The sequence below is a fragment of the Eleginops maclovinus genome, chromosome 9 (assembly GCF_036324505.1).
Source record: "Eleginops maclovinus isolate JMC-PN-2008 ecotype Puerto Natales chromosome 9, JC_Emac_rtc_rv5, whole genome shotgun sequence".
Taxonomy (NCBI): domain Eukaryota; kingdom Metazoa; phylum Chordata; class Actinopteri; order Perciformes; family Eleginopidae; genus Eleginops; species Eleginops maclovinus.
In genome coordinates, this window is record NC_086357.1 from 24,422,459 (window position 1) to 24,494,547 (window position 72,089).

At 43.7% G+C, this 72,089-nt stretch overlaps 2 protein-coding genes across 9 annotated transcripts in view; one reads left to right on the top strand and one right to left on the bottom strand.

The window, feature by feature from the left end:
- The first annotated feature begins 690 nt into the window (after positions 1–690).
- tle2a (TLE family member 2, transcriptional corepressor a) lies at positions 691–40,438 on the top strand. 3 transcript variants are annotated; one of them, XM_063891958.1, is made up of 20 exons: positions 691–1,245; positions 12,372–12,556; positions 22,241–22,304; positions 26,194–26,238; positions 28,727–28,789; positions 29,148–29,222; positions 29,705–29,918; positions 30,323–30,339; positions 31,497–31,592; positions 32,562–32,606; positions 33,782–33,943; positions 34,289–34,415; positions 35,682–35,878; positions 36,085–36,158; positions 36,686–36,935; positions 37,189–37,436; positions 38,203–38,350; positions 38,469–38,619; positions 38,849–38,925; positions 39,165–40,438. In XM_063891958.1, the coding sequence occupies exons 1-20, from the start codon at positions 1,222–1,224 to the stop codon at positions 39,270–39,272; spliced, it is 2,370 nt and encodes a 789-aa protein (XP_063748028.1). In that variant the 5' UTR covers positions 691–1,221; the 3' UTR covers positions 39,273–40,438. The 3 variants fall into 3 exon arrangements, with proteins under 3 accessions (XP_063748028.1, XP_063748030.1, XP_063748029.1); XM_063891960.1 differs by having other exon boundaries at positions 29,148–29,189; XM_063891959.1 differs by having other exon boundaries at positions 12,393–12,556.
- A 1,678-nt stretch (positions 40,439–42,116) lies between these two features.
- tle2b (TLE family member 2, transcriptional corepressor b) overlaps positions 42,117–72,089 on the bottom strand; it is a 94,985-nt gene continuing 65,012 nt past the window's right edge. For 2 of the 6 annotated variants that reach the window (XM_063891524.1, XM_063891523.1), the window contains 15 exons: positions 70,907–70,981; positions 67,295–67,475; positions 65,574–65,590; positions 62,279–62,419; positions 59,843–59,896; positions 56,144–56,311; positions 55,842–55,992; positions 55,064–55,233; positions 53,669–53,745; positions 52,048–52,297; positions 50,818–51,065; positions 50,168–50,315; positions 48,703–48,853; positions 47,642–47,718; positions 42,117–45,331 (listed from right to left, as the gene is read on the bottom strand). In XM_063891524.1, the coding sequence (XP_063747594.1) occupies positions 45,224–45,331; positions 47,642–47,718; positions 48,703–48,853; positions 50,168–50,315; positions 50,818–51,065; positions 52,048–52,297; positions 53,669–53,745; positions 55,064–55,233; positions 55,842–55,992; positions 56,144–56,311; positions 59,843–59,896; positions 62,279–62,419; positions 65,574–65,590; positions 67,295–67,475; positions 70,907–70,981 (2,016 nt within the window). In that variant the 3' untranslated portion in view covers positions 42,117–45,223. Of the gene's footprint in view, positions 45,332–47,641; positions 47,719–48,702; positions 48,854–50,167; positions 50,316–50,817; positions 51,066–52,047; positions 52,298–53,668; positions 53,746–55,063; positions 55,234–55,841; positions 55,993–56,143; positions 56,312–59,842; positions 59,897–62,278; positions 62,420–65,573; positions 65,591–67,294; positions 67,476–70,906; positions 70,982–71,618; positions 71,867–72,089 lie in introns of those variants that run through there. The other 4 variants (XM_063891528.1, XM_063891527.1, XM_063891525.1 and 1 more) reach the window with 4 other exon arrangements.

Sequence of the window (72,089 nt, forward strand, 5' to 3'; positions counted from 1 at the left end):
ATTTATTTCTATATCAACAAGGATTAATTGGGGAGGAAATGTAGGATTTCTCAATGCATTGATGGTTTTTGTGGGGAGGAGAAAAAAGAAAACCGCTGAATCTTGATACAGCCACCACACAGCTCTTCACACTCTCAATCACTCCCTGTTCCCAGGAAAGGGTTAACCTCACACAGCAGTTGTAGCCTGCTTGATTGACGTGCGGAGCTTTGTGCTGACTACACTGTCCAATCAACGAACGGTCAGCGAGCCCCACGTGGGTGTTCCCAACGCTCATTGGCTTACTTTACCAGTGTTTACCGTGGCAAGGCCGAGCCCCACGTGGAGATTTCATTCAATCACTGAACAATTCCTCTGTACCTCTTCTTTATTTAGAAAATGATGCACTTTTTTTTAGATATTTAAAATTAATAGTGTGAAGAGATGTTTAATTTCATAGCTGTTTTAGGATTAACCTTGTTATAGTTCAACACCAAGAAAGGACGGATAAGGTTTCTTGGCAAATATCATCAGGCTATTTGAATGAATGTGCAAATGCTGTGATTTAGTTTGTATACCTTCAAATATAAAAACACCTTTATAATGTTTTTCATTTTGAAAACTGTGTTGGGGGGCAGTGTCTCCAGCCCCCTCCTCCTCCTCCTTAAAGAAAGCTACTCATATGTTATGTCCCATTGAGGATCAGAGAGGGGGGAGTGAGAGGAGTGAGGGACTGGGAGTGTTGTGTGAAAAGAGTGCAGGCCAACCAGCGAGACAAAAGAGGCTGCGGCTGCATTGAATGTGCCGGTGGTGTGTCCGTCTCCGAAGCCACAAGCAAACCACATTTCCCCCCCCTCCCCTTCTGGCCTGTACGGAAGGCGAAGATACACCGGAGAGGGAAATTACGATATTGTAATTTTGCTGGAAAAGCGCGAAGTTGAGGACTTTGGAAGAAAGAAAGCTTCTCTTTTTTGGACCGGGTGTTCCTGCTCTCCTCTGCCCGTCCTCACTACACGGTGCGCGGTTGGAGATATAACCCAGAACAAAGGAGTCTTGAAAGCGAGGAATGAGCAAGCCGAGACTAGCTTTGCCATTACATTTGAAACCGGGCCAAATGCCTCTCTGAGACCAACAATAGTACATCGGCTGCTCGTATTTCTCGACGAAGCTTTCCGCCTGAAAAGCGAGAAAGAAGAAGGACAAAAAAAAAACCGCACACGGAGACACAAGTCGGCGGCTACGATGTTTCCCCAGAACCGACCACCGGTGAGTAAAGCTACGCTACTGTGTTAATGTAACACACGTTTTAGGAGGTTATTGTCTCATTTTATGAACCCTTTATCAAATATAACGTGTGTTTATGATTTAACAAGCTCCAGTTAGAAAGTGCAAGCCGAACGTGTTTGTCTTTGTCATCCTTACTGTGCATTTCCGGGGACTCCTTTGTATGGGGAATTATGATACTCTATAGGCTGTTATACAACATATTATCTCCTTTGTCTATATTTTATCGCCCCGTGTAATCTGTGTGTTATGAAGGTCAGGCAGATTGCTGTCAGTAGTCCAACGTCCAACTTTACTGAGTGTCTTTTGTGTGTGAATCTCATGTCCTTGGTGGCCAACACCACCACCACCTCCAGTAGAGCCTCCTTATATTCACCCTAGTGTGCTGGAGTTGACCCAGATGATGAAGTGTGTGTTTGTTTGTCCCTTCCTCACGAGATATGTGTGTGTGAAGGGGGGGGGGGGGGGGGGAGTGAGTCAGCTTGGCTTGTTGACACCTTCACTCAATGGTCTGCCCTTTTCAAGTGCCACTCATTGTTTTCATTTTTTTCTTTTCAATCATATCAAGGGTGAGTCATGCCCTCTGATTTACTGATTTGATGCACTGAAAACCAGAAGCTTCCCCTGTTGAAAGATTTCCAAAGTCGCCTATAAGGGCTAGTAACGTGGCTGTAAGAATGGTAAAGAAATTGGCACGTTATCTGCATTTTGAGATTAGGTTATAGCGAAATTCTTGCTGCTTGGCTTCAATTTGCTGTAGTCGAGTTAGGTGGAGAGCTTTTGAGCAGGCTGAAATACATAAACACTGGTCCTCCAGCTGTGTGAAGTATCAATTAAGACCTGCTCATTTGCCTAACCCTCATCTACATCCCTCAGCCATGCCACCCTGCACCCCACCCCTGACAGTGTTTTGACATTCATGTCCCATGCATTGAAACCAGCTTAAGCACACTGTGATGTATATCTTCAGGTGAATGTGTGTTTATGCCACTTTAATTAAGGCTTGTTGCTTATTAATTAGTGCAGGGAAAATCCCACAACACATTGTTTGTCAGCTTTTCTATGTGTGGTTTAAATTGCATCAAGCATTCTAACTTTTTTAGTATGACTTCCTTGTGAGTGATAAAGGGATCCTGTGAGTTCCAGCACATGCATAAAACACACACTCCAGCAGCTGTGTATGTAGTATGGCTGACAGCAGGAAGGCAGGGCAGGAGGTAGACTCTGGGTCTGTGGTTTGCACTGTAAACCCAATCCCTCTCATCCAGCCTCTCCTCACTGTGTTCCTGTGAGAGCTCCAAACCACATCTTAATGTATGGGCAGGCGTCCCAGGGTGAGAGGAGCAGACTGCGGCGGGTCTTGGTTTAATGTTTAGGCCGGCGGCGCTGCTTCATTTCAGCCCTCTGCAGAACTCGGCAGCTCCATGAGAGAGCCGTTCTTCCTCAGAAAGTCTCCAACCATCGGTAGCCCTTGTTTCCACCTCGGAGCGAAGCGCCACTCAGCACCGGCAAACTGTTTAATCTCAGAAATGCTAGACTGGCAGTGACCTGTCATCAATGCATACCGGTCTCCTCTGAAGGGAGTGACCCATATATTGTGATACGATGACCCATATTTACAAATGCATTTTAATCTAATGTTTATTAAGAATTGTGCTCCATTAATTGCACACTTAAATTTTCAAATCCTTATCAAGACACAGTGTGACTGTTCTGCCATAGCGTATACGTTTACATCCAGGTTAGCTTGCTAGTATCATAAATGCAGAACATGCCTTATCTTAAAGGGGCCATATTATGCACATTTTTAGATTTATATTGGTATTTTGTACCTCTATTGTGAGTGTTTATATGCTTTAAAGTTCAAAACGGTCTTTATTTTTCTGCTCTTGATTGGTTAGCTGGCAGGCTCTGTTGTGATTGGTCATGCACTTAGAGATATCCCGCCCCTTAGCCTATCACGTTCATTTTGTTGAAGCGCTAGCAAATAGAAGTGCGTCAGAATGTTATGGAAGTAAACAAAGAGAAACTCCCCATGGAAGGAATTTTAAGATTTTAGCCTCTGTAGACCATTTAGCCCGAGTGCAACACAGTGATGTCACTATGTTACAGAAGTAAACAAAGGAGTCTGATGGAGCCGTTTCAGGCAGGTGGGGGAAGTGTGTGGGAGATAAACTCTGAACTTTGGGATTTTAACCTTTGCAGACCATTTACATGCACAAAAACACAACACACCACAAGAATAGGGCCTCTTTAACTTCCTCCTGAGACTAAATTGAAATGATGTGATGAGGCTATGGTGTCATTCAGTTCACAAACACAGCAGAAACATGCATAGAAACATCTTGAGAATGCTCCTAGGTGCCAAGAAGATTTTCGGTGTTTTGCCAAATAAAGTATACTCTCTGACAAGTGTATTTGATATGGCAGGCTGTCTGAAACCGTGACTGTGCTTTCAGATCTGCCACAGTGACAGAACCATGCAAGGCTATACTGTAAAAACAGATATGGAAACCTCAGATAAGAGTAAAACATTGAAATCAATCAGAAACTTTGATGGCCTGTAATGATTCTTAGCAAAAATGTGTTTGACCCACTTACAAAAACACCATTAAGTCATAAATATAATGCATTTAATGGGACACAATGGTGGCATTAGCAGCACTTTGGTAATAACTCTCTAAAATGTGCCCCTTTTTTGTTTGCTTATGGAGGAAAGTAGTTCTAATGATCTCGCCGTTGCCAAAGTAGACTTCATCTGTGGCACATAATATATTTATAAGTGAGTTATTAACGGCATCCACACCCCTCAAAGGTCACATCATGATTGGTCATCTTATTACCAGAAGCCCTCTACCAATCCTTTTATCCCGAACAATGCCCTGGGCTGGGGGGGGGAGGGGTTTGTTAAGAGGCTGCTATTGTGGGTGAAACCGTGGTTACGTTTTTGGTAGATTAGCCCATCGTTCATACATAATATATAAAGTTTCATAATGTATTAGGGCAGTGATCGGACAAGTTTCTAATGTTTGTCATATTATCCAACCCACTAATTTGGAGGCTACCAAAACTTTCCATTGTAAACATTTATTAGAGTACATCCTGGTTCAACTGGGTTTGAGTTACTGTATGTGCTGCACACACTGTACCTTGTTATCTTTTATTCCAAATAAATTGGATTTAACCAACTGGATTTTGTTGATGATTGTCTGACTGTTTTTGAACCAAAGGACCTTCTTGGTACAGTCAGGGTTGTCGCTTGTTTTTATCAAAAAGAACCCTTTGACATATCCTAGGTTTATATAAATGTGTTTGTGCCACCTAAGCTGTTTTTAAAAAGTCAAATATGCTCTTCAAAACACCTAACATCAATTCCATTTGACACATTCAATGTCCTGATGCAACAGTTTGTGCTTTTTTACAAGTACTTGTTGTCTTAAGGTTATATTATGTCAACAAAACTACGCCAACGGTTAATTGATTTTCAAAATTGTTGCCGATAATTTCTCTGTCAAACAACCATTTGTGCAGCTTTCAACTGTACTGCAATGTCATTGTAGTCATCATTGCAATGCCACAACCATAACCAGGATGCACCACAAACCAAACCGGGGAAGCTGCCAGTGCCTCAGACCTCTTGAGAATCATATGAAGTCTTTTTTAAAACATATTCGAGTGTCAACAAATTTAAAGCAACTAGTCTGTTCTCTGATTTCATAGTGGTGCCCAATTTGGTACCTCAGATTAATTTTGGGGCCATGTAATAAAACAGAAATATAGAAATGACATTTGTTTAGTAAGGAAAGGGAACCAACATAGGGTTAACGTTTATTCATATAGCACGTTTCAGACACAAAGGCCGCTCAGATGTCCCTACACATGCACTAACAGAGTGATATCAAATAAAAATAGGGGAAAATGTGTTAAAATCTACATTGTAAATACAGAAGATGATGCTACAAGAAGTGCTGAAGTATAATAATGAAATACTGTTGAATGACCTGGAAAAAAAGGAAAGGTTTTTAACCTGGATTTAAAATAATCCAGGGTTGGTGCAGACCTCAGATGTTCAGGAAGTTTGTTCCAAAATAATGCTTTTGGTACAATTTACTGGTCTGAATCTAAATGTGTATCTCATTTTATCATCCTGAGCCCTTTTTTAAAGGAGGTTTTCTTTCTATGAATATCCAGTCAGTGGATATAGGTAATGCAGGAGAGTGCAGAGAGTATAGTACGTTGGCTGAGTCGGGCCTTTTCCTCGTCCTCAGAGCTAGCACAAAGCCAGCCTCCCCTCCTATCATGCTCTTAGCTCTTTATCACCATCACTGTTGTCCAGTGGTGAGAGTGTGGCTATCGATCAGGAGCTCGCCTGCTCAGCTCAGCCACCGATTAGATGGAAAGAGAGGGAGCCAGAGAGAAAAGGAAGAAAACGAAGGAAAAGAGGCTGAAGGGATCTCAGGTTTACACAAGCTGTTGTGGAGGTGCGTCTCCGTGGAAGGAACAAACGAGCTGAGGGGGTTACCTAATAAAAGAAGGCACCTCCAGCAATTAAGCCAGCTGACAGGCAAACTGTGGCGCGCCGCTAATGTGGGCTGACAGCAGGGAAATTTGAATAACGAGGCTTGCGGGAGGAAGGAGAGAGGGATGAGAATGCGGAGGGGGGAGAAAACGGAGAGAGAAGGATGTGTGGCGCTAATGAAACAGGTGCCTGGCAGCCCCACTAAGTGCAGGAATCATTGAGAGATTACCAGTGCGTTTCTCCAAGCAGATAGCCACTTGATGAAAGGTGTCTGTGTGTCTGTGAGTGTGTGTGTGTGTGGGGGGGGGGGGGTGGAGGATAAACCCGTGTCTTCACTTCCCCAACCGCAAGCTACGTTAACAATGCAAATCACAGCTGAAAGATGACAGTCGCTTTTGAATAATTTGATATAAGAGGCTTTCGCATCAAACGATGTGGAGGAAGGACAGTGTATTGACATGTTTGGTGACCCTGAGAGATGGGGGGGGGGGGGGGGGTTAAGGCGTGTGTGTGGGAGGAAAAACGCAGGGATACACACATTCAGGAATACTATTCTGGGTGAGACCCACTGTCACTGCGTCCTTGGTGGTAGCGAGATGACAGAGGGGAAGAGAGGGAGCTTGGTGGGTGTTTACGCTGATGATCGACTGTGTGGGTAAGCAGTGTAATTAGTGGCCTGACTAATGGGCCGGGCTATAGGAAGGGAGGCAGCAGCACAGCATCTTCCCAGCTAAAAGAGACAGACAGAGCTCCGATTAAACAAATAAGAAACTGTAATCCAAACATTTGGCAGGGTACTTTTATCTCAGCCGTGGCTCTAGAGATGGTCCAGCTCCAGACGGAAATATCTCATCAGATATTGGATGGATTTAAGATGATATGCGTTGAAACTATATTTTATTTCTGTGCAGAGATTATGGTGCCATTGCTGATCCACTGTCTTCCTGTAGTGCTTCCAGCAGGTTAATGAATTTGCATGAACTCCAAAAATATCTTTTGATAATGATGATGATACTTTAACGACCATCTGAAAAGCAAAACATGTCTGGTTGTGTGAGGAAACAACGTGGTGGTGTCGTGCTTTCCCTTTAAGTGTCCGCGTCTTCTGAGGTAATTCCAACGTCCTCTTCTCTTTTTCTCGTAAGGTCTCCCTTTCTGTTTTGTCTCTTGTTAGCAGACCCTTCACACGATAGCAGAGCGAACAGGTACAGGAGGCGTAGAGCGAGGAGATCATTGTCCACTAGTAAATCGATGGCGGATGGCGTCGTGCTCGCGGACGGATGAAAAAAACAAAAATCCTAAATGGGTCGCGAAATATACTATGGCGGCCGTTAATATACCTGGGCGGCCCGCCCAAGTAAAGTCTATGTGTGGGAAACCCTGCAGTCAGAGAGAGCAGCCATCATGTCGCCTCTTCGTCTTGTTTTTGTGTGAACAAGCCAAATTCCATTTCTTTTTTATTACCTAGCTGTGGGATTTCTGTGGAAGCGAGATTCTCTGATTAGCACAATCCGTGTTCAGGATGTGTAATTAACAAAATATGACAGAAAGAAACAATAACGTGGTTAAAACTCATAACACACTGGAGATAAGTCCTGGACAAATCTAATCGTTTCTCTCTGACTCCACATGTGAAAAACGTGTGTGAAGGAGAATGTGAGAGGTCGTCCAAGAGAAATCCATTCCTCTTCTTATTCCCTGCAGACGCATGGCGAAGAGAAGCGTTCTTTTTAAGTGAACCTAATATTCTTACGGTCACACCACCACATAATGGCATTGATGGCCCCATTTCAGCTCCATTAGCAGATTATATATCGCTGAGGGTCAGTGTGGGTGGAGAGGATGGAGACACGTCTTCCCGTTTCATACGTGACGTAGGAGCGGCAGTCATGTGCGAATACAATAAAATGCATATGTGCTTGTAAATACTTGTGGAGAACTGCGTCGTGCACACATCCACATCTTGTTTGTAGTGGGCTTGAGTGGGCGGGTTGTCTCGTCTGTGTGTGCACATGTGTTGTTGAGGGTGGGTGGGTGGGTGGGGGTTAGAGCAAGGATGTGAGGTCATAGTGGTTTGATGCTTGTGGTGTAATTAGTGGTAACTCAAATGAAAACAGGAATGATTTCACCCAGGGAATGACACGCTGTTAACGGCCCTTTTCGCGTCAGAATTTATCGATGGATGCTGTTTTTCGGGAACCGTTTTTGCGTACTCTCTGTATGATTGCTGTCATGTGATTTGTTGTATGTCACCCTGAATGTGCAAAACACATAACCTGATCTGTTATCTTGCTAACACAGTGCCCTGACTGGAGTTTCTCACCCAGTTAGCATGTTAAACCCCTCCTTATTGGATTGTTTCCCATCCCACTGAAGAGATGTGATTGAAATTACTCCCATAGATGACTCATTCACACTCATCCACTCATCATCAGGTCCTCATTTAATCATTGCAATTGACTTAGGCCTTCCAGGGCTAAGAGAGATTAGGGTGAACGTGTGTGTGTGCGTGCCGATACATCAGATGTGACAGAGTCGTGGTTTGCCTCATTCAGCTTGTGCGATAGGTGGCCTTTAACCCCTTAACGTTAGACTTTGTGAAACAGAACAGAGCCTCCGAACCGATTTCACGAGTAATCAGAGGATCTGAAAACATTTCAGAGGAAAGCTCTCCCGCCTCGTGCAATCCTTCCCCTGCATTACAGAACCTGTCTTTGGGATTGTCCGTGCCACAGGAAGATCCAGTCTGTAATTGTGTAACAGTGATTTTCTGTCTATGTAAGCTTTGTTCAAGGGCAGACGGCGTGTCTCTTGTTTGCGTTTGAGCCGGGCCGTGGCCAAGAGGGAGGGAATAACTGAGTGTAGGATTATCAGGTGAGGCTCCCAGCCTAGATCCATTCCCGGAGGTCAGCAGGTCGGAGCCATGACCTGACCTCTCACTTTAAAGCCTGCTCAGCTGTTTGCCTGATCTGGAGTCGGGACAGGCTAAATAAATGCTTCAAAAGAAACGTGACTAAAGCGGTTATGTATGCTGGGTTTCCGAAACAGCATCTGTCTGTCCGGTGTAGTCTGGCATGAATCATCATAACAACAAACCTAACAAGCAGTCTGAAGAGGGGCTGAGCTAGCAGTGGTACACTAATGGTGGTTTACCAAAAAACACGATCTTACCTTTTTTTAAAGATGAGAAAATGAAACCAACATCTGCCTCCTTTCACCTGTCCTTGTTGACGTTAAAGGGAAAAAAGCCTTAAAAATGAACAAGGGAGAGATAAAACGGAGAGAGAAGGATAGTCGCCTCTTTTTTCCACTTCCATCCTCTTATAAAATGGCCTTGGTGCTCTTTTTTCCCCCCTGTGAAGAGTAATTGCTCTGTGTGAGTGTGTGTGTGTGTGAGAAAGAGGAGGGGAGACTGTGTGTGTGTGTGTGTGTGTGTGTGTGTGTGTGTGTGTGTGTGTGTGTGTGTGTGTGTGTGTGTGTGTGTGTGTGTGTGTGTGTGTGTGTGTGTGTGTGTGTGTGTGTGTGTGTGTGTGTGTGTGTGTGTGTGTGTGTGTGTGTGTGTGTGTGTGTGTGTGTGTGTGTGTGTGTGTGTGTGTGTGTGTGTGTGTGTGTGTGTGTGTGTGTGTGTGTGTGTGTGTACATGCATAACGGTGGGTTTGTGTGTATAACGGTGGGTTTGTGTGTGTGTGTGTACGTGCATGCATAACGTTGGGTTTGTGTGTGTGTGTGTGGCTGTCTGTGCTCCAGGAGGGGATCTGGCGGACAGATTGAGAGCAGCTTGTTAGAAAGAGGAACAATGAGGCCACAGCCCCTCTTCTATCTTCTGTTTTCTTTTATTTCCTTTCTCTTTTTCTCTTATTTCCATCTCCTTTTTCTAAACACATTCTCTGTTTCTCCTCCTCTCTTGTCATTTCTACTTTCTCACCGGCTGATCCTCCCCCATATTATCTTTTCAATAATCGTATCTGTTGTCCTTCAATCAATTCACCTCCTTCTTCGTCTCACTCCCCTCCTCTTTCCTCAGTATTTTCTCTCCTCTTCTGGTAATGTCTCACCTCTTCCTTCTGTTTATTTTTGTCTCTTTCTCCTCTCCGGTACATCTCACCTTGACGACGCACACGTTGGACATGCATGTTTCGTAACACGTATGTAGTTACTGCGGAGGCACACTCTGATCTTGTTATGTTAACATAAAGACGCCTCTTTCACACACGCTCCCCTGGTACACACTCTTTGGCATTTGATATGAGTGATGTTGTGATTAAATGGTTAATTAAACACCATTAATGTGTGATCACTGATGTGTAGGACATCAAGATGTGAGATGTGCGTGTTTGAAAAGGAAATACAAATGAATATTGATGGCTGTCATTCTGCCTGCTGTCATCGAACCCAGCCTGTATGATGTTGGGATGGAAAAGTGGCTTATATTTAAAGCAAACCTCCTTTTTGTGAAGGTTTACTGTAAAGTAAATGGCATAAAAGGAAAGCAACAGCAAAAGAAAAATTCCTTGACCTATGGGGAATGAAAGAAATGTATTGAAAAGGAACCAAAAAAGGCAATAAGTAACTCTAGCATGTTCACTACTGTGTTTGGCCTTAGTTTTCATGCTGGTTCTGTTTTGGGCAAATGTTGTAATGAACATACCTGCAAGGAGAGACGACTAATGAAATTAAAAGCTGTATTGCATGACTCATTTATTCCAAGTTGCACATTATAATAAATCCCCAGTGGGTTGGACAGGGTCAAATGAACCACTGGTTAAGGATGCTCATTAGACGAAAATGATTTGCCCTCCGAGGGAGCATTATATTACAGGTTGGACTGGATTGTGTCCACTCCAAAAGCTCTTGCACAACTTTTTTTGACAAATGTTACAGATCTGTAAAATCCAGTTTGATCCACATCTCAAAAAGCCATCAGAAATTCAACATTTCTGGCTTTTTCTTAGATATAAAATATGCTCTGCTATTTACGACCTAGAATTCCATCTTGGCAATGGATCCTAACCTGTCCCCCTCCTCCATTCCTGCCTCCTTCCTTTGAACCAGCCCCTTCAAAGGCTGGAACAAGAGCATATTGTGTGTGAGTTAATGACGACTCTGCCCTCTAATAAACGAACTATTAAACGTGGTCTGCTTTTCGCTGAAAATGACCGTACGGGCGTATCACTTAACCTCCTCGCTGTACCTGACCACAGTGGAGCCTGTGAACCGGCTGTCCCTGGCCTCTGTTATTTTGACAGAGAGCCACAAAGACTGACAGACGGACAGCCCCCCCACCCCCTCGTAGTCCTAGCTCTCAGCCCTCTTTTGTCCGCCTGTCCTGCAGCATTACCCCTATGGTTGTAGTCTCCTAATTGCTCTGAACCCTGCAGAGATGGAAGACTAAGCACAGGGTTGGGAGGGGTCTTCAGCTATGATGGGCTCTCCCATTTTCTTTATGTCTTTCTTCTACTCTGTAATTTAACAAGAAGTGCTCACTTTGTTACAAAGCTCTCCAAAGTCTTGCTGACCCGTTCACATCTGGCTCTGCTGCGATGACGGCGTCTGTAACAGAAAGTCAGACACAAACATGCTGATGTAAACGCACAAATGTGGTGCTTTTGCTTCCTTTGATTTTTTCGTAATGTTCTTTGTAAAAAGCAGTTCGAGAAAAATAAGAGACTGTTTGGAAAGGAGATGACGCACTAAGAATCTTTTTTCTTGTATCAGTGCCACATGGGTTGTCGATGCTGTCATGCCTCTTTAAGATACAGGTCTTAGTTCTTAGTGTCACGACTACAGTACAGATTATGATCACCTTTAAGCCCCATAATCACCGGAGCAAATATTTAACCGTTTTTTTTTTACACGTCACATATATTCCAAACCATCTGACACTGAAATTACATTTTTTCAGACACAGGTTACTTAGTTTGAGACCAATTTGTCGTATTTTTCTGAGCAACAAGCTCTTGCGACATCTTATTATTATTATTATTATTATTAAACAAGGATAATTAGATTTATTTTTTGATTTGTACAAAGAGATTTATTTTATTTAATTTTTTTAGACCGAGTCAAATATCACGAATGCTGATGTCTATGAACTGAACTTTGATTTTCATTCTCTAGGACCAGAAACGTTTTGAAGCTTTTTCTTACCCTTTTGAACATGGAAAACTACTTGAGTGTTTCTCAATAAACATCTGACACAAAGGGCTGTAAACATTAGTTGAACTGTGTCAAATTTTTAGGCCAATAAGGACTAACTTTCTTTAAGGCCCTTACAGATAGATAGAATCGGAGGATGAAACAGACAAATGTATGTAATGTTTAACATGTGTATCAGCTTTTTAAGTAGCTTATGTTAGCACAATATGTAATAACATTGGACAATGCCCACTTAAGAAATGGAGATGTATGCTATTTGTTCTTGTTATGTGTCCTCTTAACTTATAGTGCATGTTCAGTGAAGCTTTTTTTAACAAATGTAAAATAAGTCATATTGCACAGAAATGATTCAGCCATTAACTCTTTTGAAATCTGATGTGAAAAGTGTCATGACTATTCTGTACTTTTCAAACCTGTTATTAAAACCCTTAAGTTGGCTATGCTCTTCTCTCAGGCACCTCTCCAGCCACCCCCGGGGTCCTCGGCCTCAGTGGTGGCCGCGGCAGCAGCAGCAGCCGCAGCGGCATCGGGGGCGCCCCAGGCCCTGAAGCTAACCTACCCGGAGACCCTGGACCGCATCAAGGAGGAGTTCCAGTTCCTGCAGACCCAGTACCACAGGTGGGTGTTCGAGAGTCTCTCTAACAGGGTTTCTGTGTGACTCGGCATTTAGAGCAGGAAAAGGGACTCAAGGGCATCTGAATTGTCTTCCACTATTTCTTAGGAAAGTTCAAATTGATCTTGATAATAAAAAAGCTGGCAGAAGACCAAGAATATAACTGGCTTTTTCTTAAATGTAAAATCGTACGTGCGAGAATCAAGATTTCCTTAAACAGCCCCATGACAGGCTGGAACTAAGAGCATATCATGTGCGATTTAATTTCCCCTTAAAATGCAAGTAGCTGCAGGTACAGATGAGATAATGACATACGATCGAGGATGAGTTCAAAGGACCTCACAAAAACACAGTGGTTAATGATACCCTGAGGCAGGATTGTACCACTTTTAAAAAAATGTTTATTTGCATTTTGAGAAATGATATCCATAGTCACCTGGTTGTATGGCATGCGTAACAAAGTTGGACACAGTTTGAAATAGAATTAATTGTAAAACTAAGTGTCAATCCACAAACAATCACATTTATACAATCATTTAAAGATGTTATCACACACATAACATCAGAGTTTTTGATTTCGCTGCCTGGTAGACTGACAGTGGTTGAATTACCATTTTCCCATCACAGAGTAATCTACCAGGAATGTGCACTTTGCTCAGTCTGGTGTTTTTTGACAGACGACTGTACATGGAGTTTTGGCAAAAGTCGATGGAGGTTCAACTTTTCAGCCGGCTACTCCTTCTGCATCACTGTCTGCTGTGTTGGATGTGCAGGAATGTGCCCTGGATGCCTTTTTGAATGTGGGATTTTCGACTGGCTGTGGAGTCCAAACCCTCCCTCCCTTCCTCCCCCATCTCTCTCTTCTCCTCCCAACCTGCTTTGATTTAGCCAGCCAGAATCCACCCTCCCTCCCCCCCTTCCTGTCTGTCCAACTTCAAACTTCTTTTGTAAGGCGCCCCTGGCCAGAGTCCCTAACCCCTGTGGCTACTGGTGTGTGTGTGTGTGTCTGTGTGTGTGTGTGCATTCTGCTCATCACAAATTCAGGTCAGGACAGTAGTGAGCACAGAATGACTGAATCCACACGTACAGGTACTTTATGGTTGACGCCTGACATGATCTAAAATCTGAATACAGATATATATTATTAGCTTGATTTATTATTGTGCGAGTAGTAGAACTAGTATTTCCTTTATCCCGTTGTCTCACTTATGTTTCAGTCCCGTTATTAATTACAATTGGCTGATTGAACTTCCTGTTGCCCTTCACTGAGCGATCTGTTTATTGAACACTTAAATATGAGTTCTTCAGGGCAGTGGCAATGGTTTCCTATTGCATTTTTCAACTTCTAGTCCTTTTTTTTCTTCATGAATATAATACTTTGTTGAATAAAAAGGTGTAAACATATTGATAAATGATCTGAGGAAGACTATTTGATTATATTCACGCAGCCCGGGGAGTTTTGGAGCAATAAAAACACACTTTATTGACCGTAAATAAATAAAACGTCCTGGTCAGGTCTTTCCACTGTATGGTCAGAACTAACCCCGTGTGAGCTGAGCAGCAACTCTCACTCTTCATGGCAGGAAATTACATTAGCATAAATAAACTTGCTAAAAACACCCGCTGATGGCCGATATATTCTTCCTAATCGTCTGACCTTTTTGTGTAATCACCTAATCAGAAGACAAGGTTATCACCCTTCAACCATTTCAGGGAGAGAAAAGTCTCCAGAACTATATTTGCAGAATAAATGTGAACACCTCCAAGCTGCACCGACCTTGACAAATTTAGCCGCTCAGTGAACATGAGTCACCCTGGATCTGTTGCTGGAGACGGTGCGATCGGCTCTACTGGCAGCCGTTCAATGTTACACCTCGAGTTACAAAACACCTGGAGCATCGCCCTGTTGCCAAACTACTGAGAACGAGCGAGCAGCATAAACAATAAATGAGTGATGAGGTTAAGGACACAATGGGGAACAAGAGCGTCCGCGTCTTCAAGTTTCGATACCACGGCGTCCTGGCTCTGGTTTCAAGGCTTTGTTTAACCTCAAGATCTGGCTGTTCTGAGCCCCAAAATACTACAGATAAATAATTACACCATTACCACAGCTCGGGACAAAAGCAACAGTTATGGCACAGGTTGTGTTGTCAAGAATCTGTCAGATGAGAGTTTAATCTGGCAGGTAGTCATGAATCTAATAATTACCGACTGGTTCTGCTGGCTGATGATGTTTGTACAAAGAGCAGCGTACAGTTATTGTTTTTAAAGACACATCTACCCGGATACAAACCCCTTTTTAATAACTTGTTTTAAACAGTTTTTAGCATTGATTACAGATGATAAAAATAGCTACTATATTATAATTAAGTCAACTTTTTCATCCAACGGCTAAATGGTTTGTGAATGATCAAACTTTTATCATATACTTAATAAATTACCATGTTTTTTTGGCTTCTGAGTGCTAAAATGTACAAGCCACTCGCACTTTAAAAAAAACATTTGGCAGCTAAGTGGTGATACTGTTGTGGCCTGCACACAGGGTTATCATTTTACTAAAATTTGTTTTCCAAATTGATTATTCCAGCTCAAGTACACACACAAATATTGAGTTTTACTAAACAATTGAAAAGTCAAATAATTAATTTAGTCCTGTAGGGTTTGTTTAAGATAAAATGTTCTTTATTGCTGCCAAGGCATTGCACATAATTAGAAATTAAAACAATAGAAATAAAATCTCCAAATAGAAATATGTAAAGCACAGCAGTGGAGCTGCATTGAACATACATTTTATTATGTGCATATATTCACCATGCACTGAGTTATTAGGAACACTTAGCTTAATGTAACGCCCTCGAATAAAACAATCCTTCAATAGATCCTACCTTCATGGAGGGTACAACATAATTTATTTGGGACCCATTTTGGAAGCTGCTTTTTGTGGTGATGTTAAAATGACATTATTTTATTTGTATGTTCAGTTAAATAATCAGTAGTACCTATACTGTGGAAACTCGGGTCTGTATGCTAATATTGGACAGATACTATGACTACTTTATAGTCCTGTGCTGATGCTTCTTTAAGTGCATTTCGACTCCTTGCAGCTGAAATATGGATGGTAATGATTATACTACTTTAGCTTTACTGAGACGGTTTGTGTGTGTGTCAATCACCAAGCAGCGCAGCCACGCAGGTCAACGTCTCTTGAGCCATATGCTACTCTCGCGTCCTAAAACCATAATTATGTTGTAAAAGCTGTAGCTACCGTTTAACATGGCAAGCAGCTCAGTAAAAACCACTTGACTCTATCCAAAGTGGTGCAACTCCTACAGGCTGCTAGAAGCCCGCTTGCTGTCCAAATGCGACCCATAAATAGTCCTTTTTGAAGAGGTCCAGACAGATAGTGGTCAGTGGGATTAGCGGCAGCCGTGTTTAGTCCTCCAGCAGACGGGTCGGAGCACAGATCCACTTGATTCACAATTTGATTGCTTGCTTCACCTTCGTGTAATCGGACCCACTTGTGCTCTCTCTCTCTCTGCAGGGAAAACGTGGCTCGAACGCCCACAGAGCCAGACACAAACACACCAAGTCATTCAGGCAGACTCCCAATCAGATGCATGTGCTTAACACACACTTACACATGTACAGGCCTCCCCAATTATCTGCACACACACAAATAGATGCTGTCTAGAAATAGCAGGGCTTAGCTGTGTGTTTTGTCTGCAGAGAAGGTGGCTGGATTCTGATAGATGTTGGATTAGACGGCAGGAAAGAGACGGAGGGAAGGGATTAGCGCTGATGAGCCGCAACTGTGTGTGTGTGTGAGTGTGGGCGGGGGGAGGGAGGGAGGGATGGGTGGGTGGGTGGCGGCGTGGGTTTCTAAATGTGTGTGTGTGTCTACCCTTGTGTTGGTTTTGGTGGCATCTCTGGTTGCTATGAAAGGATGAGAGATTACTAAGGAAGCTAAAGAAAGAGAAGGGTTGATTAATTAAAGGGTCATTGGTGGGTCAGCGTGTGCGTGTGCGTGTGTGTGTGTGTGTGTGTGCTATCTAAACAGGCTGTAATCAGCAGACTGAGGGGAGATGGGAGGAGTTGCTGACACATAGCTCTCATTACTGTAATTCTCTTTCTATCTATAAACACACGCACACACACAGGTTGTTTGGTGTGTGTGTGTGGTCTGTAGAGGAAGATAGCCTCTCCACTTGTGGCTAACATGCCACCACTCATCAGTTACAAGCACCTCCACTCATCTCTGCCCAAATACTACACACTTTGAGAGTGTGTGTCATATTTCAAATATTTGTCTGTCACCATTTCAACTTCTACATGAAATAGAAATTGGCAGGATGTTTCTCTCCAGGTAAATCTCATCAACAAAAATCCTGAAATGATGTGTCAGTAAGTAGAAAAGTCAAATGACAAGAAAGATTGTTAATAGTTTGTCATTTAAAGGACACATATTGGCATTTTTAGCTGTGATTGGATGTTTTCTCGGTTTTATATTAAATGCCTCTGTGTTTTCGGCTGTTGGACAAAACGAACAATATCTAGACGTCACCCTGGGTCCTGAGACACAAATATGACAAAGAATCATCACCTTTAAAGATGAAGATGTTACATACATTTTTTATTCTGTTGCCCATTTTTATTATATTTATTTATTTATTAAGGAGTGCAGATTGAACAGACAGTACGGCATGGGCATTTTTGACCCTTTTTTCTGTCATTTAAAACCAGATAACGAATACTCAATCAAATAATTGGCAGATTTTTCTAAAATAAACATGATTGTTGGTTACACCTATAATTGAAACATGACTGTGGACTCTAGCAAAGCTGTGAAGAGCATTTCTGACTGTTTTCCATCAGCTTACCAATTAATCAATTATCTTTTTTAGACAAGGCGGTAAATCTATTAACTCTTTCGTGTGTGTGTGTGTGTGTGTGCGTGTGTGTGTGTGTGTGTGTGTAAATGTTTAGCAGCCTGTCAATCACCACACTTTGAAATGATATTTGCTTTAGGGAGCGCTGAGGGCTCGTCGTTTGATTTATCGTTGCATTTTATTTGTTGGTTGGTTTGTGTGGTACAACCTCTCCCTGTTTTTGTGTGTCTGTGTGTGTCAGACATTAATGAAAGAGCAGCCCTTTACAGTGAGTCTGGCAGCAGAGAGGGGTACGGTTGGTCTGCTGTTGTGCCACAAGATCCCAGCTTTGTTTTGTGTTTCTGTAGGTGTGGGTGTGCATTTGCTCTTGTACACACCCTTGAGAGATGATGAAAGAGCACACAGGCGAGTTGGGTGGGTCCTGTGTGTGTGTGTGTGTGTGTGTGTGTGTGTGTGTGTTTGTGCGTGCAGAGACAGGGAGAGCAGCTGAAGGTGTTTCCAGTGGAGCAGAGCGGAGAGGTTGATCAATAGTTAATGTGATGCAAAGTGAACAGCCGCATACCTGGAGGCTGCCGGGCTAAATACTTGTGTGCGTGTGCATGTGTGTGTGTGTGTGTGTGATCACCTTGTATAGGTCAGTATTTTCCTTTGGTTTGTCTCAGCTATGAAGCTTGTTGCAGCGACACTGACGTGCTCCCATTGCATTTGTGTGTCACAACATTCGCAGGAATGATCGTATTTAAAACCCCAATCCCGATGATTTCACATGAGCCTGATTAGATTTGTACTTAAGTCGGAAGAATACTGGAGCTTCTCTGCAGCACCACAATGCTTAATACTACATAAAACTTTATATTATACTTTTGCAGAAGTCTTTTGTGATTTTGATGACGACTTGTGCAGCCCTAACTCCAAGATCGAGTCCTGAATTGGTCAATGAATCAGATTTTAGGGGCAGCATATTCAATAATATCAGAAGGTTGGCTGTGCAGGGATTCTTTGGTAATATATGTAGTAGAAATCATTAGTAGACCTTAAATGAGTTCATTAATCTTAGTAAAACAATTCTAATATCCTAAGTTTCGACAAACAAGATGTTATGATGCTGGATCTGATGAAAGTCATTAAGAATCAATAAATTGTTAAATTTCATTCATAAAATGCTGTTTTTAGCTATCAAACTGAAGATGGTTTACTTTTGAAATGACAAAACAAGACATTTAGAACATGGCGTTGGCACAGACATTTTTGACTCTTTTCTGAAATTTAAAGACCAAATAATAATCTTCTTGTAAGAAAAAAAGAGATTATTTCACATACATTTTCTGCTGATCAAATATATGCATCACTCACTGTTTTACCAGCTGCCACCAACTCGTGTAAAGATGTCATGAGTCAAATAATCAATGAGGGAGCAGTGAGAGTAAAGGCGTTGATAATAAACGAACAGTCGAGAGGAGGGAGTTGACATTTCTACTTCTACCCAGCCGCCTGTTTCAAACATGGGAGACAAAAAAAAAAAAGGCAGTCGGCACATTTCTAGTGAGGGGTCTTAATTAGATGCTTTGCTGTCTATAGGCTCTTGTTAGTGTGTGTGTGTGTGTGTGTGTGTGTGTGTGTGTGTGTGTGTGTGTGTGTGTGTGTGTGTGTGTGTGTGTGTGTGTGTGTGTGTGTGTGTGTGTGTGTGTGTGTGTGTGTGTGTGTGTGTGTGTGTGTGTGTGTGTGTGTGTGTGTGTGTGTGTGTGTGTGTGTGTGTGTCTATCTAGCAGGTTTGTGTGTGTGCTCTTCTCGCGTGTGCATTTGTTTCTGCGTGCCTGCAGTATGAACGTATTGGTTTAGTGTGTACACGCGCACAGAGACACACTTAAATGCTTCCATGCTCCGTGTGCGTGTGCGTGTGCGTGCAGTACTGACAGAGCTGTCTGAAGGCTGGCAGGCTGCAGATTTGTAGCGCGTTCGGCTGATCATCTTATCTCCTGTCACCGCCAGTGAAAGATTGGAGGAACCGAGCCCACCATTGCGTGCGCACACACACACACACACACACACACACACACACACACACACACACACACACACACACACACACACACACACACACACACACACACACACACACACACACACACACACACACACACACAGATAGTCGTATCTTCTTATTCCCGCTCTTCTCTCTCACTCAATCTTGTTTTTTTTCTGCGTTGCTGTCTTTCGCCCCATCCTCCAAAGCCGTCCTCCCCTCCCTCTCTCAGTAAACGGTTCCTGAGCCAAAGACTAATTATTACCGGCAATCATTTCGACATGAAATACCCACTTCCTGCTCGCCGCTCTCCTCCCCCTTCTCCCTCGTTTTCTCCCCCCCAACTTCTTTTATGCTCCTACAGACACATAATGGCACACACACAGTAATTTCATTCCTTGAAGTCCATTTTGTGGGGAATGGTTATTTCTTTCTGAGTGCGACCTTGGGGTCTTTCCTTTAAGCACAAGGGGTGTGTGTGTGTGTGTGTGTGTGTGTGTGTGTGTGTGTGTGTGTGTCTGTGTGTGTGTGTGTGTGTGTGTGTGTGTGTGTGTGTGTGTACATTTGCTATGCAACCTTGTAGTGCTATTGTGAAATTGTGCCTTGCCAAAACAACAGCGGACTGATTTTATAAAGACATTGATTTTCCCCCCGGTTTCTCTTTAGTGGTCTTTAATAGCGTGGCTGGCCGCTGCTCACCCGCTAAACTAGATTTGAAAAGCCGGAGTGGTTTTGTGAAAGTTGTCAACATTCAGACCACAAACAGTGATTTTCAAGGACCTTAAACTACACCGACCTGTTGACTATTGTACAATTTAGGAAAGCATGCATCCATGAACCATAGGTTGTTATGAACATCCCGGCAGAGCTGGAATAATGAGTCGACAAATTGATATAATCAGTAGATCGTCGCAAATAAATAGATGAAGTTCCCTACGTACTTCTTGTGGTTTGGAGGCTTTATCAGATGGATGAGAGTAGACTCATCCAATACTTGCATCACAATTTTGATTGTTGAAGTTGTTAAACAAACAACGCTCTATTGGGTCGACGGTACCAAGAGTTGAGCTCATAGTGCTTGATTACAGACCCTTATAGTGATCGGTACCCTCTTGGTTTCTTGAGTTGGATGACACTCTGCTTTTACCTCTCACGCTGGTTACCCTGCAGCCCAGTTGGAATCCTTCCTTTTCAGCCTGTGTGCAGTCAAGTCCTATGAGCTCCAGCCTTGTTCCAGATGCTCAAATGTGAGAATCTGATGCTTTCTGAACTCTTCTCAGATCAGAAAGAATAAAAAATGGGCTCAAGAACATTTACACTTTTTTTATCCAGGTGTGTGTGTGTGTGTGTGTGTCACATGTTCCTGTGTCTAGCCTCTGCTCTGCTTCTCCAAGCTCATCCCAAGTTTATATTGTGATGAACACACACACACACACACACACACACACACACACACACACACACACACACTCGCATTAGTCCTGATCCCAGCTGTGAGTGACTTCTGCCGAGAGGCAATTCCACTGTAATAAAATCTATAGGGTGGGCGGTGATGGTGTTGGGGGGGAGGGGTTTAATCCTCTCTACCACATTCTCACACCACCTCCACCGCCCCCTCTCTCTCCCACTCCTCGCGGTGCTTCTCCCTCTCCTCCTCATCCCTCTCCTCCTCAACTGACTGGCAATGATAAATGAGTCAATTATGTATGTATGTGTGTGTGTGTGTGTGTGTGTGTGTGTGTGCGCACGGCGCTGCAGAGAGGGAGCGGATGAGGCCGTTATTACCTGTTGCGGCTTGGGGTAATGTTGCGGTATTAATCATATTCTAATTTTCCTCTGCAAACCGCCCCCCCGCCCCCCCAACCACCTCCAATGTCCCACCTCACCACAGCACAGCCCCCTCCATCAATCTATCTGTCGCCCACAAACAAGTCGGAGTAAACTGCCGAAGGCCCGAATATACTACCTCTGGGGAGGGGGGGGGAGTTGGTGGAGATGGGGTGAGAGAGTTGCAGAGGTAACGAGGTGTGTGTGTGTGTGTGTGTGAATCCTTCCACTGGCATTATCCCGTTTTAGAGGACACCGGGGACTGCTTTAGGTGCAAGGAAAGACAAACACAGAGGACAGACAGACATATGGGACTCCAGGGAGAGGTGTTCGGCTGCTATCACTTCAGAGGTGTGTGTGTGTGTGTGTGAGCTCCCACGCCAGGCCTCACTGTAGCCTGAGTTGCTCTCAGACTGAGCAGCACACACAGGGTCATGTCCTGAACAGAGCAGGAGGGAAGTGATTGTTAAAGCTGAAAGAAATATGTCCGGCTCTGACCCGCTTAAAGCTGGAGGTTTCGACTTTGGTGAAACTTGGCAGAAGGGGGGGAGAGAGAGGGAGAGACAGACTGGTAATTGGGGAAGCGACTAAATGAGGATGAACGGAGGACACATGGATAGATTGAAAATTGTCCACAGAGAGGGAGGATAGAGTTGGGGGGGGGGGGGGGACACCTTGGATGTGCCTGCCTGCAGTCTTGGCCTGCTTTCAGGCTCCAAGCGTGACTCCGTCTATTTCTGCTCTGCTCAGAGGTGATAATGGGCTGTCAGCACCCCGTCACCCTGCTCCCTCCTCCCCCATCGTGTGTGAGAAAGCGGGAGAGGTGACTGAGAGAGTCAAGCGAGGAAGGGGGGAGTGATTTGTTGTCATGTTGCTAATTGCAATGTGTATTTTTTTTACTCGGGATATGATAATAAAGAAAAACTCATTGCCTTTTTTTACTTCTGTTACAGTTTGAAAATGGAGTGTGAGAAGCTGGCCACAGAGAAGACGGAGATCCAGAGGCACTACGTTATGGTGAGACAGACAGACACACACACACACACAGGCCACGTCCCTCCACACAACGAGTGCCATGCCAAGTCCTCTGAATCCCTTTCATGTACAGCTGACAAACACCCACCAAAAACCACATGCAAGACCCCACACTACCACACACACAAGTTTATTACAGGAGTGCAGCGTAAACTGTGTGTGTGTGTGTGTGTGTGTGTGTGTGTGTGTGTGTGTGTGTGTGTGTGTGTGTGTTGTGTGTGTGTGTGTGTGTGTGTGTGTGTGTGTGTGTGTGTGTGTGTGTGTGTGTGTGTGTGTGTGTGTGTGTGTGTGTGTGTGTGTGTGTGTGTGTGTGTGTGTGTGTGTGTGTGTGTGTGACAACCATCTTCATACACAGTCTAAAGTATCGAGATTTTAATTCCTGCTTTCACACCAAACTGGGGGCAAATTCCAGTCCTCATTCATTTCAACGAGGTAAAGTGCTTTTTAAATGAATGGGAGAATCAAGTTTGCAGCCCGGCGTCACGCTGCGGTGGCCAATCATGTAACTGGCGATCAATGGGCCATTTAAATCAAATGGGTCAATCAAATAAGGGCCACTCAAATGGGCCGTTTAAAGTGACACTCCCACACCGTCACACAACCCCCTGCTAATTGTTGCTACGCTTGATTTGGTGTGTGTGCAGCCTCAGAGCTGAGAGCTGATACTCACTGCTCTTTCAGATTCAGATTGCTCTTTTGTTCTTCGTTCACACCATCCGAGCCAAAACTTGGGAGAAGTACAAGGAACGAGACGATAAAAACATCCAAATAAAGCATCTCCCAAAAGACGCTGTTCTTAAAGGTGTGTGGAGCAGGATATGTGTTACATGTGCGTTGGTGTGAGGAAGGAATCATGACAAAAACAGTTTGGAGAAATAAATCGACGTGTGAATTTATTGCACAATAAAAAAAGACCGTCATCTCATGGGAAATAGTTTGTATTTGAGGATTTGATAGAGGTACAGAGGCCAAAAATTAAGTCATTCATAGTGAGATTTGTCTTTGCATCCCCTCTGAGGTTTGTTTCTCTGCTAGCATTAGTTGTCAGTCTTCCCCTCCCACTCTGAGGTCGGTGTGACCACAAGGTGTGACACTGCTGCTTCATTTGCCCACTCATTACTGACATTCCTCTGAAGTCAGAAGCTGTTGCATCTCATCAGGAGCCGTTACAGAAGTTAGCATGTGACCGCACTTCAAATCCAAACACAGCTTTAATAAGTTAATTATAGTTGTGTGCTTCTGCTGCCGTGTGAATATCTGTGGCTGTGCTATAGTGAAGAACACATGATCAGCAGTTTGTCTGGATAAAGGAAAGGCTAAAACTGTTTGTTTGTTTTGTAAACCTCCAGCCTTGATTCTACCTGTGATCACAGCCACACACAGCTCCAGCGGACTGACTGTAGGCCGCCCAGAACCCGCTGTGCCAAAAAAGAACCGGCAATCTTGGCACAGAGCGAGGCCTTGCGGGGGGATTGAAGTTTTAGTGATGGGGAAAGGAGGGGGGGTGGCTGGCTGGCATCGAGCTCGGGCCAGGTCTCCTCTCTTGGCTGATGATTTGGGTTCGGATGAGTTTGGATGTTGCTAAGCAACAGGCGAAACTTGGCACACCGACTGCCAAGCAGAGACGCCAGCTGCCAGGAAAGGCGTCTTTTATGGCGGCACACACAGAGAGAGGAGTGAACACACACACACACACACACACACACACACACACACACACACACACACACACACACACACACACTCGAAGGGGAAACATGCACACAAGGCACATAGATACACACTCCTACACAGTTGCGGGCTTGTGCTACGAACACACACACCTGCACACACACACACGAGCGTGCTAACTGCCAGGAAAGATGTCTGGAGAGAGAGGACCCCTGCCATCTCCTCTCACATCCTGCCAGCCGGCTCTGGCTGCCTGACTGCCAATCTCCTTTCTCCACAACCAGCCACGCTGAAAAGCAAATGTCAGCCTGTCACTTTTCGAGGCATCTGACTTTAAAATGCTCTTCTTTCTTCCTCCATCTCTGAAGGTAGAGGAAGAGTGAGAGACCTGTCCTTCCCTCTCTGTGGCATTCATCTCCTCCTGCTCTCCCCACAGCTCTTTGTACTTTCGGGTAAAAGCCAGGGTCAAATAGCTCACATTAGACATGATTATTGCAATAGTCTGTCACCTTCTTCCGCCTGCCGACAATTTCCCTGCCTCGCTTCGGGTGTCTTGCTTCCGAAAAAGCGCCTCCGGGTCATTAAAGTGCCATTGACTTTTAGTGGAGTCAAGGTGAAATTAGGGGCATGGGCTTTTAGGGACAGGTGTGCACTTCAGAGGGGCTGGCATCGTCTGGAGCTGAGAGCAAGACAAGCTTTTGTGAGAGCGTTATGGGCTCACACTGGAAGGTCCTTGTGAAAAACAATAGATGAAATACCACGTGAATATAACATCGCTCGTACATTAAGGGAGGAATTAGATTTTTGTCATTTATTTCTCCTAAGGGAAAAGGCTCTCAATGTTTTTATAACACAAGTTAAAAAATGTTTACAAATCCCTTCAAAACCAACCAAATTGTTGTCCAACATTTAACACGGTTGGACTTCCTTACTCTGTCTGCACTTTAAAAGCAGGTCACACATTCTGTATATTGATGGGTACCGCAGTTTACCTAAACAATGGGAATGCATATTGTATTTGTGGGGGATTACTTTCCACCACAGATTAAAACATCTCTGGTGTGCCAGTGAGTATTTTCGCCAACATGTGGGATTGACTGCAGGATTAATTCCGTGTTGGTTTGAGGCATTTCAAGGGATTTGTTTCCAATAATAGAAAAAATAGAATAACAGGCTTTTTCTGTGTTGTTATCTTTTGTATCACTTCAGCATTTTATCGTTGCAGATACTGAACGGTGCGTGTGTTTTAGCTACTGCGACACAAATTGCTTAAAGTGCTGTGAATTTAACATTTGATTTTTGGGAGTCGTTGCAAAGTGGGTGTCATGATTTTAACGTATAAATAAGATTTCTGTTTGATTTTAAAGAGGCCCTATTATGCTTATCATATAGGTTTGTGTGCATGTAAATGGTCTGCAAAAACTAAAATCCAGGAGTTTCCTCCTACCTGCCTGAAAAACCACCAGTGGACTCGGCACAGAAAGGCCCTTAATGCTCAACAGTGACAAACATAGTTAATACTCAGGAATTAGGACCCTCTGGACATATTGATTAAAGAGGCCCTATTGTGCTTTTTGGGGATTTTCCTTTCCTATAATTCCTCTCCCACACTCCCCCTGTCTGAAACGCCTCCATTGGACTCCTTTGTTTACTTCTGCAACATAGTGACATCACGTTGTAACACTCATGTTTCTATTGGCTAGTGCTCTGACACATTGTACATGATATGCTAAGGAGCGGGACATCTCTAAGATGTTGACCAATCACAACAGAGCCGGCCAGCTAACCAATCACAGCAGACTGGGCTCTGGTTTCAGACAGAGGGTGAAAAGAGGTGCTGCAGCACAGGCAGTATGAGAAACATAAAGAGCTTTTTAAACATTAAAACATGGAGACACCAGGAGAGACACAACATACAAATAATACCTGATAATGAGCAGAATAAGGCCTCTTTGAAAGACTGTGTGCAGGAGTTGTCAGTACTTATGTTTTATGCACAGCATGTACTGAGTTTGTGTTAATAATGGATCACATTCCTGTGTTTTTACACAATGTGTGCATTCCTCATTCAAAAATAATATGATCATGAATGTAACTGGATATGTATATTATAGGAATAATGAAACTCCTTTATGTGCTCCATATGATTGCTGTGCGTTTAAATCTTGCATATTTACTGGTGTCCCCCTCTGTGTTTCAGTACTACGAGATGTCCTACGGCCTTAACATTGAAATGCACAAACAGGTGAGTGCGCTTCAGGTCTCTCTCTACATCTCATACCCTTCTTGCTCAACCCTGTTCCTTAAACGTTGCATTATTCTCTTGGATTATCATCACTGCCTCTGCCTCCTGCCACTTTGCAGGAAAGTTAGTCTGTCTTTTCCCCCGCTGTAATGTCAGTCCTCCCTCTGACGGACCTGTACAGCGGAGGCGTTAATAGGATCCACAAACAGAATTCATTTCTGCATGACAGAGAGACAGATGAGAAGACTCTGCCCTTCCTCAACCCTCTAGAAATGCCTCCACTATCACTCATAGATCCCTGTCTGTTACTGCCTCTCTTCCCCCCATCCGGACAGACAGATATATATATACTTCTAAATAACATAAAAAGTCCAGAATAAATTATTTAAAAAACTGTCTAATCTACTAAACGTATATACATGACTCACTATATATATAAAAAAGATGGTGTACAGTCACTTGAAATAAAGAGTAACCCCTCCATTCCTTCAGCCGCTCTCCCCTCCTCTCCCTTCAGTTGCCATCTTACTTTTTAAATGCTGCTCTCTCTTAATCTCTACTTCTTCAACCATCTTTTCTCCGTCTCCCTTCCTTTCCATTGATTTCTTTTTCATTCTTTCTGTATTTTTTTTGGTTGCTCTCCCTCCCTCCCTTCCTCCCTCCCTCCCTCCCTCTCCTCAGACACTCAGTCCATGCTGCATTTCACTTTAAATCAGGTCACTGCCTCTCCTGCCGTCTCTCTTTATTTCTCTCTCCCTGACTCCGTTCATTTCACCATCTCAATCGCTTTTGTCGTGCCGCCACTCACCCCCCCTCCCCCCAATCTCGATTTTCCCTCCCCCGCCTCCCTTCTGTTTCTTCTTTCTCCGTCTTATTTCTCCTCTCCCTCCCACATCCTCATTGGCTGTCATTTCCTCAACCCGATCTGCCCTTTTCCTCCTCCTCTCCTCTCCTTCCTCCGCCTCCTCTTTTCATTTCCCCCTCTCCCATTCTGTCCTCCCCTCTTTATCCTCTCTCCCTCGATTGCTCATGTTCTCTCTCTCTCTCTCTCTCTCTCTCTCTCTCTCTCTCTCTCTCTCTCTCCCCCCTTCCCTCCCTTCCACCCCCTCCTCCTCCTCACGCTCCTGAAGATGTCATTTAGTAGTTGGAGTTCTCTAACAAGAAATCATTGTGTCTCCCTTGGGGTGGGGGGGTGATGGATTCAGAGGATGGAGGGAATGGGGGAGGGGAGGAGGAGGAAGGGGGGGGGGGGGTTGGAGAGCATGCTGCCTGGCTGAAAAATGGAGAGTGGAGGGAGGGAGAGAAAAAAAAAGAGGGGGTGGAAGTTCAGTCCGGCATCAATAAATCATTTAAGAGAGAGAATGGGATGGGGAGTGTGTGTGTTTGTGTATATTTGTACAAACACACACACACACACACACACACACACACACACACACACACACACACACACACACACACACACACACACACACACACACACAGCAGAGTCTAGCTGTCAAGTAGAAAAACAGCCTGCGGCCATAATGATGTTGTCATGATCTCTGCATGCATATCATTACGGTTCCTAACGGCCTTGTTGGGCCTGCCGCTAAACGTGTGTGTGTGTGTGTGTGTGTGTGTGTGTGTGTGTGTGTGTGTGTGTGTGTGTGTGTGTGTGTGTGTGTGTGTGTGTGTGTGTGTGTGTGTGTGTGTGTGTGTGTGTGTGTGTGTGTGTGTGTGTGTGTGTGTGTGTGTGTGTGTGTGTGTGTGTGTGTGTGTGTGTGTGTGTGTGTGTGTGTGTGTGTGTGTGTGTGTGTGTGTGTGTGTGTGTGTGTGATGTCACATGACAGCGCTTGTAACACTGATTACTGCACTAATGCTGGGGAAGGAGGAATGGTTGGAAAGAGAAATAAATGGAGTTTGATGGAAAGAGATGAGGAGTAGGGAGGGAGGGGGGGAGTTTGCTGTTGGCTGGGTAGTAGAGCAGATCGAGACAGACACACACCCACAGCAAGAATCACTGACCCCCAGCAGGACACACACACACACACACACACACACACACACATACACACAAGCATGCAAAATGCAAACGCACACACAGAAAAACATGCAAGGACACATGAGAAACACATGCACACACACGACGCATACACACACACACTGAGGAAAGATGATGAATCTTCCAACACACACACACACACACACACACACACACACACACACACACACTGTGTGGGCTGGCTGGCTGAGGCCGCAGCAGATGCTGTCCATGAATATTTTAGCCAAACTCCCTGGCAGAGTTTCCATTTGCATGGACCAAATGTAAGCAGCTGAAATATTTACCACACCGGCCCTGGGAGGAACAGGCCACGCTGTGTGTGTGGTTAACCTTTCGGAGTGTGTGTCTCCTTTTTGTTCAAGCTCAATCTGGGGGTGTGTGTGTGTGTGTGTGTGTGTGTGTGTGTTCATCAAAGCAACAGTATCCTCTTTTCTTTTTTTTCAGACGGAGATTGCCAAGCGGTTGAACGTGATCTGTGCTCAGCTCATCCCATTCCTGTCACAGGAGGTGGGACACACACACACACACACACACACACAAACAGTGTACTGTATTCAGCCCCTTCTCTCCTGTCTGACAGCAGCCCACACAAGGGCGTGCACATGCATACACACGCCAAGTAATAAGACACACACAGCTGCAGATGGACACGACTTCAAAGCACATTCCTTGATCGCCAAACGGTCACATGACTCCCAAGAAAAAAAAATCAGTATTTCAAATATGCTGTTTGAGTCTGAATGTTTTTCGACACTAATTAAGAAAAAGTTACACCTCATTAATATTTATTCAGTTCACAAAGAAAGCTTTTTAATTTGCTTCTGAATCCCCCTGCCTTTTACTGACCTTTTGGTTTGTTCCACAGCATCAACAACAGGTGGTCCAGGCCATGGAGCGCGCCAAACAGGTGACCATGGGGGAGCTAAATGCTTCGATAGGGGTACGTGGGCTCACCCCTCTGCCTCATAGCGGGTGTACCTTATCTCCCATTTATTTAATTTCCTTTCCTTTCCTTTTGTTGAGGCAAACATCCACTTGCCCACTCTTAAATATACAGACTTATTCTATAACGATGGATGACTATTCTGGGTATTTATTCACGTGGGCTTCTACTGCCACCTAAACACAATAGATGATTCACTGACAGGTCCTTTCAAATGTCCTGTAAAAATAGGATTTATAAAAGGTTAAATTGGCTTTAAATTTAAGTTTGGGTTTATTTTTTTCATTTGAATTCACATCACGCTGATTTGGTTCCCACTATGTCAGTTCCTGCCCCCCTCGTACACATCGCAGCACTTAGTTCCCTCTCATTTCTACCTCCTGAATCACTTCCTGTTTCGCCACATTGCCTGTGAGTCACACAGATCTGTTTTCTCCTCTGTCTCTTTACTTCACTTCTTCCATTCTTCCTCTCTACAGCAACAGCTCCAGGCCCAGCACCTCTCCCAGCATGCTCAGGGTTTGCCAATGGGGCCTCACCCATCAGGACTGTCCCACCCCGGGCTGGCGCTGGGCGGGGGGTCCAGCCTGCTGGCGCTGTCTGGCGCTCTGGGGGCCCAGCTGGCCGCCAAGGATGAGAGAGCTCACCTGGAGGCAGCAGCAGCCGCCGCCGCCGCCGCAGAGCACCACAGAGGTACAGAAACGCTCTCAAATGATGCACGTTTACTTATTCCTCTTGGTTTGTGTTCTTAAAAGTTTAAATCTCTTTATTGGGGGAGTCACACTCAATTGAAGTGCACAGGCCTGGTACAGCCAAATTGATCTAAATAATGACAGCTCCAAATTGTTGTGTGGGGGGGGGTAGGGTAGGCTAAAAGGCGTGATTGGATCCTGATGATTGGCTTTGCTTAGAGTTTTTGGCACAAGAGAGTTTCTGATAATAACACTCCTGGGGGATATTTTCCCTCTGACTCATCAGCTGGAGAGTGATGTAAAGTGACAGATAATGATGTGTGTGTGTGTGTGTTTGTGTTTCTGCATTTGCTGTCCTGTGGCCGCTTCCTGGATTCTTCTGGCGCTTCTTCCTTGATTGAACAGACCGTGAAGCTGGACCAGTAAGTACCACACAATCTTTTATATCAAGTACACTCACACACAATTCAGGGGGACATATTTACTGTAAAAACCATAGAAAAGTCCAAATAAAAAGTAAGAAATCTGGTAATAAGTCACATTTCTTTATTTGCTTTTCACATGAAATAGGTTATGTTTTAAAAATAATTTCCATAGCACGGTTATCCAATGTGATGCTAATTATAGGGGATATGAGAATGACCTTAGTTTAATAAATATTAAATATTAAATAAATATCTTTGCTTACATTCCTACAAAATAAAGCTTTACCAGTTGAGTTATTTTGCACTTGCTTTAATGAGCAAAAAGTAAACTGCTCCCCACTGCATGCATACTCAAGAATGGGGGACATATTTTAAAGATTTCACTTTGTGTCTTTCTTTCTTTGCTTGAATTGTACTTTCAAAAGTGAGGTTAGCTGCTGGGGTCAGTTGAACATTTCATAAGTAAAGATTATTTTGATTAAAAGTGTAAAAAATGTCCGTTCCTGTTTCTTCAAATCCTGGGTGATGTATTTTAAATCCATTGTTTTGTCCGTTTTAAAAGCCAAAGATATTCAGTTTAATTTGATAGAACAGAAAAGACCATTTTTGAGACTGGAAACAGCATTTTCTATTATAAATGGCAAATTCTAAGGTTTCTAAAGAACACATTTTTCAGCTCCCACTGTGATTATTTGCAAATTTAATCTTTGACAAAGACTGAAATATATGCGTACCATACACATACCTCAGTCCCTTGTGCTGAACCCGGTATGGGGAAGATTCAGATCTCAACATCATTTCAACACTCCCTTAAAGTTATGACAATTCTTTAAGTTATTTTAAAAAGCTCTGTATCAGGGTCAGACGCTCTCCCTGCTCCACAGTCTCCTCTGCTGCCTGGAGGAAAACTTGAAGCGCTCTCTTTCTTCCTCGTCTCCTCCAGCGAGCTGCCGGTCGATGCCGCTGATATTCTCTCACATTCATCTCCGCAGCTTATGAGCCTGACATGATTTATGCAGTCCCTCTCACCTCATTATCACCCTCTTCCTCCCTCACTGCCCTCACTCCTTCCTGCCTTCTCCCCCTTTTTTTTGTTGCTTGCCTCACCGTCTTGCTCTCTCTCTCTCTCTCTCTCTCTCCCCTTCCCCTTCCAGAGCTCTCTGTCCAATGGGGATAAGGGTCGGGCGGCAGAATACCTCAGCAACGGCAAGAAGAGGAAAGCTGAGGAGAAGGAGTTCATGACCGACTATGTGAGGCTCTTTTCTCAACACTGTTAAATGTTTAAGTACCTGAAGTTTCACCCAACTCTGCCTCCTAAGACCAGGTGTACTGCACACCTTGGAACGTGCTCTTCTTTATGGACCAAATGTTTTCTATCTGCTGCCATCACTGTATTATTGGAGGTGGATAAGCAGACTCATCCACTTCTAGGGCTGCATAATGATTGTAGAGTCCCCTAAAGCCAAACAAGTGTGTGCATGTCTAGATATTTTAAGAAAAGGACTTGAAACACGAGCTTAAGGACTATACATGTGTACAATACCATTTTAGTCTAAGTATTGTGGAGCTGCAGATATAGCGCTTCTATTGCCTAGCTCTCCAACACATTGTACGTGATAGGTTAAGGGGCGGGACATCTCTAAGCTGTCGACCAATCGCAACAGCCAGCCAGCTAACCAATCAGAGCAGACTGGGCTCTGGTTTCAGACAGAGGGTGAGAATAGATGCTGCAGTAAAGCATGGAGACATGTCAGTAGAGGCACAAAATACTGATATGACCCTGAAAATGAGCCTTTATGTTTCAATCTTATCATATCGCAGTGGGAAAATCATTCAAAAGTATTCACAATGAATTGTTTTTTACAAATCCTGCAGCCCTATTCAGTTCTGTAAAGGGATATTTTTATTGTGAGAGAAATTAATATCTAGTAGCTATTTAATTTGAGAACGCTAGCAATAAAAGTGCCCTTGAGAGGATTTGACCTCTGAGTCAAACATCGGAAATGAATTTAATACATTTGCACTGTCCACTGCGTTTTACAATATCAGGCTATAACATTTGAAGATGATAGATTTCATTTTGCAGTACAAATAAAAAGCAGTGTTCACACACCTGTATTTGTTTTGATGACTTCATGTGTTGTATTTTTCTACATGTAATCTACATACATCAGACCGTAAAAAGGGAACATCTAACCTCCCTCTCTCTCCTCTCACAGGGCAGCGATGCGGATAAGAGTGATGATAATTTGGTGGTGGATGAGGTTAGTATCCGGCCGGCGGCCTTTTATCCGCCTCACATCAACGCTTTCATCTGCATACATCATGTAAACACAGCTAACAGGAACATCTGAATAACATAAATAATAACTCTGATAATCCCCCTCCTGTCCTCCACCCCTGCCCATATTATTTGCTGTATTCTGTTTAACTCTATTTTACCTCACTGTTGTGATTTTCTAGTTCCATAAAAGCCCTTCTAGGGACGAGTGTTGCAAACTAGCATTCGCTATAAACACTATGATACTTGCATCGGATAGCTGTTTTCAGTCTGTCAATGTTTTCCCGACATGCACAAGTACATATGCATATACACACTCTATGGGCTTCCTACATTTATCCACAGTCCTGTGTGTATGAGTGCAGCAAGTCTTTAAGATAAAGATGTAAATCACTGCTTTTTTTTGTTGCTTAAAATGAGTGTTTGACCTTCAAATGAATATGTATGTGTGCATTGTGTATGTGATGACAGTAACCGAGAATACACACAGTTCCCGAAAGCTTTTACGTTGTAGTGTAGGGTTGGTCTCGTCCGGAAAAACTCTTCTGGTCCCAGGGAGTTATCCTACGGTATTTAAAGGAAACAATAGCAGTTAAAGGATAGGTTCACTGTTCTTTAAGTCTGAAATGTACTCGCTGTAATCATCTTCTCTCAACATTCGTCATTAATTTGTTTACAGAGTGATGGAGGATAGTATCTACAGTCCTTTTTCTGTGCAAAAGTTTACAGAAAGCTGATATGACGCTCCAGCAGACTGTCTTAAACAAGTCAAGTGGGTGTCTTCCATTTTTAGGGAAGACTTCCTTTGTTTCCACAGACAGATTATTACAAAAAAATATAAACGTCATACTGAAGAGACACCCACGTATCTCAATTAGACTACTGAGGCTGAAAAACAACATTACCTGTGATAAGTGTAGGAATACTTTTGGTGAACTGACATTTGAATCAGATTAAGAGTTGATTTTTGGCTGGTCAGTGTGAACAGGAGTCTTTACAGATTGAGTATTCACACACACACACACCCTGTAAAATCACCAAGGTTATCCGAGATAAGACCAGAGTTGCCACACGAGAATTAAAAATAGACACTGATGGATTTCCAGGTGATGCTCTGTGTTCCAGCAGTAATCCCAGTCTTATATGTGTTGGATTCAGGACCCGTCGTCCCCCCGGAGTGTGCAGTCCTACTCGTCCAGGGAGAACGGCCTGGACAAGATGCCCCCCTCCCGTAAAGAAGCCCCCCCGCAGGCCAGCCCGGCCTCCCTGGCCTCCTCCAGCAGCACAGCCTCCCCGTCCCGCGGCAAAGAGCCCCCGCAGGTACGACTACACAGCTGTATGGAGCACAGACATAGGAAGATATGGGAACACGCGTAATATATTTATGAATGGGTCATGGTTCAGACAATGGTCGGTAGTCGAAATTTGTAGATAATTATCAGTTTTATAGTTTTTTATTACGGAACAATTTGATTTTTGAGGGCCTGATGCTCCGAGCTGGATAAAACTACAATAAACTCAAGCGTGATGAAAAAATACGTAAACTAAGGTCTTGCTTATATGGGAGTGTAGAAAATATCTCAACAGCGCCACCAACGAGGAGTCCAGGTCCTTTTTTCCATCTATGTTTAATAACGCTTTCCTCTTTCTCCTCTCCTGTCCCAGAGGGAGAAGTCCAGCACTCCAGGTATGAAGCCGGGGACCCCCATGTCTCAAGAGTCCAACACCCCGGGGCCCAGCGGACCTCCACAGTTCAGACCAGTTCCCGGCAAGCCCGGCGTCGACCCGCTCGGTAAGATCAGCTTGCTCTTATTCCCAGATGGACACCTCTTCACTGCTTAATTGATAAAGCGGGCATTGAACTTCAAAAAGCCTGAAGTTAGTTTGAGTTTAAAATATCATTTCCTAGACTAGGAGAAAAATCCCTCCACCCTCCTCTGCATCAATTAGAAATATGAATGCACCTCTGCGGAATTTTTTATCCTGAACTGGCTCTGTTTCAGTGACTGTATGAGCTGCAGTAGTTGGTATGAGTGTGAGCCAGCCCCCCCCCCCCCCCCCCCCACTGCCACCGCCACCACCACCACCACCACCCCACCACCCACAACCATCTGGACTTAATAAGCAGCTGTGGGCAAAAATATTCAGCGCCCCTCACTTTTTTTAAATGGAAAGATTAGGAGAGGTGATGGACTGTGACTGTGAGCCGCTTCGTAATGAGCCTCCATCTATTCCACTGTAGCGCTTTCTCTTCCTCCTCGCATCACCTGTTAGCACACACACACACAAACACACACACACACACACACACACACACACACCATTACGCATGCATATGTACACCCTCGCAAATGCAGCTACATGCACAGACAGATTATGTTGGACGTTTACATGAGCACACACACACACACACACACACACACACACACAGTCTCCCTGCAGGAGGGCCAGGCAGCCAGCAGGGGGCAGTAGTGGTCTAGAGCTGTTCAGTGAAGTCGAGCTTCTTGTAAGGCAGGCGGCAGCTCGTTCCCGCCCTGTCACTCACTGTCTCACTCACTGTCTCACACACTGTCTCACACACTGAGGGAGCCACTCTCATGTCACTCTGTGCTGAAGTGAAGGATAAAGTATACTTTATATATGTCTATAGTTCTGCTGCTGTAGTATACTGGCATGTTAGTCTTTTATAGAATATTTTAACTTATCCAGAGTATTTCTTATGATGTATTCTTTGTGATGTATTCCTTGCTACTGTAGATATGTTTGTATTTGCTGTTCTTGTTTATTTTAATTTGATTATGTTTGAATTTCCCAATTTGGGGTCAATAAAGTATTTATCCATCCCTCTAATTATCTGTCAAACTAGCTACCTGTGTAGCTAGCTCGCCTTAGCTGCCCATTTATCTAACTGTTCCCTGTGCAAAAACCTCTCTAGCTTGTGCATTTAGAGACTGTTATCCAAGTTATCCAAACAACCCATAACTTAATTTTTCTGAATAACTGACAACACTCTCCCTCTCTCTCTCTTGTGTTTCCCTCCCTTCTCCTCCTCCTGCAGCTCTGGGTCTGAGGAACCCCCTGGCGGTGCAGGGAGCGTACCCTCCGGGGGCTTTTGGCCTGCCTCCGGGAGTGAACGGGGACCTGGCGGGGGCGGCGGGTTACGGCGCCGGCCTTCACTTGGTCTCCCCCCAGATGAACGGAGCTGCAGCAGCGGCGGCAGCAGCGGCAGCCGCAGGATACGGCCGATCCCCCGTGGTGAGCTCCGCGCTCTGCAGATCATTTGTCCTCCCGGTGTCTCTGTCAAACCTCCGCACATTGGGAGGTTCTCTAGCTTTCACATGATCTCATTTTATTCTGAGCTGATGTTATGTCTGAGTGAACCCTCTCCTCTCCTCTTCATGAACACAGGGATCCTTTGAGGTGTTTTTTTTCTCACATTTGTTTATCTCTTTCTCCTACAGGTGGGCTATGAGTCTCCGCACCCGCACATGAGGGGGCTTCCTGCCAGCCTGCAGTCAGCTGCCTCTGGCAAACCGTGAGTTTCCTCTATCCTGAGCGATATCACTAAAACCTTCACCTGTTCACCATTAGCTGGACTGAAGTTGAAAAGAAAACAAAGCAATAGTTTGAAGGGGAATGTCAGAAGAGAACTATTCAAATAAAGCACTTGAAAAACACACTTTCTGGCTCCGCTTCACTTTGTTGTCAAGAGTTCTTATCCTGCTTCTGCAGACAAAGTGACGTCAGGGTTATTTTCAGAGCAGCTTCAAGAGACTCAAGACGTCACCATATGTCATTATTAAATGTCAGACTTGAGTCACTCCGGTCCGTCGGAAGCGTTGGAAATGCAGAAATCACAAGTTGCCTTTGATAATGAAGAGTGGACAATGTCTGTATGCAAGAGTTCTGTATTTTCAAGCAGTCTTAAATTGTCCTCATCAAAGTTATTCTTTTAGTTTAAACAACTCCACTTGAAGAAACAAACCTCCTCCAAAGTTTTATGCTGCAGCTTTTAGTTTGGTATTCATCCTGTTCTGTGTCTTCCTCCCCCCCCTCCCGCAGCGCCTACTCGTTCCATGTGAGCGCAGACGGCCAGATGCAGCCGGTTCCCTTCCCCCCCGACGCCCTGCTGGGCCCAGGAATCCCTCGCCACGCCCGTCAGATCCACACCCTGAACCACGGGGAGGTGGTGTGTGCCGTCACCATCAGCACCTCCACGCGCCACGTCTACACCGGAGGCAAGGGCTGCGTCAAGGTGTGGGACATCAGCCAGCCGGGGAGCAAGAGCCCCATGGCCCAGCTGGACTGCCTGGTGAGGCGGATGTTTTTACACTCATACTTTAAATCTGTGTTCCATCGTCTGTCTCATAATGTTGCTTTACTACCCAGTGCTGCTCTTGTTTTCCACTCTCTTATGATGATGATGAGTTGTGTTCTTGTCCGAAAGCCAAATCCTGCAGCCTCTTTATTTATTGCGTTGCCTCTGTCCCCTCTGTCATCAATTACAGAGCGCCACGACCAGATTACTGGATATAAATGTTTATGTTGTTATGGTGTCCCATCAGAACCGGGATAACTACATCCGCTCCTGCAAGCTGCTCTCCGACGGACGGACTTTGATCGTGGGGGGTGAAGCCAGCACGCTGTCTATCTGGGACTTGGCCACGCCCACTCCCCGCATCAAGGCGGAGCTGACGTCGTCGGCACCCGCCTGCTACGCTCTGGCCATCTCCCCCGACAACAAGGTCTGCTTCTCCTGCTGTAGCGACGGCAACATCGTGGTCTGGGACCTTCACAACCAGACGCTGGTCAGGTGAGAGGAGAGGGGGAGGAGAGGATGGGGGAGAAAGTACTCGGATATTTTACTGAGGGAAAAGTAGAAATAATGCAGCGTCCCACCTCAAAATCTCAATCAAGTACCTAAAGGAAAAGTACAAAATATGTCCCTTTTTCAGAATCATTGAAATACTTTTTTGAAGCATTAATGTGTTTGTGTCACTCCAGTCTTGCACTTTGTAAAGTTAGGGTTTATTTGAATTACCCGTTATCCTGCTAGGTATCCTAACCTCTAATAATATATCATAATTATATTTGATGTTTATAATCTAAATGGACTAAGATGCTAGAAACTAAAGCAGTAAAATGATAATGTAGAGCACTGAAAGGCTAAAACATTTGGCCACAAAATGAAGTGGATTCAAAGTATAAAGTAGCAAAAATAAAAAATACTAAAGTTTAAATTAGCTTGAACTTCACTTTTAGTAGAATACTTCAGTAAATGTACTCGGTTAAATTCCCGGACAGGAAAGAGACTGCGTCATTTTATGTAGTTTTAGTAAATGGAAAATGGAAAGTGGTGAAATAGCCGGACCCTGTTCAAGTAATGTGAAGAGAGGAGAGAGTGATGGGAGAGGCAGAGAGGCAATGGAGTGGGGGGGGGAAGAGAGAGAGAGAGAGAGAATCATTTCTGAAATTTCCACATCTACACTGTCAGTCATAAAGTAGAGCGAGGGTAAAGCAAACACTGGAGAAGTTCATAGGAATAAACTGTCGTCAATGTGTGTGTCTCCGCTCTGCAGGCAGTTCCAGGGCCACACGGACGGAGCAAGCTGCATCGACATCTCCAACGACGGCACCAAGCTGTGGACGGGGGGGCTGGACAACACGGTGCGCTGCTGGGACCTCCGGGAGGGACGGCAGCTCCAGCAGCATGACTTCACCTCGCAGGTACACACACACACACACCGTCAGACACATACATCCGGCTCGCTGCAGTCCAGACATGCTGCTGATTGTTCCTGCCCTCACCCCCACATTTCTCTGAACACCCCCACCTCCTCTCCAGATCTTCTCTCTGGGGTACTGTCCAACAGGCGAGTGGCTGGCTGTGGGGATGGAGAGCAGTAACGTCGAAGTCCTGCACGTCTCCAAACCTGACAAGTACCAGCTGCACCTCCACGAGAGCTGCGTTCTCTCTCTCAAGTTCGCCTACTGCGGTAAGTGTGCAGACACACACACAGACACAGACACAGACACAGACACACACACACACACACACACACACACACACACACACACACCCAGACCAGGGAAGCAGAACAAATCCTCTGCTTCTCTTATTATTCAGACACAGTATCTTCCTTTTCACCTCTCCCATTCTTCTTTATATCTCGCCTCCTCTGAGACTTTATCTGTCGGTGTGTGTGTGTGTGTTTTGTCCTGTAGGTAAATGGTTCGTGAGCACAGGCAAAGATAACCTCCTGAACGCATGGCGGACACCTTATGGATCCAGCATATTCCAGGTAAGCCATGAAACACCTCCTATTATGCACAGCTGATTCTTATGTTTGGAAAATGACGGTGGCCTGATGAGAGAGCGGGATTTCTGATCTGGAATCAATTCAGTTATCATATGTTACAAGATTAATTTAATTCCCTGCTTTTTCATCGTCTCAAGGGTCATTTTGAGAATCACATGCATTGCTTTTGACTTGACTTATGTGAACATATGGGTCACTAATATTTCTTCCTCTCTCTTCAGTCTAAGGAGTCTTCTTCGGTTCTCAGCTGTGACATCTCTCCCGATGACCAGTTCATCGTCACCGGCTCCGGAGACAAGAAGGCTACAGTCTACGAAGTAATCTACTGATCTCTGATTGGCTGAAGAAAATAAAACTAATAATCAGGGGGCGGGGCTGAGGCTCCCTCCTGCACCAATGACTGTACAGAGCTTCGGTGGCATGGAAAACAAGAGACACTCAACTTGTACTTTGTTGTTTTGTTTACGTTTGTGAAAGAAATGAGAGAGAGAAGCAAAGGGGGCACAAAGTCACATCTCTGGAAAAAAAACAAACTTTGTTTTGAATGCTCTGAGAACGCTGGTTAGTCTATAGCTGCGCAAAAATGTGGGATTCCTCCAAAGAACTTTTGCTTTTGTTCCTTTTTTTGTTCCTTTTTTTAACAAAATAAAACCTCTGTAGTGAACAAGAAATTAGCAACAAAAAAAAAACTTATTTTTTTAGCCTTTGAATTTTTCGCAAACAGTTGGACCGCATCAAGTGGAAAAAGGCCGACGTGGGGCTGAGGAGGGGGGGGGTGGGTTCAGGGAGGGCTTAACGGAAAATACAATCCATATCTGTGCTGTGTAAAAAAGTCCCATCCTGGGTCAGCTTGGCCCGGCGTGGCCCGGTCCGGTCCAGATGCGCGGCCGCTCCTTGGGGCGGCAGATGTGCGACAGATGGCGGGATGGTGCGCTCTGAGGTTCCAGCTATTTTTCTTTTCTCTCCAGGCTAAGTTTCATGAGCAGCAACATGATTGTATCATCTCCAGTACACACAAGACAGCACAGGGTTTCTTCTAACGTCTCCTGAGAGTTTGTCTTTGTTCCTTTTCTGTCTTTATAAAAGAACAAAGCCAGACTTATTGTGGAAAGATGTTTAGGGGAAACCGTCCTGAAACACAACACCACGACCCTGAAGACAGACGTGAGTTCAAAACGCTCACAGGAGGTGAACTACATAAATATTTGGGCCTCATCTAAACACTCAACGTTAAACGTGTTTTTTTAATGTATTTGTTAGGGCACATATAAGGCAGAAAGGTATTTTCACGACAGCATCATGAACCTTGAACCTTGCTATATATGGACATGTAAATAAAGTTCTCTAAAGGCAGTTATCTGTGACTTGGATTTGCTTTAAGAAAACTGCGGGTGTGGGGCGATCTCACATATCAGTTATTGTTGGAAATCTGCAGTGGATAAGTTCCACTTTTGTGTTTCACAGAAAAAACAATTAAACAGCTTCTTACGGATTAATGTAGGTGTGATTATGTGAGGGGTATTTGGTGTGTGTTACCAGAGACTTTTCAGCTGCAGAACATTCAGATGTTTTCCTAGTTTAACCTGATTTTTTTTCAAACTGAAACAAACGTCAATAGAAGCATTTGCTGAATAGTTTTACAGCGAGACTCCAGAAAACACCGTAGAAATATTTAGGTGGGAAAGGAAGGATGGGAATAGTGAGTACACTCTGCCTCCGCTCTCCTGTGATGGAAGCACCTCTCTCTCGCTGAGGAAAGACGAAGGCACAAAGCGACTTCTCTAGTGAGCACCAGCGCCCTCAGACGTGGGGAGAAGTGTCCTGGGATTCAAACCAACAGCAAGCTCCTCTCCGACTGTAGCTCTCAGTAAATAATGCAGCCGTACGGTTCTGTTTTCAGGCAATGAGGCGAGATAAAGGTGATCTGCAGTACAACAGGCTGAGGAATTATTAATCGAATCATACCTGAGGGAATACTTTAGGATGGAACAGGAATAGGGCCACTTGTAAAAACAAATGACATTAAGGCCTTAATTAATTAAAGTCAGAATTCTGAAAAGAAAAGTCAAATTTCTGAAAAAGTTCAAATCTAAAAAGCCAGACTTCAAAAAAAGTATTGTATCGGACAAAAGTTAGAATTATGAAAAGTCAGAAAACAAATGTTTTTTCAGAAATCAGAAAATAAATCTGAAAAAAGTCCTCAAATTTGAAGAAAGTCAAAAATCTGAAAAAAGTCTGTATTCTAAATAAATGTGAAAAAGTAAAAGATCTGAAAAGTCAGAAAACAGAATGAAAGTAAAAGAAAAACGTAAATCTTTAAAAGAAAATCTGACTCTTCCTCAGAATTCTGCCAAGTTTTGGTCGGATCCAAAAAAAAGATAACATGTAATCCTCTTCCCGGTGTAGACAGAAAGCCTTACTGTAAATAAACCTGAAGAAAATGAAACCAGAGCATTTATCTCTTGTCCAGTTTAAAGACTACTTACACACAGGTGGATAATAAATCAATTAGCTGCTAATCACAACACGGGGCTCTCAAGACTGCTATTGCCTCTATACAGTTTCCAACTAGTGTGCACTCTGGACTCCAGAAAAAACTGAATAAAGACACAGACCTTGTGCCATATATCTGTCAAAGCAAGTGCACATAAATCCAGAATAGAGACCCGGAACAATATGTATAAAAGATGCCCAAGAACAAGAACCATGCATGTGCCATATCCCACACCTAAACTGATATTTATGAAGTGAGAATGTGTCACCTCAGAGTTCAGAGAAGGTGTCTTGATGTTAGACAGACGTTCAGTCTTTTTACTATGTTTCACAAGCTTCCTGTTCAACGCTGCATTGGTTTGGAGTCACTGGGTCAGATGGCATGGGAGCAATGGAAGAAAATTGAGGCTTTTCATTAAAAAAATGCGGAATTTCCATCAATATAAAATAGAAAACTCTCAAGTCCTATCAAACGAGGTGTGTCCAACTCCTCCTGTGTAGAACTGGGTCACTGGGTAAGCATGATTTGTAATCTATTAAACATGACTGATCATTTTCTGGATATCTGTTCAAATATCCATACGCAATATGTATTTGGTTTTTAAAAAGAGGCGAGGAGAGAGCGAGATACATCCTTCTGGATTTGTGTCTCTATCTGAGAATCCAAAAAAAGTCAATCAGTCACTCAACACAAGTTTGGTTTATTTTTCACACATAGTATTTCTTGAACAGCACATGGGAAACGCATCAGGAGGGAAAAGGACACAGTGCAGTTAAAAAAATAAAAAAAAGAAGTTCCTTGGCTTTTGAAAAGAGAAACCTAAACTTGTAAAACTGAATGTTGGAACAAAGAAAGCACAGGCTGGGCGGGAGAGACGTTACTGACGGTCAAAGAAGAGTCTCAAATGTTCACGCTATACCACCAAATGCATGGCCTTTATACAGCATCGATCAGAGGAGTGCACACGCTTGGGTTTAAGAGACATTAAACTGCACACATGATATCTTCACTGGTACAGCAGCCATAGTAGAAGCCCCTTCTTTCCTGCATAGAGAGCCTAAGTCCCTCCCTTCTACCTCCGACCCATGGGACCATATTTCGGAAAAAATATGTATGGTAGGCAATGGCGAGAGACAATTATTTTTTGACCCCGTTTGAATTGTGCCATGAATTACACATATGATGTTTGTCAATTTAAAAGATCATTTTGCAAGTCGTAAAACTTTGAAGTAACACTTGTTTTTGTGTGAAACCGCTCGATGAACTAGCAAGCAACGAGGAGACTCATTGCTGGTACGCCTACAGCTTGGCACAAAGCACACAGGCGTCTTGTTAAAGTTATCCTCATAGCTCTTATATTTAGTGGAGGGGAAAGGTTATGACATCACTTACGCCACTCTTGGATTTGTGGTATTTCTGGTTGAGTATTTTCATAGTCTTATATTTCAACAGTTTTGGGACAAACTGTGACTTCCTTGACTTGGAAATGATTTTCTAAGATTGACAAACATCATATCTGTAATTCATGGCACAATTCAAACGGGATCAAAACATAATTTCTCTCTCTCCATTGACTCCACATACATAGTTTTTTCTGAAATAAGGTCCCATGGTGGTCCACCGAAAAGGGAGGGACTGATGCTCCCTAGTAGCGAGGAACATGACCAAATGTTGCTAAATGTCTGCACAATTAAATAAAATGGATATACTATGCTGTGAAATATATCCCTGGCTGTGAGACTTAATGTTCTTACTGAGAAAAATCTGAGTTGTCTTGTTTTATCAAGTGGGGCGACAAGCATGCAGTAAAAGTGTTCAATGGCTGAATCTGAATCGCTCTGCTGTACACTGACCCAACAGAGACACGGTTTAGTTGCACAATAAGGACTGAAAACAGACTACAGCACATTCACTACCAGAAACAGAAACAGGAGACGGATCAGAGGTTCTTATTTTTTAATCTTTACATAGGACTCTGTCCGTCTCCACCACCAAGGATCAAATGATTTTAAAAAAGGAGAAAGAAGTGGAAAGAAACTCAAATATATTTCCCCGCCTGTGTTGATTTTGTCTCCATGAGTGTGAGTGCGTCCCCCGAAACACATTCGTAGGCAACCTCAATACATAAACATATGATTACAGAAGACGAGCAATCACTATTCATAAAAAATACTGAAATAAATGAGTTATAATAAAAGCTTGAAATGTGCCCGTTTAGTCTACACAGTGGTGATGCATGTCCTAAAGAAGCTCTGATATACAGTTTGCCTGCCGGTGTGGAATATGATACAAGGAGGAGCAAAAATCTGGAATAAGTATCAGCTTTAAATCTTTTGAAAAACGCTTATCGGCTCGGATAAAAAGACAGAAGTATCCATCTTCTCCTTTAAAGTGTTTAGCATCTCAATTAAAGCAATCAATAGCTTAGATTTAACGTCAGCAGGCAGGCGGAGGTGTGGATAATGACCGATAGCTCTCGTCTGGTTTGCAAATAAAAAAACAAACAGCAACTGGTTGCATAAAACGTGAAAAGGATCGGGATTAGTCGCTGCTCAGTCTGCTGATGATGATGATAATCGTGGGGGGGGGGTTAACTCGCCCTCTTGTCTGCCTTACAGTGACGCTGGCGTGCTGCTACTTCACGGAGCTGACGGGGCCGTTAATGAGAGGGAGAGCAGCGCCGGGTGTCAGGAGAACAATCCGGAGGAATTAGAGGGAGCGGCTCGCCTGATGCTCTGTTTGTGTCTCCGGGCCGGGGAGACTCCTCCGCTCATTAGACGCTGCCTTTGTCAGACCAAAATAAAATAGATATTAAGCAGAGAGACGGGGGGTGGGGGGGGGAGCGCTGCGGTGAATGTTTAATTGGGTGCTCTGTGTGTGTGTGGGTTTCTCTCTCTTACCTCAGGGGTTTTATCAGTGTGTGTGTTTTTTTCAAAGTAACTAAGTACATGGAGTACTGTACCATCTTGAGGGACTTCACTTTTTTTGATAAACTAATTATTATCAAATCCTAAATTGTATATCATTCTGCAATAGGACCAATCTGCACAATGAGTACTTTTACTTTTGGTACTTTAAGTATATATAGATGCGAGTACTTTTACTTGAGTAACTTATTGACTGCAGGACTTGTATTCCTACATTCTGGTACTTCTACTTTTAGAAGACCTGAGTACTTCTCCCACCTTTGTGTGTGAGCAGGTGTGTGTTTCATGTCAGTATATGTGTATATCTCCCCCCCACCCCCCAGATCTCGGAGTGTCATCGTTCCCCAGCTCCTGACACCTCTCTGGGGGAGCGCGGGCTGCGGCGTCAGCCTCATTAAGGCTTCCTCTGTCTGGCTAATGAATCGATTGTGTGGTATCAGGGCTCCTGGCTGCCGCTCCTCTGGGGGCCTCCCTTCCACTGAGCTCTTAATCAGGAAACAGCCCTAATTACCCTCCCTCCTTCCTCTTCCTCTCTCGCTTTCTCTCCTCCCTCTTGTCTTTTCCCTGCTGACTTTATCTTTACGCTCCACCGCCCTTTTTCTTTGTCCTTTCTTATCTCACTGCTTCCCTTTTTCTCTCTCTCTCTGCTATCATGCCGCATCCTTGGGCTAAAAGTGGAAGAAGGGGAGGAGGGGGGAGGCATTTGGGATCTTCCATAGTAGCTTATATCACAGGAAATAAGGGGGGAAGGGGGGAGGGATGTATAAGGGGTTCAGGTCAGGAGGTCTCAGAGACGAAGGTGATGCAGTTGCTCAAAACAAAAAGCAAAATCTCCGTCCTGTCTCCTCCCGTCTCGTCCTCAGTACACCACCTCGTACACCGTGGCCTTCTTGTCCCCGGAGCCCGTCACTATGTACTTATCGTCCGGGGAGACGTCACAGCTCAGCACGGACGAGGACTCCTTGGACTTGAGGAGGGAAGTGGAGTGATGATGGATGGATGGCGACAGACGGAGAGAGAAACACAAAGAGAAGAGATGACTCATCAGCTGATACTCAATCACACAAGACATATTTGCATCTCAAAACAGTGGGCAATTATTTCCAAACTCCACAGCTCCGGGATGCTGACTCATTCGTCTGCTGCCTCAATGTGAAACACACTTCTCTACCCCCCCCCCCCACTCTCTCTTTCTCTGGAGAGATGTAGCCTCATTAGCCGCAGGTTTAAGCATCACTAGCCGATGGTCTGTATGAACTGGAACCGTTTTCTTTCCCCTCCTGTGTTTGAAAGCCAGACCTGGGCACCTGGCTTTAGATGATCTAAAGCTCCCTGTAGTCCCCCCTCCGCCCCTCTCCCACTGCTCCATCATCATTTATCTTCCTTCCTTCCTTTTCTAGACTCTCCTTCCTCCTCCTCCTCCTCCTCCTCCTCGGCTCCCCTCTCTCTCCGTCCTCCCTTCCCCCCCTACAGGAGCAGCAGGGCTGTCAATCATCGAGCCACCGGTGAGAGGCCATCTCACACAGGACCCCTCATACTACACCAAGATAGCAGGTAAGGGGGAGATAGGGGAGGAGGTGAGTTCAGGAGGGAGGGATGAAATGACAAGTTGAAAGGGGTTTGAGTCAACAATAGGAACGAAGAGGAAAACGTACACCTTATGGCATGAATGTCAAACACTGAAAGCCCGTCTTGATAAGTTTTGGGAATTGTGTGAACAACAAACAACACAATCATCTTCGAGGTCTGTTCAGCGCAGGAAAAAGAGACAGAGATATAAATAGAACAGAGAAATATAGTAGAACATATTCAGTAAAATGAAATGAAGGATAAGCTATGATGTTTATAGCTATGCCAATAGTACGCAGGCCGACAGGTGCAAACACTTACATTAGGAGAAACATGCTGCAGTTTTTGTTTTAGAAACAAAAATTTGCCAAAACACATGATGCACCCATCTCTGGAAACGTACCTAAAATTGTCTTTATTTTAACCACGTGATCGCATTATTCCTTCCGGATTATTGCAGATCTGCTCTAAGCTAGCTAGCTAACGTAACCAACTTAGGCATTTCCAATACGCTGACAAAACAGACCAACTTTGCAAATTTTAAAATCCCTGAATGTCAACAAGAGTTCTGGTCCCAGCTGTGTGCGTCTCTTTTTAGTGTCCCTGTTTTCGTTGTGTTTTGGTTTGTGGTAGCGCGTTTGCACCTGTCGTCCACCGTACAATAAAGCTTATCCGATAAAGAACAAAGAGGGGAGGGACAGAGATAAAGAATGGGCAAAGGATAGGAGAAAAGGTGGATGAAAAAAGGGAAGGAAAAATTAAACGGGGATGGACTAAAGGACAGAAACAAATGAGGGTAGAGGTAAAGATTAGAAGAGAGAGATAAAGAGGAGAGAGCACAGAGAGGGAGAAATAAACAGAGGGAAAGGGAGAAAGGAAAGGGAAGGGGGTTAAAGAGATGCAAGGAGACAGAAACAGGAAAGGACAGCGATAAAACCAGAGAGGAGGAAGAGGAGGGCGGGCGGCTCTGTGTAGCACGGTGACAGCGGGGAGCTGTTTGGCAGGAGAAACGCTTGGCATTTGGATAACAAAGCAGATAGTGAGTTTCCTCCTTTTGGTCCGCGGGGAGAGACAGGAGCCGCCAACCCTGCTGCCCGCTGCAGCGTACAGAACTGTGACAGCCACACACACACACACACACACACACACACACACACACACACACACACACACGGCTCACCTTAAATGTTCTTGCTTGTTTCATTCGAGATGAACTGGCTCAGCTAAAAATATTGCATCCCTGCATATTCATGTTCCTTACACCAAAGATGAAGGAGCTATTACACTTGTTCTGTGTGAAAGAGTGTGTGTGTGTGTGTGTGTGTGTGTGTGTGTGTGTGTGTGTGTGTGTGTGTGTGTGTGTGTGTGTGTGTGTGTATGTGTGTATGTGTGTGTGTGTGTGTGTGTGTGTGTGTGTGTGTGTGTGTGTGTGTGTGTGTGTGTGTGGGGGGTACATAGACAGGAAGCACAGATAGCTTAAACAACACTATCCCCGCCAACTAACAGATGACTCTGCTACCCCGTATGCACACACACACACACACACACACACACACACACACACACACACACACACACACACACACACACACACACACACACACACACACACACACACACACACACACACACACACACACACACACACACACACTTCTATACGAACACGGAGCATAAACATCCTCGCAGCGCTGCACTCGTCTCTCACCTGGAAGATACTCGCTCCATACGGTGTCCTCCATGCATTCAGCAGATTGTCTTTTCCTGTGCTCACGAACCACTTGCCTGGAATAACACACACAGAGAGCTCGGGGTTAAACAAAGGAAGATGGGTGATTTACTAACGGGGGAGTTTTGTTTGTCAGGAGCTGCAAATATTATAGAAACATTTAGGAACCAGTCCGGAGGGTTACATCTGTTTCCCCCTTTCTCTACTGAAATGAGTTCAGCTCTGTGTTTCGGTTCCCAGTGAGCTAAACTGTGCAAATCACTGAAGAACCAGTTTACTTTCCCACTGACCAGAGCCCTGTTGTACCCTCATTATGACATCACCAACTATGTTACTCATTTTCTCAGCAACCAGTGGGGAAGAGCGCCAGCTGTTGAAGGAGATTTTTTGACAGGCCCTAGTGGCCAAACGGTGGTACTACATCATATGTGACGTCATTTTTGCCAGAAACACTTTTTCCCATTGACTTACGTTGGGTAAGAGACTTCTGGAAATCCCTTTATAGCCTTTATTTAAATCATTTGGGTCTTGAACTTGGCAAATGTGCTAAAAGCTGAATCCAGAGTTATTTGCTTGGGAAGATCCAGGTACTTTTAGAATTTGCAGTCGCTCCGTTTTGGGCTTCATGCTAACGAACAAGTGGTCATTAAAAGTACCTTGAAAATAAATAATATGTCACGTATGCCTGGTTGATGTTGCATGACATTTCTATTTACATGTGTGTTCACATTCCAGCCACATTGCGGTTTCGGTGCTGCTGTTCCCATTACAACTTTCCACTCAACTCGTCATGAACTGTTGTTGCTCCGGTTGATGAACCCCAGCCTCCAACGTAAGAATCAGAATTACGCAGTGCTTGGTGCAGTCCAATAAAATAGTTTGGGCAAAAGTTTGACCAATTTTCGGTCCCAACGCTGCAGTGAAAATCCCCAAAACTGGTTCTCAATGTGGCACAAATTGGCCCTTCTACCACCTTGTAGAAAAAGGGATATGTTTTTTTGTGTGTGTGTGTGTGTGTGTGTGTGTGTGTGTGTACGTACCACAAGAGGCAAACTTGAGAGAGAGAACGCAGCTCTCGTGGAGGTGCAGCTGGTACTTGTCAGGTTTGGAAACGTGCAGGACTTCCACGTTACTGCTCTCCATCCCCACAGCCAGCCACTCGCCTGTCGGACAGTAACCCAGAGAGAAGATCTGGAGAGGAGGGGGTGGGGGGGGTCAAACGAGAGGTATAACATGAAATGAGAGATAGGAGGGCAGAAGAAAGGATGCAGTGGTGCAGAAAGGAAAACAAAAATTGGGCAGAAGATGTGAGGGAATGAGGGGATGAGGGAGGAAAGAAGATAAGGGTGATGAGAGACAGAGAACAATGGAGGGAAGCAGGGAGGACAGGAGAAGGAATCAAGTGAGTGGAGATGTGTGGGATATCAAGGAAAAGAGATAGTTTCAAAGGACAGAGTGGGAGGACAGAGGAAGAGGTAAACACAGAGTGAATTAATGCATTGATGAGGAAAAAGGGAGAATGGAAAGAGGCAGAGGGAAAGTGGAAGATGGAGAGAGACGGCGAGCAATAGAGAAAGTCATTACACGGTGGATCGAAACTCATCTGACAACCATGGTCAACTCTATAGCTCTGTTGTGGCAGTGGGGTGTGTGTGTGTGTGTGTGTGTGTGTGTGTGTGTGTGTGTGTGTGTGTGTGTGTGTGTGTGTGTGTGTGTGTGTGTGTGTGTGTGTGTGTGTGTGTGTGTGTGTGTGTGTGTGTGTGTGTGTGTGTGTGTGTGTGTTTGAGAGGGAGCCTTTTAGCTGAAGTCCCATTGTTGTTTGTCAATGTGTTTTCACTTGTGTGCAGGTGAGGTTAAGGTGTGTGTTTGGACTTGTTTGTTAACTTATGAGGTAAAATGCACGTGCTTATTTTTTCACTGGTGTATAAAAAGTAGATGCAACGTCACTATGACATAACCCATTGGGTTTTTTTTTACAACAAGCCTCAAGTTTGTCATTTTGACTCTCGCCAGTGACTCAAGATGGTTGAGTAAATTTCAATGAAACACTGCGAATACATTTTAAGGAAACCAAAAACTTACAATCAATTTTCATGAACTGAAAACACACACTGTAAACGGGGACAACTGCTGCGAAGAAAATCCTGATTTATTGTGTAGTTTTGTCTAAATGGGATCAAAATCTACAAACATTAGCATCATGCTGGGTTTCAGAAGTTTGAAAGAAGCAATTGAGACCATCAACAAAGTAGGAAAATGTTTATGGAGGTTAGAAATAAGGGAATTTTCTCGTAGACTTCTATACAATCAGACTTCTTTTTGCAAACAGAAAACCCCCCCTGCTGGATATTTAAGAAAGTGCAGGTTTAAGACACTTTTTAGACCCATGGGTTGTCGAGTGCCTATCTGATGCATGTGTGTGTGTGTGTGTGTGTGTGTGTGTGTGTGTGTGTGTGTGTGTGTGTGTGTGTGTGTGTGTGTGTGTGTGTGTGTGTGTGTGTGTACCTGCGAGGTGAAGTCGTGCTGCTGGAGCTGGCGTCCCTCCCGGAGGTCCCAGCAGCGCACCGTGTTGTCCAGCCCCCCCGTCCACAGCTTGGTGCCGTCGTTGGAGATGTCGATGCAGCTCGCTCCGTCCGTGTGGCCCTGGAACTGCCTGCAGAGCGGAGACACACAAAAAAACACCACAAATAAACACTAAGCCATGCACACAAACACACGCCCACACTCTGAAGTCTCTTTTCTCCTGGAGGAGTCAGACAAAATACATTTGAATTCCTCCCTTCCTGTAGCGACAACCACCCTCTTCTCCTCACCACAGTCTTCCCTCTCCAGCTCCTTTAATTCGTCTTCTCCTACCTTTGCAGAATCCTGCTGTTTTATCCCCCCTATATCCCCCCGCGGCTATTTCCTTCTCCTTACCTGACTATAGGGTTAGTTAAGGAAGCCTCTCCCCCTCTTTCTTCCTCCATATTTTATCTACTTTTTTTATAGAAGTTCTTGAAATGTTTCCACATCCTCCAGCGTCCCTCACCTCCCTCCCTCCCTCGCCCGCTGCGCTCTCTCCTGACAGCAGACTATTTGTGGAGGCAAAACACACAGTTTTTTTTATTGTCTTTTTCACCTTCCCCCGTCCTCTCCTCCCCCTCTCCTCTCACCTGACCAGCGTCTGGTTGTGAAGGTCCCAGACCACGATGTTGCCGTCGCTACAGCAGGAGAAGCAGACCTTGTTGTCGGGGGAGATGGCCAGAGCGTAGCAGGCGGGCGCCGACGACGTCAGCTCCGCCTTGATGCGGGGAGTGGGCGTGGCCAAGTCCCAGATTGACAGCGTGCTGGCTTCACCCCCCACGATCAAAGTCCGTCCGTCAGGGAGGATTTTACAGGAGCGGATGTAGTTGTCCCGGTTCTGATGGGACACCATAACACAAAATGTAAGGTTATGTTTTTGAAACACTGAACGTTTAAGGCCGAATTATATTTCTGATATTCTGCTAAACTATGAACTACCCTCTGAGACGGGTCTGCTTTCTGTGCCAAGAGTCAAAACCAAAAACATCAGGATGTGCCGTTCAGTTATTATGCTCCATATCAGATTTAGGGGAATACAAATCCAGGATGTCATACAAATTGTACCACCATGGAAGGCTTAAAAACCCTGAAAGATAATTGGCCTACTCTTTGATTCCTGCTTCTCCACACATACACAAACATATGTTTCATAATCACAAAGACATGTATTGATGCTCTGAGTATATGTTGTTCATTACTGAATTCAAGCTATTGTTTGAATATTGGTTTTGTGCTTTCTCTTTCAAACTGGGATTTGAATGGGTTTTTCTGCCACTTCCTGCACTGTTAAACATTTATCTGTTATGTTTGTGTATTTTTAAATTGTGCAAAACAATAAAATACAAAAAAAAATCTGCATCTCCAAATTCTTTTGAATCTAGACTGATGACTTTTCTTTTTGCCCCTGCCTTTTATTAAATCAGATAATTCATCTCACACTGTACTGTGACTTTTATTATTGTAATTTATACCAGTCTGATTATGTTTTTACCTTGCTTTAATTCGCATTCTACGGGCTTTTTAAGGATTTTGGCTTTTTTTGTTTAAGGAAATTTCAAATCATGTTTCTTTTGCACTACGTCTTATAAACATTAGTGTTGTTTTGTGTAAAGACTTTGAGAAATGTGCTATATAAATAAACCTGCCTTGCATATGAGGCTTTACAGGACAGATGATAACATGATGGGGGACTTTTAGAATATTAATGTGGACGTTTTGATAAATGACATAAACAAAAACTGCAGCCTGATGTGTGAATGTCTGTCTGTGAACCCTTTTCTATTTTTAACTCTTGTGTAACCCGTGTGTGTGCGCCTCACCAGGCAGTCCAGCTGGGCCATGGGGCTCTTGCTCCCCGGCTGGCTGATGTCCCACACCTTGACGCAGCCCTTGCCTCCGGTGTAGACGTGGCGCGTGGAGGTGCTGATGGTGACGGCACATACCACCTCCCCGTGGTTCAGGGTGTGGATCTGACGGGCGTGGCGAGGGATCCCTGGGCCCAGCAGGGCGTCGGGGGGGAAGGGAACCGGCTGCATCTGGCCGTCTGCGCTCACATGGAACGAGTAGGCGCTGCGGGGGAAGAAAGAACAGAAATAAATCAATACTTCAGAGTGGAGAGCTAAAATTAAACAGAGTTTTGAGGGCACAGCAGAGGACAGTGGAGGACTGGACAGAGAAGATGGAATCAATCATAGAATCAATGAGAAAGCCGGGGAGCAACAGGCGAATAAACAAAGCGCACAAACAGCTACAAGCAGACCAGGAGCATGTTGTTAAGACTGCACCAGTAATGGCCTCAGATCTGCAGTAATATTTGCCTGAATTCTGGCAATTACTCGGCCCACTGTAGCTGTAGGCGGGGATGCATAATGGCAGATTGTATTACAGGGCAGAGTCAGTGTGGCATTGCTAATGGCCGATCAATAGTGTAGCTGCTGGAGACCAAGGCTGTTTTATGATTTCAAATTAGCACCGCAAGAATGAATTGCTGCTCTGCAACAAATGACAAAAACAACATAATTCAACCGCCTGCACAGCCAAGTGGACTGTGTGCCGCAGAAAGGGATCTGGGCGCGTGCAATCCTACAATATCGGTCTTTGTGCGACGCTGAACAGCACCGGGGGAATAGAACAACCCAAATCGTGCAGATGGGAGAAACTATTTATTTGGGATCTAATCCAATCCACATTTGGATTATCACTGAGCAAGCTTTCACTCAAGTATGAGCAATCTTATGTGTCATCTACAGTATTTATTAAAGCTGCCCTGATTATCTCGCTCACTATTCACATATTTATTTCCAATTAAAACAAAATAAAGGTATGCTGTGCAGATCTCCCCCTTTCAACACTGTCACTCTCCATCAAAGAGGATACATTCTGCTCATCTTCAGGTTCATATTTGTATTTGGTGCCTCTACTGGGACATGTCTCCATGCTTTAATGTTCAAAAAGCTCTTTATTTTTCTCATACTGCCTGTGCTGCCGCTCCTCTTTTCACCCTCTGTCTGAAACCAGAGTCCAGTCTGCTGTGATTGGTTAGCTGACCGGCTGTGTTGATGTGATTGGTCGACAGCTTAGAAATGTCCCGCCCCTTCGCCTATCACGCATAATGTGTTGGAGCGCTAGCCAGTAGAAGCACAAGTGTTACATTGTGATGTCATTATGTTACTGAAGTTAACAAAGGAGTCCAATGGAGGCGTTTCTGGCAGGGTGAGGCTGAACTTTAGGATTTTAGCCCAAAAACGTGTATAACTCAGGAAAAGGAAATAAAAAAAAAGAGAAATCTTGAAATAATGTTTACTGTTTGACTGGAGAACAATTCTGTATTAAATAACCGGAAACTCAAATGTTTACAGACGAATAATAATTTATGTGTCAAATGTACTAGCACCCCGTTTTCAATCCAAAATGAAATATGTGGACAGTGCAAATACTCACGGCTTGCCACCGGAGGAGCCGGGCAGAGAAGAGGAGAGACCTGGCGCCCTCAGATGAGACCGAGAGTCATACGCCACCTGGTGGAGACAAAAGAGAGGACGAATAATGAACACCTGTACAAGGACTGACTTCAAGAGGACATACTGTACGATGGTCAGGTTGAGGTGAGTATGAAACATTTGTGTTTCTACTTTAACTTGTTTACATGCCCTTTCTCTTTAAGTTCCCCGGTTAAAAAGCCTGGTCTGATCTGATCTGATAAATAGCCCACCTTTGCAGAAGTAGTTCTCAAGCAGTCAGTGAGGTACTGAGGTGGGGATGTACATTTTAATAAACCTACATTAAGGAAGGGAAGGGGCACCAAATATGAATGGGACTAGCCAGATGTATGTGCATTGGAACTAGGAGGAAGATGTGGCTCATCTTTGGATCAGGAGTGCACCGGTTCAAACCCCTCTACAGTCAGCATGTCGCTGGGCAAGACACTTTACCCCAAATTGCTTCCTGTGGGGATTGCCAACAGTCAACATCTAATGTAATGTAACTAAAAAAGAGATTTTTTTCATGATATATCCTCTTTGGGAAGCGGGGAACTTGCAATACCTTCAACCATGTTCAGACATGTATCCACAGGATAATGTATTCATGATTGACAAACACTTGACTTAACTGCAAAACCTCCTAAGGCGTAAACTGTGACCACGAAAGGGTGGGGACATTTTTGTCAGAACATCTTAAAATGCATCTGATTTATGGGCAACTCAGAAAATGTGTAGCAAGTACAGGAAAAGGTGTGTAAAAGCTAAAGTGAAAATGTAATGTTACCTCAAATAATACTCAGCATTAAAGCAACGGTCTGCAGTCTGAACTCTGCTGGAGTGTGTGCATATGAGTGTGCTGACACTAATGTGAGATGTTATGAGCATACTGCCTTTCCCTAGACTGATGACAGGGTGGTGAAAAGGGCACCGCAGTGTACATCCTGCCTCCTGGCTGAGTCTTGTGGGAGCTAAGTACTGTAGGAAGATTAATGCCAGGCCACATCCACAAAAATATAACTATGCCGGACATAGGAGACCGTAAAAACGGAGATTCAACGTTTTAGGATTACTTCATGTTGTTTATGAACCTGTTTGAGATGCTGGGTGTTTTAAATGATGATGAATTTGAAGTATTTGATACACAGATTAGCATTTTGTAATCCAGGTAAGTCTTTGTAATTACAAACCTTCTCGCCATGACTGTCACTTTCTATCAAAGTTAATGTAAGCATGATAACTGTAGGTATATCATGAATGCCCTGCCTGATAACACAGAACACATTCAGAGGGTGAGAGCTGATGCGGAGCTATAAATCAAAGCTTGACTTGGAGTAACTGGTTGGCCTTTACTCACCATGGGGCTGCGGGAGTAGGCGTTGGCTGCAGCACTGATTTGTGGAGAGAGAGTCAGAGCTCCTCCGAAGCCTCCTGGGCTGGCCAGCTCTCCGTTCAGTCCTGCGTGGGACACCACTCCAAAATGAGCCGGGTATGAACCGGGGGGCACAGACAAGGGACTGCGGAGAGCTGGACAGGGAGGGAGAGAGGAAGGAGGGGGATGACGGAAGGAGGGGAAACACACACATCCACAGAGGGGCTTTTTTAAAATTAAAGTTTACTTGTTGCAGGTAAAAGGCCACAGAAGCAAAGAGCGGTTGAGGCTTGCTCAATAATCTGGATCTCTAAAGTTAGAGTCACAGGGTCTTACTTTATTTTGAGGCCTTGTGTATTTATAACATCAGGCCCCCGGGGGAAGCATTTTGTTTAATTTTGCACCGAAAAAAATCAAGATATTTTGTCAGAAAAAACCTAAACTGCATCATTATTCTGCAGTAAGTTCATACCATAAACAAATGAGGGAAAGGAAAAAGTGGGGGACAAAGGGATGTAGAGGATGAAGGGCAGAGGAAGACTTGGAGCAAATCCCATTATGGCCATGACTGTTCAATTCAAAGAGCTATTAGTTCTCATTCAGTTTAAAATAAATAAAAAAGAGCTCAATTGGAGCAGCTACATTAAAAGTTCTGAGTAATGTAAAAGCTTCTTTTCCTGAGTAGCTTTTTCAATTAGTTAGCTATTTTGTCAAAGGTAAAAATATCCAGAGCATTTTTAAGGTTTTAAATGTCCATCCTCACCTAGAGGGTCTGCACTGGATGCTGCTTTGCTGACCAGACGCAGGCAGGAGGTGCTGGGACCCGGGGCTCCTGGAGCTCCGGGGGTGAGGGCCTCGCGGTGGGACGGGGAAGGGGTGCCAGACTTGGACAACGGAGACTGGGATTTATCCATCTGTAGAGAAGTCAGAAATGCAATATAACTAAAAAAAATCATGGCTGATCATAAGCCCTCAATTATTATAAACTAATGTTCAGAATGAGGATCACTTCACTTCTTCCAGCTCTGATTTTCTTGCAGCTTCCTGAGAATCAATCTGTCTCACCTGTGCAGAGTCCTTGGACTTCCCCGGGGTCGGGCTGCGAGGGTTTGGGGTGGAGGGGGCCTCTCCGGCGCTGGAGGAACCCGGCAGCTCTTTCCTCAGAGTCGGAGCCCGATCCAACCCGTTCCCGTGGGGGGAGTGAGGAGGGCTGCCCGCAGGAGAGTTCGGCTCCTGGACGACAAACATTGAAAAAGAGATTCAAGATAAATGATCTAAAGTTCTGTGAGGACTGTCTTTGAGTCTCAGGAAGGTCACACAATGACTCAGCTTCTTTTCCTTTTAATCTTTTGTGCATTTATATTTAGTGTACAAAATACTTTTTAGAATAGTATTATTTCTGCTCATTTTGTACAAATTATTCCCCCTTATGTGTCTATGTATGCACCATTTACACCAAAGCAAATGTGTGAACCTACTCGGCGCTAAACCTGATTCTAATTCTGATTCTGTATTAAACCCAGTTACCACCAGTAAATAGGAGTCACCAAATCAACCCCAACTATAATTCTAACCATTGCCACTTTAAAGTAAATGCTGCAGCGTTACAGCAAATGTGACATGGCAGATAATAGGCAAGCAATAATAAATGGAGAGAAAAAAGCACAATTAGTAATAAAACAAAGACAAATAAGTACACATCCACCGCTAAAATATGAGCAGCAGCAATTAAACTGCAGCAGATATTCTCGTGTAATGGGAGCGACGCAGCCTCCGGTGTCTCAGTCTGTTCGGTGATTTCTAAAAGGCCCTCGGAGCTCCGGGAACATTACATGGACGAGAAGAGATTGTCAGTGTGGCTGCACGGTGTGTGTGGACTCGGAGATAATGTTGCTGTTACAGCTGCTTTCATCACCGGAGACACTGTTGAGCCAGCGCTGATCCCCCCACCCCCCAGAACAAAGTGCTGCAGTAAGCACTTCCCACCGGGTCACAGTGATCAGCACCGACATTTTAGCGCTTAAACACACACACACACACACACACACACACACACACACACACACACACACACACACACACACACACACACACACACACACACACACACACACACACACACACACACACACACACACACACAAACTCAAACAAACACACAGAGCGACCTTTAAACGGCATGTGCATATATCTTTAAATACGTTCATGAAGATACTCTCTACACACACACACACACACACACACACACACACACACACACACACACACACACACCAGAGAATGTGCCTCTCTTTTTCTGCCATTTGTCACATTTTCTTTTCTTTACGCCTTTGTACTAGTTTCCAAATCACACAAGAGACTCGTTCCGCTTTTGTGTGCAATATCAAATAACAGCGGCCTCAGATAAAACATATTTTGGTACGCGGCGTGAAGTATTTAAGGAACTCAAATATTCCAGAGGCATAAATGGCTTTGCATATATTAAATGAAGCAGACTGCAGTTATCTAATGACAGAAGGGAGGAGGAGAGGAAGTGAGAAACCAGAGAGATGGAAGGCTTCAAGAAGATGGAAAAGAAAGAACAGAAATAAACAAGGGGTAGATTGGAGGAGATTGGTGGACCAAATATTGTGTGTGTGTGTGTGTGTGTGTGTGTGTGTGTGTGTGTGTGTGTGTGTGTGTGTGTGTGTGTGTGTGTGTGTGTGTGTGTGTGTGTGTGTGTGTGTGTGTGTGTGTGCGCTCACCAAAAAAGAACACAAATAGCAGCTGCTGATAATGAGCTTACATAGAAGCTCTTTCTATTTACAAGGAAACGGCAGCAGGAAGCTCCATGCTGACTCATTCCCCATTTCACAAACCCAGGTAGGACTGGGGTGAACAAGCAGTCCAGCAGGTGAAACAAACACAACAGTTAGGCATAAAGCTGAAGCGATTACGTGAAGTGTTTGTGATCAGAAAAAGGAGGTTAATCTGCAGCTGCTCTGTAAATGTATTAGTTATTGGATAAGTTATTTTTAATCAAAAAGCCACAAATCAAACTATTTCCAACAATTGAATCTTTAATAAATGTCAATATATTTGGATCTATTTTTCTACTTTCTGATATTTTACAGACCATAAGATTGATCTATTAATCTACAGGAAACAAATATACATTTATATTCATTTATTATAAAAATTGGGATTTTTTTGTCTGTATTAACATTGAATTAGTTAGTAAACAAGAGAAAACTATAGGGGAGAAAAGCTAAGAAAAAAACCAAACTTTAAAAAAAGGACAATCTCTTCCAAAAAACACCTAAAATGACGCAATGAATCTGACTTCTCACACACACATTTGCACACGGTTCCCCTACAAAATGTGTGTGAGAAATGGAACTATTGACAGCCAGACAGGGAGGGTGATGCCGAGCAGGGAGAGGGTGATACGAGCGGAGCAAAGTACATCTATAGTTATTCCCGCGGGCAGCACTGGTCCGATGGATTCATGTGTTATTCATGTGTGTCTGAGAGCTTCTGTAGGATACAAAGGCTGCGTGTTACTCGTGCCTATGCAGGGAAATCAAACATGTTTCTGTAACAGGGATGTACAGCTCCTGCAGAAGGACGTAGCTGAGGGAGAGAGTGAAGAGTGAGCTCTGTGGGTGAGGTCAATACTTTCTATAGTGGAGCTGTGAGTAAACACTGGAGGTGGAATATTTTCAAGTATGTCTGGAGAAACTACTAACTTTTCAACTTCTGTGAGCGAGGTCACCAGTGTTTAGAGCTTTGGGAGGTTACCCCATTGATTAACTTTGTCATTAAGCAATAATTAGACAGAAAGATGACGCTGATGGTCTGCTGCCACCAGCATGATCACAAATTACACTGAACATTGAACCACAGGTGTTTTTTTTAAAACTTTTAAATAGATTCATAGAATTATATCAATATATATATATGTTATTGGTATTATTTTGTAATTTTAATGTATCTGTTAACACAGTTTATTCATCTGTTTTTTGATATTGGGCAATATAAATAAACTTTGATATATATTCAGCCCCGGAAAAAAACAAGAGACCACTTATCACATTATTATTTTGTCTTGATTTATTATTTATAGGTATGTCTTTGACTAACATTTTCTATAAACTACTGAGAATTTGTCTCTGTGTTGGAATTCAACAGACACTGGAATGGCTGCCATACATGTAGAGATACAGATTTAAGAACATTTTTTGAGTGGTCTCTTAATTTTTTCCGGAGCTGTATATAATTCGAGGATGTGTGATCAGTCGATCGTGTTTATATATAATTTGTAAGTCAGTAATATTTTTTGTTTATCAATTTGAAAGTGCTTAAGTTTGCGCAGTACCATAATTCTCTTCTTTCATTTCATTATTATTATTATTATTATTTGTATTATTGTTTTACAAGTTCAAAATAAATCAAATCAAATCAAATAATACAAAATTGTTGGTTTTGGAAGTATTTAAGGTTAGAAACCAATCATGCACGTCCTTCATATTTGTGTCCTGTTAGCTTCAGTTGACAAGGAATTGAAAACAACGATTGCTTTTTCCTGAAGACATCTATCAACTATGGACGAAAATGAGTTTTGGGATGTAAAAAAGAACAGATTGAGCTGAAATTTGTTAAAATGGAGACGACCAGGGTGGGTGGGATCTAAAAGCAAACCCTTTCACATGCGAGAAGACCACTGGTAAGTGTTATTAAGTTTGAGGATGTCCAATAAATTGTCAACACAGATGGATGACTTACTTCATTGGAGACGTCCACTACGAGATTGTCTTCACTCTTGTCTCCGTCACTGTCCTGAGGAGCAAAGAAGACATACAAAGGTTAAACATTCTCTAAATATCTCCATATCCGTAAAGATACGGCAGCTGGTTTGTTGGTTCATATCTCTCTATCCCCCTCAGGATATAGTATACTGTAAGTGTACATTGAGAACTTTAATAATAAAGACGGAGACGCACAAAGGACACACACACGTCTACACACAGATCGATATATCAATATCACACCGGCTGCTCTTTGCTCCCCTCCACTGTCTGTCATCCATGCAAGATTTAACACAGAGATACCAGACACCATATATATTCACCAAACATCTCCCTCATACAAACACCATTTCTGCCTCTCTCATCCCCACACACCCACACCCACACCACACACACACACACACCCACACACACACACACACACACACACACACACACACACACACACACACACACACACACTGTTGCTCTTTCTCCACTGATGGCACATTTTCCCTTTTTTTCGTCTAGCCATCTTTCTACATCTCTCGCTCTCTCTCTCTCTCTCCCTCCCTTTTCCTGGCACTTAGTCACCATGGCAACAGCGCTTTGATGTGATCATGGCCTGATATTTCTATTGACATCAGTGTGGAGTGACATCAGTACCTAATTATACCGAGCCAAAACAGGGCTACGTCTACAGTCTATTCCGAGAGCGAAAATACTAAAAATGCACACAAAGAGAGGGAGGCATGAAGAGAGAGGGAGGACGGGAAGAGGAAGAAATGCAACATGAGATGGAACAAAAATGGAGAATGAGAAGTCGGGATAAAGAGGCAGAAATATAAAAGAGCAGAAAGGCAAACAGACAGAAGGAGGAATCGAAAGATGGAGTATAAAAAGGAGAAAAACGCAGCATAAGATGAAACAAAAATGGGTAAAAACAGCGAGAAGACAGAGATTGAGAAGAAAAGAAATTGAGAGGTGGTGATAAATACACAGAGATATATAAAAACAGAAAGGCAAAGAGAGAAAGTGGAATGAAAAGAGGAAGAAGTAAAAGGAGAAAACACAAAATAAGATGGAACAAAAATGGAAAAACTAGACAGAGAGTAAGAGGGAAAAGTAGTGAAATTGAGAGGTGATGATAAAGAGACAGAGAGCAGAAAGGCAACAAAGAAAGAGGAAGAAGAAAGGAGAAAAAAGACAGAGTGAGAAGGACAAGTAGTGACATTGAAAGCTAGAGAAATATAGCAATGCCAAGACGAAAAAGTCAAATGAGAACATTTTAAAGTAGTGAAAATCCGAGACAGATATATAAAAGAGCAGAAAGGCAAACAGAGAAAGAGAAGAAGGTCAAGAGCAGAAAGTGAAAGGAGAAAATACGGAATAAGACGGAAGAAAAACGAGACAGAGAGTGAGAGGGGAGAAAAGGGAAATGGAGGGATGGAGATGAAGAGAAAGAGATATATCAGAGCAACAAACAGAGTAAAGAAAGAGGAATGGATGGAGGAGAAAGTTAAAGGACCAAACAGAAATAAGATGGAACAAAAATGAAAGAACTAGACAGAATGAGTGGGAAAAGTAGTGAAATGGAGAGGTGGATATAAAGAGACAGAGATATATAAGAGCAGAAAGGCAAACAGAGAGAAATGGGAGAAGTAATGCGGCTCGACAGCCAGAAAGAGAGGACGAACCTCCAGAAAGTGGAAACTATCTGTGCTTGTTCTCGCTCTGAACTAATGGGAAGGTTTGGCCCGCTGCTGTTGTTGATGCCAAACTGATTTAGCTGGAGGCCGTCTTCCACAGACAGACTCCCGGTGTCAATCAATCCTCCAGGCTGCAAACACACAGCCGTCTAATTCATTACAGCTATCTGCCTTGGCCGTGTCTCTGCTGGCATTACATCGCCGGCGGCTCCGTGCTCTTCCCCATCCCAGCCATCCAAACCAAACACAGTTCCAATTGGCCCCGGGCCCCCCAAGAAACCCTGTGTGGCCAATAACGTCATGACCAATGTTTTAAATGACCACACAGATGCACTTTGGTGTGTGTATGTGGCTTCATTCAAACTACTTTGGGACAATTGTGCATACACGCACATCAATAGCACACTAATAGCATCTAATATGAACTATTTGTGGCATATTTATACGTTTGATTGTTTATTTATTTGTTAAGTAACGAGGAAAGTACACATTTAAAACGTTGCCTTAATTGCGCCAGAGTTAGCTTAGAGGGTATTTTTCATTTGAAGTCTCAGGCAAAACGTTTCAAAGTCATAAAATATAACAAAAAAGTAAAAGAAATAACAAGATAGCCACATAATAGATGATATGTTATATCTGGGTGTATTTTTCTTGTATTCTGTCCTTCTGCAACTCCTGGTCATCATTTATGTATTAACTTATTTCATTTCAAGACAAACACATACATAGGAGTGTGGTGGGAGGGGCTCCTTGTCGTCACAGCGCCTCCTCTTCGCCTCGGCTCCTCCCTGCGAGGAGGAGTAGCCTCCTGATGGGCCCTGCCGCTCGTCATTGGGCTGACTGTCTGTCGATGACACTGACTTACTCTGAAGAAAGATGAGGAGAAAAAACACAATTATAAACACACACTTCTTCGCAATACTTACACTGATACAGACTTTGAGACAGACCCTTGACTTAGAGAAAAGGGAAAACATAAATCAAAAAAAGTACTGGTCATGATATTAAAGGGGCCCTAATATGATCATCTTCAGGTTCATATTTGTATGTTGTGACTCTCCTGGTGTCTCCATGCTTTAATGTTCAAAAAGCTCTTTATGTTTCTCATACTGGCTGTGCTGCAGCACCTCTTTTCACCCTCTGTCTGAAACCAGAGCCCAGTCTGCTCTGATTGGTTAGCTGGCCGCCTCTGTTGTGATTGGTCAACCACTTAGAGATGTCCCGCCCTTTACACTGTTACATACAATGTGTTGTTGCTAGCTAATAGAAGTGCGAGTGTTACATAGTGATGTCATTATTTCGTTGAAGTAAACAAAGCAGTCCAATGGAGGAGTGTGTGGGAGAGAAACTCCCTCTCGAGGGAACAGGGATTTTAGCCTTTGCAGACCATTTACATGCACTAAAACCTATGTAATACACATCAGGAAAGGGAAAGCCTAATAGGGCCTCTTTAAGAAGCATTTGCACAATGGCTCTGTTGACATTAGCTTGGGTAAAGAAGGTAAAACACACACACACACACACACACACACACACACACACACACACACTCAGAGAACAGCAGACATAGGCACAGGTTAAGACCGTAGCCATAGAAGCACAGGACAGTGTATGAGGCTAATTAGCGCCCCCCCCCCGACACACCAGTCCTAATGTAAAATATGACTCTCATTATTTGGCAATAAAGCTGTGCCGGCATATTTACAATGCAGCCTGGCCCGGTGCTCAGCGCTGAGCAAAGACCATCAAAGCCTTGTGTTGTTGTTATTTGGGTCTGGGGCCAGAGGTTCAGTGAGGGCCACTTGTCATTCTCTGCCCCCCTGTGGGGAGGACAAGCACAGTGCGGGTTCAACACACCAAATGAGTCACACAGGAAGGAGCCCACGGGGCTGACAGGAAGGAGCGCTGGACGTAGGAGAAACCACACAATGGACCTCAGTGCAACCCCACAAACTTCCCTCTCTTCTTTCTCCTCCTCCTCCTGTCCTTTATTTCCCCTCCGTTTAAAATTCCAACATGTTTCACTTTGAGAAAACACCAGTTGATATGCATCTCTCCCCTCTCTCTCTTTTCCAAATGCTGTAACACTTGGCTTAGTTGAGACCTCAGCACTCATATGAGACATTTTTTCCTGCTGCTTACAATCAGCATTGTGTTTAGCAATTAAATTATGCTCGGGGTTTCATAGCGGACAGAGAGAGAGGGAGGGAAAGTTAAATCAGTAGCGCTCTTAAATCATTTTCGTTTCACAATAAAAGCCAGAACAAAGACTTGCTGGTATTTTTTTTAACAACCTTACCCTCCCTATTTTTTCTCCTTCTTTTTTCTTCAGTCTTTAGACTCTCTCTCGTTCCCTTTCCAATTTCACTGTCCAACCCGCCCCCCCCCCCTTCTCTGTGTGTTATCAACAGTTACACTGATGAAGGCCAGCTGTCCTCTGCAGCCAGTACAGTAAGCGAGTGTTCACACACTTTCCATAAAGCAGGACGAGCCATAGACGTCTCATTTGCACTGCATTAATTCTCCAGGGGATTAACATGTAACCTTTAACTACAGCGACATAAAAGGTGTTCAAAACCTGTGAGGCAGGTTGCATTTACGGCATTTTTCCAAGGATGGTTTTTATTATTATCTTTAAACCCATTAATTATGGTAACCTGAGTCAGCATATCACATCTCACCTTCACACTTAATTAAAATGCTGTTATATTGAAAGTAAATCTGTTCAGCAGAAGAATATATATATATATATATAAATGTATGTGTTCTTGGCTATGACCTTAGAAGGGACATTGATGTTTAAATCATCATTACAGCAACCTGCAATTGAGTTAGAAAATAAACAACTTCAAAATGTGTTTGCATGCTCTGTAGACCCCAGCTCTCCGGATGAATGCACGGATCAAGGTCTGCTGAGAAGCATATTTTCATACGGTTTTCAGTGGTGTGAATGTTGGTGTGTCTTCCACAGAATGTGCAGTGTGGTCGAGCGATGGTACTGCACTTCTAGTCCATGACGTCATTGGGCACAAATATACTTTTTCCCATTGACTTACATTGGGAAAGAGACGTCAATAAATCAGCGCATAATTATTTTCAAAACTAATTGAACTACCCATTATCAACTTTTATAGTCGTGATTTAAATTATTAGGGTCTAAAAGTTGTAAAATAAAAGCTGATACAAGAGTTTTATTCTCTCTCTATTCATTTGACGGGAGCCGGCTGCAGATTGGAGGCGGGGCTTAAGCGAAACACAGTGCACACGGTCTATGGGTTCAGGTGCGGGAACATTTTGACTCTCGATAGTCAGGCTATTTGGCTTTATGTGTCACTGAGGACCTTTCATAGGAATATATCTGCTCTATGATCAAAACAACTTGTCGACATCTGTGAAGTAATCCTGACACACAACCATACAAACTAAAGTGGGAACTATTAAGGAAGAAGGTTCAGTTATCCTCTGCCTTGTCAATGTATAAAATGTCAACATAAATAATACAAAAAAGTTGGGAAAATCAAAGATTCTCCTTAATTTTAACACTTTACAAAGTCATCCCGCGGGCCAGATGGGACCCTCTGGAGTGCGTATGTTTGACACCCCTGGTATAGTCGATCCAAGCTGGAGTTTACACACACCAAATGCTGGGTTTTTTTGGCAGCATTTGCCATTCGTTTGGTTTTAATCCTCTCACTTATTCAGTAATTCTTCTAGATTACCAGAACATTTGTGGCGCTGATAAGCAAACAGTTGCTTGTCCATCCATTCTCTGAGTTTGTGCTTTGTTCCAGATAACAGGGAAGCGCTGTGAGCTCGTGTGTGAGTGCGAAGTACTGAGCAGCTCAAGGTTGAAAGCATTGAGCAGATACTGTGCTACCCAGCCTTTTTTTTCTTTTTCTGGAGGCCACTTTACAGTGCGTCTCCATTTCCCCTCAGTTGATCAATGTCACACACACACACACACACACACACACACAGGAAATGTGACGTTTAGCTGTGCACACATACACGAATACTCACCCTGCTGGGCGCTCCCTCTGGGATGGGGCGGAGAAAGGTAAATAAGAGAGTGGAGAAAAGGGAAGAGAGAGAACATTTGACGTCAGTGGTAATAATAACAACAGTCCCCAGTCAGCCAAGGTTACACTGAACTCTGACTTATCCTCTCTAATAAAGACACAGAGCAGCTATTGTTCCTGATTTCAGTGTCCTCTTTATCTTCCCCTCCCTCTCAGACAAAGCTCGCTGTCTTCCTCTGCTGAGCTCTCTATCTTTTCACTCATTCTTCCTCCTGTATGCACGGACAGAAACACACACAGCTGCAGACATGCATAAGCTCTCACACAGATGCTTAGCACGCCACTCTGAACACATTGATCTCTCTATCTCTTTCCCTTTTCTATACTCATTTCTTCTTCTTCTCTCTTTTCTAGCTCTCGGTTTATTCATGAGAAAGTCTCAGTTGGCCCGCTGCCTGCAACAGAGCGCAGAGATAAGATATTCTATTGGGGTGAATGAGAGTTCACTGGGAGAAAGCGTTCCTCGTGCGTTCACACAAGTGCCATGCCATGAATACGCCTGTCCATATTATAACGGCAATCTGAACAGCGAAGTTCAAATTTCAGTGCAAAAGGTGACTCGCTGTACAAATGATGCAAATGCTGGCAGTCACACACGATGCATTTCTTTTGCATTTTGGTTTAAAATGATGTGTTTTTTATTCTATAGCCGCTGTCAAAGTTTATCTCAATGCAAATTCAATCTCGATGTAAATACAGAAATACAAACATCTCATGAAGAACAAGATTATACTTGCATACCTGATATCCGATGATTTCATTCTGGATGATTTCCCAGACCCTGCTACTCTACCTCTCTTGTATTAAACTTGCTAAATCTCTTCTCAACATTTTGAAAAGTGTAATTGATTTTCAGGGATGAAAGCTTTTGTGAACACTGACCCGACAGATATGATATATTCTTGGGCTTTAAAGGGAGGAAAATGTCTTTGCTTGGAACCAGATTTATACATCTGATATCGGCTAATGTTTTATTTGCTCTGGCAGATGAGTGTGGTGTCGATCCCCTTAGGGAAAAAAAATCAGAAACTTTTTTTAATATAGGCTTTTGAGACGATGAGTGTAAAGAGGAGCACGGACGAGACATTTCCAACAAATAAAATTAAATAGAAAGCTGCTCCTGATATCTAACTTTCTACATTTGGCTAAAAAAGACCTTATCAACTCTGAGTATATTTACATTTTTTCATTGCTCAACACGATGTCATTAACGTTTCACTGCTCTAGTTAGTTCCATCTAAATGCGTCCAGAGGCATTTGATGTACGCCTGCTCATACCAGCCTTAGGTTACAGATTTAGTCTGGTGGTGTCAGGCTGAAAAGCAAATGTAATGAACATGTGTTGAACTGCCCTGGTCAAATCCTGCTGTAAATATCATGCTGTTTCCTCTAATATCAATTAAAGACAATTTCCAGTGAACTTTTGGTCTTCAAACCACTCATGTCCTTTAGTTAATGGATGCAGCCTGGCACTGAATGTAAACCTAAAGATCAGATGTGTTTCACTTTAACATAAACAGTTTTTAATTTCTTCAATCGGAAACTAAAGCGTGAAAATGTCAAAGAATAACTCCTAACTGCACTTACTGAATTTCTCTCTCTAAGACCAGCCTGCCTGAACTCAGTTAACTCACAAACCGCTCAAACTCTACGGATCTTTACCTCTGAGATGTTCGGGGTCGAGGTGGTTTCGCTCGTCTTTGGAGGCGAGGTGGGCTGAGACCCCCAGGGCGCCGGTGAGCGCCAGAAGCCCTGAGCCCCCCGCCCCCAGGGAGAGGCCTGACGGGTGAGGCGTGAGGGGGATGCCGGGGGCGTGGTGAGACAGGTGCTGGAGCTGCTGCTGCTGTGGCCACAGGGAAAGGAGGGAGCGGGGAGGGGGGGAGATGGTGTCATACAACGGGGTGGGAGGTTAGAGGAAACAAGGTAAAGAAATTGAAGCATGAGAAACAGGAACGTTCAATCTGAGAGTTCGAACCAACAAAGTGGATGCCCTCTGGGATCAACATGGGACACACACTTCGTACAGAGGTGATGACTTGTCTTGAACTGGGAATTACTTGAGATTAAGACTAAAACGTACTTTTTGTATTCTTTCTTCGTTGCTCTCTCCCTGTCGTGTTCATTCTAGCTAAACTAGAGGGTGGGGGGTTATAGAGGGTTATATATGTGTGTTTTACTTTGATGTATTGAATTCAACTCCATTTGCTTCTGTTTCTACTCATGTACATATCCATGCTGCATTAATGTTTGTATATTGTATCCGTAAAATCTTAAAGGGCCCTCTAACGCTCATTTCAGGCTCATGTTTGTATTTTGTGCTTCTACTGTGACGTGTTTCCCTGCTTTCAAGTTCAAAAAGCTCTTCATTTTCCTCATACTGTTTCTTTTCACCCTCTGTCTGAAACCAGAGCCCAGTGTGCTGTGATTGGTAAGCTTGTTTACAGATGTCTCGCCCCTTAGCCTATCACATACTATATTGAAGTGTTAGTCAATAGAAGCAGAAGCGTACATACTGATGTCACCATGTTACGAGAGCATTTAGCCTTTGCAGACCATTAACATGCACTCAAATTTATATTAGACACTACAGGAAAGGGAAAAGCCCAAAAGGAACAATAGGGCCTTTAAGAATATAAACTTATTAGAAAAGGAAGTGCAAAGAACAAAGGAGATGAAGAAGACGGGGGGGGGGATAGAGAGAAAGTGAGGCGGTGACTGAAATGAAATCCACATGGAGAGCTCAGCAATTAGAGAGGAACATTAGACGAAGAAAGATTTACAGATTATTGGATTAAGAGGATATAAAGATGGACACCAAGGATATAAATATAGGAAGAAGAAATGTAAATGGTCAGGATACTCAGAGAAAGCAAAGGAAGAGGAGGTGGTAAGTCAAAGAAAGCAATGGGATGTATTACAGAGGAATGGCAGGATGAGGAAGATTGATCAAAAAGAGGCCAAGAGAGAGGGTAAATGTGAGGGGGAAGAAAAGGTTTGAGTCAGGGAGAAAATGACTGGGAGGAACAGAGGGAAATCACGGAGGAGGCGGTGAGAAGTGAAGGACGGTAAATGAACAGGAGAGAAGAGATAGGGCACGAGGGTAAATGAGCTCAGGAAGAGGGAGGAAAAGTGTGCAGCAGAGGGAGAAGAAGATAAGACGGAGCCAAAAACAATGGGAGAGGATAAATGAGGACAGGGGAGGAAGAAGAGAAAGATAAGAGATTAAAAAAAGGAGAGATGAGAAAATCCGGAAAGAAAATGAACACAGAGAGACGGAGAGAAAGAGGATGATGGAGGATAGCAAAGGGAGCAGAGGAGCAGCTACAGATAAAGAAAGGCTATTATCCTGAGGGGAGCATTATGATGTGTTTTCATGTGTTGTTTTGTCGAGGCTGGTGTGTATAACACACACACACACGCACACACACCTCAGAGGCGGCAGTGTTTGTAGTGCTGGGAGGAACAAAAGGCTTTAAGTAGACAGTAATGTGATCAGCGCTCCGACAAGCTCTGGAAAGCCCCGTCTCTCAGGAGCATCGCTGAGTGTGTGTGTGTGCGGTAAGACAAATACTGTATGTGTGCACACACACACACACACACACACACACACACACACACACACACACACACACACACACACACACACACACACACACACACACACACACACACACACACACACACACACACACACACACACGTGCCTTATATGCATTGTAAATTATTAGTAGTGTGTTTTGAGTGTTTATCAAAGTAAATAAGGAATTTATTTCTTAAATTTCTTAAAGTTAGCGTAATTTTAATACGAAATGTCTGTTCAGAGAGCCTCTTCAAACCAAGCAGTAATTAAAGCAGTGTACCTGTACTGTATTTAGACAGTAATGTGATCAGTGCACCACAATTACAGCTCACAGATCTGAAGTCATTGACTGATGTATTTCATTTCAGTTTTTGGCGGCAGAAACTGAATTTAGATCTGCCAAGAAAGTTACATTTTTGTTCTTGAGTTGTCTGTCTTTGAGTAGGATTACAGAAAAATGACTGGCCCTTATTTTCATGAAACTACGAGGAAGTGTGAAGCATGCGCTGAGGAAGAACCCATAACATTTTGGAGCAGCACTGACAGTTTAAAGTGATACTGCAATGATTTTTCAATATGGGAAGGATTGATCATTTTTAAAACATTATTGTCATGATCCCTAAAAATATATTGAGCGATCTTGGCATTTGTATTAAGTCTGAAAAGTACTGTTTGTAGGCTGGGAATAAATAATGTAGAATGATATTTTCACATATTGCACTTACTGTAATTTGGATATTGCACTACTCGATAAAACATTACAATATAAGGCCTGTTTTGCTGCATTCATGTGTCATAGGAATAATCAGAACCATTTGCTCCTGTGTGGAAAATTCCTGTTTACTCCACCTCGAGTTCAAAATGTGAAACAGCTATTAATATGTTAATTAAACGCTCTGAGCAATGACTCACCACACATCATCTGTTAGGCGTGCATGTAGTTTCCACATCTCAACCTAAAGCTCATGAACACATCAAAATCTGAAGAAAACAGACCGTCTGAGGAGCATGTGAACACACCGTGTACCTTGGCTGCGATAATAGAAGCTGCTGCTCCAAAGCTTCTTTACTTGGAACAGTGATTCATTTCATCTTCATATGAAACTGATAGCAGTGTCCAATAAAACAGGACGCAACACCTCTATTTTCTGATGTCACTATCTTTGAATCAGGCTTCAGAGAACACAAAATAAACTCTGGATGAGATGCTGATTAACTTCTGATTCTAACAGATCGGATGTAGAAAAACTTCACAACCACTGAAAAAAGAATCCTTCAAAGCCCAATGTTCATTTAGAAAAACAACTACTTTGAAATGGTGTGTTGCTACATAGCCTGCTATCAAAGCTCTTCATCAGTGGACAGTAAAATAACACCTGCCTGAATCTCCAATTAGCATGATCAAAACAGACCATAATACATCACATATTCGATTATGCATCTTTACATATAGAACGAGATCAGTGATTGAATAAGAATCTATAGTCAGCTGACGTCTCTTAGTTAATGTGTGTGTGTGTGTGTGTGTGTGTGTGTGTGTGTGTGTGTGTGTGTGTGTGTGTGTGTGTGTGTGTGTGTGTGTGTGTGTGTGTGTGTGTGTGTGTGTGTGTGTGTGTGTGTGTGGGTGTGTGGGTGTGTGGGTGTGTGGGTGGGTGCGTGCGTGCGTGTTGTAGAGATGAATGGAGGTGACTCACCCCGATGATGGCGTTCAGTTCAGCCATTGTGACCTGCTTGGCCCTCTCCACTGCTTGGACCACCTGTTGCTGGTGCTACACAGACACACACACACACACACACACACACACACACACACACACACACACACACACACAGAAAGAAAGGCAGGATTGTTTTATTAGCCGTGCTGTTTGAATTAACGCAGAATCAGAATACTCAGTTTTTTATCCCAGAGATAGTTGGTTTTGTGGGAGACTACATTTTAAATAGATACAAAAAAGTATAAATATATACACATTAGAAGGTAAAGTAAGAGTGTGCAATAAAAATAAAAAGAAAGATATTTATACAAACAAAAGAAGTTAAGGTTTATAACACTGTGGTTTAAAGTTGACATCAATTATATTACACGTATGTCAGTTACATGCAGTCACAGTATAAAACAGCAGGAATCATTACATGAAAAGTGTTTAGAACCACCAAATTCTGATTTTACAGGTGAATACATTTTAAAATGGCTTGGGAAAAACATGCATTCACACAAGAGAAGTCACGCACACAGACAAACACGTGCTGAAAGACACACTAGCTAAAATCTCAGTTTGTTTACACAAAATCCCAATGTAATCAGTCACAAACATGCTCTCACACACACACACACACACACACACACACACACACACACACACACACACACCCACACATCCACAATGTCAATATTGAACTGACCGAGCTGTGACCTTCCTGTCTCCAGGGAGATCACTGATCAGTGCACACTCACACTCGCAGACAAAAGGAAGTGGGTCTGCAGGTTTGTATTACACACACACTCTCTCACACACACACACACACACACACACACACACACACACACACACACACACACACACACACACACACACACACACACACACACACACACACACACACACACACACACACACACACACACACACACACACACACACACACAGTCAGAGCAACACCAAAACAATATCAGTCACTTTAATAACTGTGCTCCTCTTACTTACTTAAGCTGTATTAGGCAGATATAAAATATATATCTATATTTAAGAAGCAATTAATGGACGCTAAGCGAACACACAGAAATGGTGATAATGTTGTTGAATGAAAACAGGGCCCAAAGGAGTGCAGTGGCAGTATTTAATATGAAGATAATGCAATATAAATGTTTGTGAA

Bases quoted from the DNA above. Each gene is read 5' to 3' on its own strand.
- tle2a (XM_063891958.1), top strand. From the start codon at position 1,222: ATGTTTCCCCAGAACCGACCACCG. The intron at 32,607-33,781 runs GTTAGTATCCGG...TGTTGGATTCAG, and splicing joins ATAATTTGGTGGTGGATGAG to GACCCGTCGTCCCCCCGGAG. The intron at 38,926-39,164 runs GTAAGCCATGAA...CTCTCTCTTCAG, and splicing joins ATGGATCCAGCATATTCCAG to TCTAAGGAGTCTTCTTCGGT.